The sequence below is a fragment of the Pseudophryne corroboree genome, chromosome 10 (genome assembly GCF_028390025.1).
Source record: "Pseudophryne corroboree isolate aPseCor3 chromosome 10, aPseCor3.hap2, whole genome shotgun sequence".
Taxonomy (NCBI): Eukaryota; Metazoa; Chordata; class Amphibia; order Anura; family Myobatrachidae; genus Pseudophryne; species Pseudophryne corroboree.
The window spans coordinates 41,685,093-41,757,181 of record NC_086453.1 but is presented as its reverse complement, the minus strand read 5'-3'; the positions used below and the strand labels follow the sequence as shown (position 1 = coordinate 41,757,181).

Here is a 72,089-nt window from a genome sequence, read left to right as displayed (position 1 = left end):
GATTTACGCTAGAGAGCCCAAATACATAATTACAGTTTAATCATAATCTTCAGTAAATGTAAGCTCACATTGCAGACTGCTGAGAGAATCCTTTTCTGTTGCCCAAATCCATTAATTGCCATGATTGAGATATGCCATTTTACGGCCCAGATTTATTAAGCCTTGGAGAGTGATACAGTAAATATCACGGTGATAAAGTACCAACCAATCAGCTCCTAACTGTCATTTTTCAAACACAGTCCGTAACATGGCAGTTAGGAGCTGATTAGCTGGTACTTTACCACCGTGCAATTTATCACTCTCCAAAAATAAATATGGGCCTACATTTGTTGCTGAGGAAAGGTGAAACCCCAACCATAGACGTCAATGAAACGGTGCCCCCCAGTGGCCATATTATGGAAAACGTTTGATTCTTTCTTATATTGGTTCACCATGCCAAAGGCAGTCGTTAATAATATTATAATATGTTTTCCTTATTCATTTGTCCTATTGGAGGTAATACAGTATTTATCTCCCACGGTAACGGCTATAATTGAACCATTTGCTTTGGTTTCAATAATACATGACTAGCCCACGCTATCTGTTTCTAGTCAACATGCTAGCCCGCTGGCAATTACTTAAAAAAAGAAGAAAAAAAAAGAAAAGCTTTCAGTACAAACTATTAGCGTGACAATAAAATCCCGCCGGATGGCGATTGGACTGAATCCCATTTCAGCTTTGAAGGATGCAGGGAGGCCCTGCGAAATAAACGTTATATACGCACGTTTCTCCTTGTATCAAATGATGAAATGAAATTGGAAACAGAAAGCATTATAGTGTTAATGGCTCTTTAAGGCAAACATTCATTCTCCGCTGGTGTCTGTGGAATGTTTTGTAGCCCAGCTGCAGCTGCAAACGGGGCACTAAACATTATTATTAAATATATAAGGCAAATGTATTCCGAGCTGTAAAAGGAATGGGACAATAACATTTCCTTGTGTGTACAATATGTGCGGTGATCACACAGGCTTCAGGAGAACTTTTCTAACCGTAGGGATTTCACTACAAGTAGAAATTAAGGAACTTCATACATTTTATTTTATATATACTGTAGGTCTCGGAATAGCAATGACATACAATGGTGACACAGGATTTTGGAAGCCGACACAGCAACTGATGTCCCCCTTTAAAAGAAGGCATTAAGTTGTGTAAGGGAACAATAAGGCACCGGGGAAAATTTCTTCCGTGCAGGAGAATGCTTTCTAGTCTACGTGAAAACGTTTACGGTGATTTTCGCCCTGAGTACAAGCGGTTACTGATTAGGCGCTCTGATACAATGCACCTGAAAGCTATAATTTTTCTTGCAATCTTTGGCAAGGTTTGCGATTTCTTTTGATGATTGCAAAATGCCAAAAAAGGCCAAGGAAAGCAATGCCCTCAAGGCCTTCAGAGAAGGGGGGGGGGGGGGGGGGGGACAGAACAAGAGTCACAGACTGTGAAAAATCCAGAGGACAGACTCATCCTTTAAATTTGGAGGGGGGGGGGGGGTTGTTGGAACAATTTTTGTTTTTTAAAATAGGGCAGGTGCTCTCATCATCAATTTTTTTAATTTTGATCTAGCACCATAAATCTCTTCCGTGATACAAGGGTTAAACCAATCAATAATGAATACAGCATTAGGACAATCTGAGTGTTTTCATCCCTTAAGTGATGAAGGCATTGAATAATTAACCAGCGATCCCTCGCCCCCTCCTCTGTGCCCCTCTGCAGAACTAACCCTCCCTGCACAAAATAACAACATGGGGCTGTGACAAAGTCTTAGAAACACAACACAACTTCTTACCCCCGACGCCCCCCTGAAGATGAGCTAGTTAGTTACTGCCATACAAAGGAACGCTACTCATGAAATGAGGAGAGCCTTGAAACTTCGGCTTCATTAAATCTCCTTCAGGGGTTTTTAACCCAATTCCTTTTATTACCAATGAATAACTAATTTGTATGTAAATTAGAACAATGTGTGTGCAAATGCAGTTGTTCATTTGTAAACACTCTAGGTTGGCTGGCCCTGAAGAGAGTGTTCTTCCGGATGTGTACTGTGGCTTCCAAGACTTATCCTATCTTCTTCTCGTTGTTGGTTCTCCAAAACCTGCGGAACTACAGCTGTTGTTTAATTCATCTCCAAATATGATGGGTTACTTATTATTAGAGATGAGCGGGTTCGGTTCCTCGGAATCCGAACCCGCCCGAACTTCAGGTTTTTTTACACGGGGCCGAGCGACTCGGATCTTCCCGCCTTGCTCGGTTAACCCGAGCGCGCCCGAACGTCATCATCCCGCTGTCGGATTCTCGCGAGGCTCGTATTCTATCGCGAGACTCGGATTCTATATAAGGAGCCGCGCGTCGCCGCCATTTTCACACGTGCATTGAGATTGATAGGGAGAGGACGTGGCTGGCGTCCTCTCCGTTTAGACTAGAGTACTAGAGAGAGACACAAATTTTGGGGAGCATATTATTAGGAGGAGTACTACTTGCTGCTGATAGTGTGACCAGTGACCACCAGTTTAATTAATCCGTTCTCTGCCTGAAAAAAACGATACACAGTGTGACACAGTCACATACCATATCTGTGCTCAGCCCAGTGTGCTGCATCATATGTAATACTGTATATCATTATCTGACTGTGCTGAGTGCTCACTGCTCACACAGCTTAATTGTGGGGGAGACTGGGGAGCAGTTATAGCAGGAGTACATATTTTAAGTACAGTGCACACTTTTGCTGCCAGAGTGCCACTGCCAGTGTGACTGACCAGTGACCACTGACCACCAGTATTGTGATTGTCTGCTGACCACCAGTATATTGTGATTGTCTGCCTGAAAAAGTTAAACACTCGTCGTGTGGTGTTTTTATAAACGCATTCTGCAGACAGTGTCCAGCAGGTCCGTCATTACATAATATATACCTGTCCGGCTGCAGTACTAGTGTGATATATATATATTTTAATTTTATCTCATTATCATCCAGTCTATATTAGCAGCAGACACAGTACGGTAGTCCACGGCTGTAGCTACCTCTGTGTCGGCAGTCGCTCGTCCATCCATAATTGTATACCACCTACCCGTGGTTTTTTTTTTTTTCTATCTTCTTGATACTAGTAGCTTACTTTAGGAGTCTGCAGTGCTGAGTCTGACAGACAGTGTCCAGCAGGTCCGTCATTACATAATATATACCTGTCCGGCTGCAGTACTAGTGTGATATATATATATATATTTTAATTTTATCTCATTATCATCTAGTCTATATTAGCAGCAGACACAGTACGGTAGTCCACGGCTGTAGCTACCTCTGTGTCGGCAGTCGCTCGTCCATCCATAATTGTATACCACCTACCCGTGGTTTTTTTTTTTCTATCTTCTTGATACTAGTAGCTTACTTTAGGAGTCTGCAGTGCTGAGTCTGACAGACAGTGTCCAGCAGGTCCGTCATTACATAATATATACCTGTCCGGCTGCAGTACTAGTGTGATATATATATATATTTTTATTTTATCTCATTATCATCCAGTCTATATTAGCAGCAGACACAGTACGGTAGTCCACGGCTGTAGCTACCTCTGTGTCGGCAGTCGCTCGTCCATCCATAATTGTATACCACCTACCCGTGTTTTTTTTTTTCTATCTTCTTGATACTAGTAGCTTACTTTAGGAGTCTGCAGTGCTGAGTCTGACAGACAGTGTCCAGCAGGTCCGTCATTACATAATATATACCTGTCCGGCTGCAGTACTAGTGTGATATATATATATATTTTAATTTTATCTCATTATCATCCAGTCTATATTAGCAGCAGACACAGTACGGTAGTCCACGGCTGTAGCTACCTCTGTGTCGGCAGTCGCTCGTCCATCCATAATTGTATACCACCTACCCGTGGTTTTTTTTTTCTATCTTCTTGATACTAGTAGCTTACTTTAGGAGTCTGCAGTGCTGACAGACAGTGTCCAGCAGGTCCGTCATTACATAATATATACCTGTCCGGCTGCAGTACTAGTGTGATATATATATATATTTTAATTTTATCTCATTATCATCCAGTCTATATTAGCAGCAGACACAGTACGGTAGTCCACGGCTGTAGCTACCTCTGTGTCGGCAGTCGCTCGTCCATCCATAATTGTATACCACCTACCCGTGTTTTTTTTTTTTTTTCTATCTTCTTGATACTAGTAGCTTACTTTAGGAGTCTGCAGTGCTGAGTCTGACAGACAGTGTCCAGCAGGTCCGTCATTACATAATATATACCTGTCCGGCTGCAGTACTAGTGTGATATATATATATATTTTAATTTTATCTCATTATCATCCAGTCTATATTAGCAGCAGACACAGTACGGTAGTCCACGGCTGTAGCTACCTCTGTGTCGGCAGTCGCTCGTCCATCCATAATTGTATACCACCTACCCGTGGTTTTTTTTTTTCTATCTTCTTGATACTAGTAGCTTACTTTAGGAGTCTGCAGTGCTGAGTCTGACAGACAGTGTCCAGCAGGTCCGTCATTACATAATATATATCTGTCCGGCTGCAGTACTAGTGTGATATATATATATATATTTTAATTTTATCTCATTATCATCCAGTCTATATTAGCAGCAGACACAGTACGGTAGTCCACGGCTGTAGCTACCTCTGTGTCGGCAGTCGCTCGTCATCCATAAGTATACTAGTATCCATCCATCTCCATTGTTTACCTGAGGTGCCTTTTAGTTGTGCCTATTAAAATATGGAGAACAAAAATGTTGAGGTTCCAAAAATAGGGAAAGAACAAGATCGACTTCCACCTCGTGCTGAAGCTGCTGCCACTAGTCATGGCCGAGACGATGAAATGCCAGCAACGTCGTCTGCCAAGGCCGATGCCCAATGTCATAGTACAGAGCATGTAAAATCCAAAACACCAAATATCAGTAAAAAAAGGACTCAAAAATCTAAAATAAAATTGTCGGAGGAGAAGCATAAACTTGCCAATATGCCATTTACCACACGGAGTGGCAAGGAACGGCTGAGGCCCTGGCCTATGTTCATGGCTAGTGGTTCAGCTTCACATGAGGATGGAAGCACTCAGCCTCTTGCTAGAAAAATGAAAAGACTCAAGCTGGCAAAAGCACAGCAAAGAACTGTGCGTTCTTCGAAATCCCAAATCCACAAGGAGAGTCCAATTGTGTCGGTTGCGATGCCTGACCTTCCCAACACTGGACGTGAAGAGCATGCGCCTTCCACCATTTGCACGCCCCCTGCAAGTGCTGGAAGGAGCACCCGCAGTCCAGTTCCTGATAGTCAGATTGAAGATGTCAGTGTTGAAGTACACCAGGATGAGGAGGATATGGGTGTTGCTGGCGCTGGGGAGGAAATTGACAAGGAGGATTCTGAGGGTGAGGTGGTTTGTTTAAGTCAGGCACCCGGGGAGACACCTGTTGTCCGTGGGAGGAATATGGCCATTGACATGCCTGGTGAAAATACCAAAAAAATCAGCTCTTCGGTGTGGAAGTATTTCAACAGAAATGCGGACAACATTTGTCAAGCCGTGTGTTGCCTTTGTCAAGCTGTAATAAGTAGGGGTAAGGATGTTAACCACCTCGGAACATCCTCCCTTATACGTCACCTGCAGCGCATTCATAATAAGTCAGTGACAAGTTCAAAAACTTTGGGCGACAGCCGAAGCAGTCCACTCACCAGTAAATCCCTTCCTCTTGTAACCAAGCTCATGCAAACCACCCCACCAACTCCCTCAGTGTCAATTTCCTCCTTCCCCAGGAATGCCAATAGTCCTGCAGGCCATGTCACTGGCAATTCTGACGAGTCCTCTCCTGCCTGGGATTCCTCCGATGCATCCTTGCGTGTAACGCCTACTGCTGCTGGCGCTGCTGTTGTTGCTGCTGGGAGTCGATGGTCATCCCAGAGGGGAAGTCGTAAGCCCACTTTTACTACTTCCACCAAGCAATTGACTGTCCAACAGTCCTTTGCGAGGAAGATGAAATATCACAGCAGTCATCCTGTTGCAAAGCGGATAACTGAGGCCTTGACAACTATGTTGGTGTTAGACGTGCGTCCGGTATCCGCCGTTAGTTCACAGGGAACTAGACAATTTCTTGAGGTAGTGTGCCCCCGTTACCAAATACCATCTAGGTTCCACTTCTCTAGGCAGGCGATACCGAGAATGTACACGGACGTCAGAAAAAGACTCACCAGTGTTCTAAAAAATGCAGTTGCACCCAATGTCCACTTAACCACGGACATGTGGACAAGTGGAGCAGGGCAGGGTCAGGACTATATGACTGTGACAGCCCACTGGGTAGATGTATGGACTCCCGCCGCAAGAACAGCAGCGGCGGCACCAGTAGCAGCATCTCGCAAACGCCAACTCTTTCCTAGGCAGGCTACGCTTTGTATCACCGGTTTCCAGAATACGCACACAGCTGAAAACCTCTTACGGCAACTGAGGAAGATCATCGCGGAATGGCTTACCCCAATTGGACTCTCCTGTGGATTTGTGGCATCGGACAACGCCAGCAATATTGTGTGTGCATTAAATATGGGCAAATTCCAGCACGTCCCATGTTTTGCACATACCTTGAATTTGGTGGTGCAGAATTATTTAAAAAACGAGAGGGGCGTGCAAGAGATGCTGTCGGTGGCCAGAAGAATTGCGGGACACTTTCGGTGTACAGGCACCACGTACAGAAGACTGGAGCACCACCAAAAACGCCTGAACCTGCCCTGCCATCATCTGAAGCAAGAAGTGGTAACGAGGTGGAATTCAACCCTATATATGCTTCGGAGGTTGGAGGAGCAGCAAAAGGCCATTCAAGCCTATACAATTGAGCACGATATAGGAGGTGGAATGCACCTGTCTCAAGCGCAGTGGAGAATGATTTCAACGTTGTGCAAGGTTCTGCTGCCCTTTGAACTTGCCACACGTGAAGTCAGTTCAGACACTGCCAGCCTGAGTCAGGTCATTCCCCTCATCAGGCTTTTGCAGAAGAAGCTGGAGACATTGAAGGAGGAGCTAACACAGAGCGATTCCGCTAGGCATGTGGGACTTGTGGATGGAGCCCTTAATTCGCTTAACAAGGATTCACGGGTGGTCAATCTGTTGAAATCAGAGCACTACATTTTGGCCACCGTGCTCGATCCTAGATTTAAAACCTACCTTGGATCTCTCTTTCCGGCACACACAAGTCTGCAGGGGTTCAAAGACCTGCTGGTGAGAAAATTGTCAAGTCAAGCGGAACGCGACCTGTCAACATCTCCTCCTTCACATTCTCCCGCAACTGGGGGTGCGAGGAAAAGGCTCAGAATTCCGAGCCCACCCGCTGGCGGTGATGCAGGGCAGTCTGGAGCGACTGCTGATGCTGACATCTGGTCCGGACTGAAGGACCTGCCAACGATTACGGACATGTCGTCTACTGGCACTGCATATGATTCTCTCCCCATTGAAAGAATGGTGGAGGATTATATGAGTGACCGCATCCAAGTAGGCACGTCAGACAGTCCGTACTTATACTGGCAGGAAAAAGAGGCAATTTGGAGGCCCTTGCACAAACTGGCTTTATTCTACCTAAGTTGCCCTCCCACAAGTGTGTACTCCGAAAGAGTGTTTAGTGCCGCCGCTCACCTTGTCAGCAATCGGCGTACGAGGTTACTTCCAGAAAATATGGAGAAGATGATGTTCATTAAAATGAATTATAATCAATTCCTCCGTGGAGACATTGACCAGCAGCAATTGCCTCCACAAAGTACACAGGGAGCTGAGATGGTGGATTCCAGTGGGGACGAATTGATAATCTGTGAGGAGGGGGATGTACACGGTGATATATCGGAGGATGATGATGAGGTGGACATCTTGCCTCTGTAGAGCCAGTTTGTGCAAGGAGAGATTAATTGCTTCTTTTTTGGTGGGGGTCCAAACCAACCCGTCATTTCAGTCACAGTCGTGTGGCAGACCCTGTCACTGAAATGATGGGTTGGTTAAAGTGTGCATGTCCTGTTTATACAACATAAGGGTGGGTGGGAGGGCCCAAGGACAATTCCATCTTGCACCTCTTTTTTCTTTAATTTTTCTTTGCGTCATGTGCTGTTTGGGGAGTATTTTTTTGAAGGGCCATCCTGCGTGACACTGCAGTGCCACTCCTAGATGGGCCAGGTGTTTGTGTCGGCCACTAGGGTCGCTTATCTTACTCACACAGCTACCTCATTGCGCCTCTTTTTTTCTTTGCGTCAAGTGCTGTTTGGGGAGTGTTTTTTGGAAGGGCCATCCTGCGTGACACTGCAGTGCCACTCCTAGATGGGCCAGGTGTTTGTGTCGGCCACTAGGGTCGCTTATCTTACTCACACAGCTACCTCATTGCGCCTCTTTTTTTCTTTGCGTCATGTGCTGTTTGGGGAGTGTTTTTTGGAAGGGCCATCCTGCGTGACACTGCAGTGCCACTCCTAGATGGGCCAGGTGTTTGTGTCGGCCACTAGGGTCGCTTAGCTTACTCACACAGCTACCTCATTGCGCCTCTTTTTTTCTTTGCGTCATGTGCTGTTTGGGGAGTGTTTTTTGGAAGGGCCATCCTGCGTGACACTGCAGTGCCACTCCTAGATGGGCCAGGTGTTTGTGTCGGCCACTAGGGTCGCTTAGCTTAGTCATCCAGCGACCTCGGTGCAAATTTTAGGACTAAAAATAATATTGTGAGGTGTGAGGTGTTCAGAATAGACTGAAAATGAGTGGAAATTATGGTTTTTGAGGTTAATAATACTTTGGGATCAAAATGACCCCCAAATTCTATGATTTAAGCTGTTTTTTAGTGTTTTTTGAAAAAAACACCCGAATCCAAAACACACCCGAATCCGACAAAAAAAATTCGGTGAGGTTTTGCCAAAACGCGGTCGAACTTAAAACACGGCCGCGGAACCGAACCCAAAACCAAAACACAAAACCCGAAAAATTTCAAGTGCACATCTCTACTTATTATATCATATTTCAAAGATGAAGATATTCAGAATTGATGGGTACACCAAAAGGCTTGCTGTGGCATCTTGCCCAAGAGTACGCTTTGACTCTATAGGGGCAATTCAATTGGTGACTTATCCACCATTCCAGCAACATCACTAGTTTATACTTGCAAACCAAAAGACTAGCAACGGTCAGTCTACTATAATAGGCAGATATATGCAAGGCACATCATCTCTAATTGAATTGTCCTCTATAGAGTAACTATTTTATCAGTACCTTTTCAACATGGTTCTGCAATACATATCTGAAGTTCCCTCAGATTGCAGTTATCGTCATGGGGAGTTAATACCTTTCAGAATAAAATCTTGGCCAGATCATGTCACTGCTCTGCCCAATCTCAGCCGCTGGTTTTCTATGGAAACACAAATAAACCTCAGACTTGTCTGCAGCAGATTGGCACTGTCCCACATAAACACTAGACAGTAGGGGAGCATGACTTGAGAAGTACTCCTAGACTAAACACTTCACTAAGGCATGTGTCCTCATACATCTATCCTCAAATTGCGCCAGGTAGTCAGGCTTGGCTCCTCGCTGACTTTGCCATTTAGGCGCGCCATGTGTCTCACCACACACTCTTTCACAAAATAGGTGTCTAAGGCGTCTATTTACTAAGCCTTAGCTGGAGATAAAGTACACAGAGATAAAGTACCAGCCAATTAGCTTCTAACTACCATGTCACAGGCTGGGTTTGAAAAATGACATTTAGGAGCTGGTTGGCTGGTACTTTGGGGGTCATTCCGAGTTGATCGCTAGCTGCTTTTGTTCGCTGCGCAGCGTTCAGGCAAAAAAAGGCACTTATGCGTATGCGGCGCAATGCGCACGCGCGTCGTACTATTACAACGAACGATGTAGTTTCACACAAGGTATAGCGAAGCATTTCAGTCGCACTGCTGGCCGCAGAGTGATTGACAGGAAGAGGGCGTTTCTGGGTGTCAACTGACCGTTTTCAGGGAGTGTTCAAAAAAAAGCAGGCGTACCAGGAAAAATGCAGGCGTGGCCGGGCAAACGCAGGACGTGTTCATGACGTCAAAACAGGAACTGAACAGTCTGAAGTGATCGCAAGTGCTGAGTAGGTCTGAAGCTAGGGTGGTCTTCAGGTTGCTGGCTGTCGGGATCCCGGCGCACAGTATACCGGCGCCGGAATCCTGACAGCCGGCATACTGACGCTCTTTCTCCCTCGTGGGGGTCCACGACCCCCCTGGAGGGAGAATAAATAGCATGGCGCGCATAGCGCACCACCATTCCCGCAGCGAGCCCGCAAGGGGCTCATTTGCGCTCGCCACGCTGTCGGCATGCCGGTGGTCGGGCTTCCGCCGCCGGCATACCATACTACACCCCTGAAGCTACTCTGAAACTGCACAAAATTATTTTGTAGCCGCTCTGCGATCCTTTCGTTCGCACTTCTGCTAAGCTAAAATACACTCCCAGTGGGCGGCGGCATTGCGTTTGCGCGGCTGCTAAAAACTGCTAGCGAGCGATCAACTCGGAATGACCACCTTTATCTCCATCTAAGGCTTAGTAAATAGACCCCTTAATTACATCACTATTGCCACAAAAGTTAAATGCACGAGTATCCTGGCGCTAGTATTGCATGCAACTGCTCTGTACGAATTAGACGCTAACCTGGGTAAAAAAGTTAAAAGACAGAGGCCCAATCGGAGTCAGCCCCACACAGTGTCGGCTCCAGAGGTGTGGCTGCAGCGCAGTCCAGAATTCAAATAGGGAAGCTGCACCAGTGCGTCAGTTTGGGGTGGCAGTTGGGGGCAGTTGGTGTTGCTGCTCTATTTGAATTTTGAACTGCGCTGCCGCCCCACCTCTGGAGCCGCCATTGGCCGCACGTCTTTGTGCTTAGTCTATGAATTTATCGATTCCTTTGCTGCAAAATATGAATCCTAAGCAGCCAGGACGTGACACTGTGTGCGGCTACAATGTGAACAAGTTGCCAAATTCAGGGAAAAGAACAATAACATGGGACCGCTTCCTGTGGTGGATTGGTTAAATCTGGCCTCTCACGCCATATGGCACAAAAAGATAGGTGTGGGAGAATACACAGACACATATATAGATGTATGAAAAAAGAATAAATATATATATATATATATATATATATATATATATCCACTGACAAAAAAGGTGGTACTTAGAGTCTGTTTTCGTAGCAAAAAGACATGTGTATTGAAAGATTGTCTAACGTTTTCGAGGCATCAGCCCCGTCCTCAGGACAATACAATACCTACAGCATATATATATATATATATATATATATAATACAATTAGAAGCGACACTGTGGATTTGAATAAATGTTACAAATGGACCACACGTCTGAATTGATTTAGCAAAGTTTCGGTTTATTCAACCGTTGTCAGGTATAGATATACTGGACGATTTGTGGATTGCCGAGTTCCTACTATCATATATATATATATATATATATATATATATATATATATATATATATATATATGCACACATACACACACTTTACAGCAATCAAACAAGCAGCGACACCTGGAGGTGATTGCCACCGCTTGTTGGATTGATTTAATGTGTATGTACTTACTCCAAAAGGCACCAGAGTATGCTGTAACCTGTTAAAGACTAGTGCTGTGCACCGGACATTTTTCGGGTTTTGTGTTTTGGTTTTGGATTCGGTTCCGCGGCCGTGTTTTGGATTCAGACGCGTTTTGGCAAAACCTCACTGAAAATTTTTTGTCGGATTCGGGTGTGTTTTGGATTCTGTTTTTTTTTACAAAAAACCCTAAAAAACAGCTTAAATCATAGAATTTGGGGGTCATTTTGATCCCATAGTATTATTAACCTCAATAACCATAATTTCCACTCATTTTCAGTCTATTCTGAACACCTCACACCTCACAATATAATTTTTAGTCCTAAAATTTGCACCGAGGTCGCTGGATGGCTAAGCTAAGCGACACAAGTGGCTGACACAAACACCTGGCCCATCTAGGAGTGGCACTGCAGTGTCAGGCAGGATGGCACTTCAAAAAAATTGTCCCCAAACAGCACATGATGCAAAGAAAAAAAGAGGCGCACCAAGGTCGCTGTGTGACTAAGCTAAGCGACCCAAGTGGCCGACACAAACACCTGGCCAATCTAGGAGTGGCATTGCAGTGTCAGACAGGATGGCACTTCAAAAAAATAGTCCCCAAACAGCACATGATGCAAAGAAAAAAAGAGGCGCACCAAGGTCGCTGTGTGACTAAGCTAAGTGACACAAGTGGCCGACACAAACACCTGGCCCATCTAGGAGTGGCACTGCAGTGTCAGGCAGGATGGCACTTAAAAAAAATTGTCCCCAAACAGCACATGATGCAAAGAAAAAAAGAGGCGCAATGAGGTAGCTGTGTGACTAAGCTAAGCGACCCAAGTGGCCGACACAAACACCTGGCCCATCTAGGAGTGGCATTGCAGTGTCAGACAGGATGGCACTTCAAAAAAATAGTCCCCAAACAGCACATGATGCAAAGAAAAAAAGAGGCGCACCAAGGTCGCTGTGTGACTAAGCTTAGCGACACAAGTGGCCGACACAAACACCTGGCCCATCTAGGAGTGGCACTGCAGTGTCAAGACAGGATGGCACTTCAAAAAAATTGTCCCCAAACAGCACATGATGCAAAGAAAAAAAGAGGCGCACCAAGGTCGCTGTGTGACTAAGCTAAGCGACACAAGTGGCCGACACAAACGCCTGGCCCATCTAGGAGTGGCACTGCAGTGTCAGGCAGGATGGCACTTCAAAAAAATAGTCCCCAAACAGCACATGATGCAAAGAAAAAAAGAGGCGCACCAAGGTCGCTGTGTGACTAAGCTAAGTGACACAAGTGGCCGACACAAACACCTGGCCCATCTAGGAGTGGCACTGCAGTGTCAGGCAGGATGGCACTTCAAAAAAATTGTCCCCAAACAGCACATGATGCAATGAAAAAAAGAGGCGCAATGAGGTAGCTGTGTGACTAAGCTAAGCGACCCAAGTGGCCGACACAAACACCTGGCCCATATAGGAGTGGCATTGCAGTGTCAGACAGGATGGCACTTAAAAAAAATAGTCCCCAAACAGCACATGATGCAAAGAAAAAAAGAGGTGCACCAAGGTCGCTGTGTGACTAAGCTAAGTGACACAAGTGGCCGACACAAACACCTGGCCCATCTAGGAGTGGCACTGCAGTGTCAGGCAGGATGGCACTTCAAAAAAATTGTCCCTAAACAGCACATGATGCAATGAAAAAAAGAGGCGCAGTGAGGTAGCTGTGTGACTAAGCTAAGCGACCCAAGTGGCCGACACAAACACCTGGCCCATCTAAGAGTGGCACTGCAGTGTCAGGCAGGATGGCACTTCAAAAAAATTGTCCCCAAACAGCACATGATGCAAAGAAAAAAAGAGGCGCAATGAGGTAGCTGTGTGACTAAGCTAAGCGACCCAAGTGGCCGACACAAACACCTGCCCCATATAGGAGTGGCATTGCAGTGTCAGACAGGATGGCACTTCAAAAAAATAGTCCCCAAACAGCACATGATGCAAAGAAAAAAAGAGGCGCACCAAGGTCGCTGTGTGACTAAGCTAAGTGACACAAGTGGCCGACACAAACACCTGGCCCATCTAGGAGTGGCACTGCAGTGTCAGGCAGGATGGCACTTCAAAAAAATTGTCCCCAAACAGCACATGATGCAAAGAAAAAAAGAGGCGCACCAAGGTCGCTGTGTGACTAAGCTAAGCCACCCAAGTGGCTGACACAAACACCTGGCCCATCTAGGAGTGGCACTGCAGTGTCAGGCAGGATGGCACTTCAAAAAAATTGCCCCCAAACAGCACATGATGCAATGAAAAAAAGAGGCGCAATGAGGTAGCTGTGTGACTAAGCTAAGCGACCCAAGTGGCCGACACAAACACCTGGCCCATATAGGAGTGGCATTGCAGTGTCAGACAGGATGGCACTTCAAGAAAATAGTCCCCAAACAGCACATGATGCAAAGAAAAAAAGAGGCGCACCAAGGTCGCTGTGTGACTAAGCTAAGTGACACAAGTGGCCGACACAAACACCTGGCCCATCTAGGAGTGGCACTGCAGTGTCAGGCAGGATGGCACTTCAAAAAAATTGTCCCCAAACAGCACATGATGCAAAGAAAAAAAGAGGCGCAGTGAGATAGCTGTGTGACTAAGCTAAGCGACCCAAGTGGCCGACACAAACACCTGGCCCATCTAGGAGTGGCACTGCAGTGTCAGGCAGGATGGCACTTCAAAAAAATTGTCCCCAAACAGCACATGATGCAAAGAAAAAAAGAGGCGCAATGAGGTAGCTGTATGACTAAGCTAAGCGACCCAAGTGGCCGACACAAACACCTGCCCCATATAGGAGTGGCATTGCAGTGTCAGACAGGATGGCACTTCAAAAAAATAGTCCCCAAACAGCACATGATGCAAAGAAAAAAAGAGGCGCACCAAGGTCGCTGTGTGACTAAGCTAAGTGACACAAGTGGCCGACACAAACACCTGGCCCATCTAGGAGTGGCACTGCAGTGTCAGGCAGGATGGCACTTCAAAAAAATAGTCCCCAAACAGCACATGATGCAAAGAAAAAAAGAGGCGCACCAAGGTCGCTGTGTGACTAAGCTAAGCGACCCAAGTGGCCGACACAAACACCTGGCCCATCTAGGAGTGGCACTGCAGTGTCAGGCAGGATGGCACTTCAAAAAAAATTGTCCCCAAACAGCACATGATGCAAAGAAAAAAAGAGGCGCACCAAGGTCGCTGTGTGACTAAGCTAAGCGACACAAGTGGCCGACACAAACACCTGCCCCATATAGGAGTGGCATTGCAGTGTCAGACAGGATGGCACTTCAAAAAAATAGTCCCCAAACAGCACATGATGCAAAGAAAAAAAGAGGCGCACCAAGGTCGCTGTGTGACTAAGCTAAGCGACCCAAGTGGCCGACACAAACACCTGGCCCATCTAGGAGTGGCACTGCAGTGTCAGGCAGGATGGCACTTCAAAAAAATTGTCCCCAAACAGCACATGATGCAAAGAAAAAAAGAGGCGCACCAAGGTCGCTGTGTGACTAAGCTAAGCGACACAAGTGGCCGACACAAACACCTGGCCCATCTAGGAGTGGCACTGCAGTGTCAGGCAGGATGGCACTTCAAAAAAATAGTCCCCAAACAGCACATGATGCAAAGAAAAAAAGAGGCGCACCAAGGTCGCTGTGTGACTAAGCTAAGCGACCCAAGTGGCCGACACAAACACCTGGCCCATCTAGGAGTGGCACTGCAGTGTCAGGCAGGATGGCACTTCAAAAAAATTGCCCCCAAACAGCACATGATGCAAAGAAAAAAAGAGGCGCACCAAGGTTGCTGTGTGACTAAGCTAAGCGACACAAGTGGCCGACACAAACACCTGGCCCATCTAGGAGTGGCACTGCAGTGTCAGGCAAGATGGCACTTCAAAAAAATTGTCCCCAAACAGCACATGATGCAAAGAAAAAAAGAGGTGCACCAAGGTCGCTGTATATATACTGGTGGTCACTGTCAGCAAGCTGCAAAACTAAAATGCACCACAGGTATAGAATGTAGATGGATAGTATACTTAATGACGACACAGAGGTAGGTACAGCAGTGGCCTTCCGTACCGTACTGCTATATATACTGGTGGTCACTGTGTCAGCAAACTGCAAAACTAAAATGGACCACAGGTATAAAATGTAGATGGATAGTATACTTAATGACGACACAGAGGTAGGTACAGCAGTGGCCTTTCCGTACCGTACTGCTATATATACTGGTGGTCACTGTGTCAGCAAACTGCAAAACTAAAATGCACCACAGGTATAGAATGTAGATGGATAGTATACTTAATGACGACACAGAGGTAGGTACAGCAGTGGCCTTCCGTACCGTACTGCTATATATACTGGTGGTCACTGTGTCAGTAAACTGCAAAACTAAAATGCACCACAGGTATAGAATGTAGATGGATAGTATACTTAATGACGACACAGAGGTAGGTACAGCAGTGGCCTTCCGTACCGTACTGCTATATATACTGGTGGTCACTGTGTCAGCAAACTGCAAAACTAAAATGCACCACAGGTATAGAATGTAGATGGATAGTATACCTAATGACGACACAGAGGTAGGTACAGCAGTGGCCTTCCGTACCGTACTGCTATATATACTGGTGGTCACTGTGTCAGCAAACTGCAAAACTAAAATGCACCACAGGTATAGAATGTAGATGGATAGTATACTTAATGACGACACAGAGGTAGGTACAGCAGTGGCCTTCCGTACCGTACTGCTATATATACTGGTGGTCACTGTGTCAGCAAACTGCAAAACTAAAATGCACCACAGGTATAGAATGTAGATGGATAGTATACTTAATGACGACACAGAGGTAGGTACAGCAGTGGCCTTCCGTACCGTACTACTATATATACTGGTGGTCACTGTGTCAGCAAACTGCAAAACTAAAATGCACCACAGGTATAGAATTAGAATGTAGATGGATAGTATACTTAATGACGACACAGAGGTAGGTACAGCAGTGGCCTTCCGTACCGTACTGCTATATATACTGGTGGTCACTGTGTCAGTAAACTGCAAAACTAAAATGCACCACAGGTATAGAATTAGAATGTAGATGGATAGTATACTTAATGACGACACAGTGGTAGGTACAGCAGTGGCCTTCCGTACCGTACTGCTATTATATATAGTATACTGGTGGTCACTGTGTCAGCAAACTGCAAAACTAAAATGCACCATAGGTATAGAATGTAGATGGATAGTATACTTAATGACGACACAGAGGTAGGTACAGCAGTGGCCTTCCGTACCGTACTGCTATATATACTGGTGGTCACTGTGTGTCACAATCCTGACTGTAGGTTTCATATTTGGTGACTTACCCCTGCCTTCTGTCCCGGATCCTGTGTCTTTTTACTCACTGAGTTAAACAGCTTGTCAGCTCTATGAGTTTTCCTGAGTTCTCTGCCTGAAAGGTAATAGTTAATTAGCTCCACCTGTGGTGAGCTCCTGTGTGAGGCTGAATTCAGTAATCTGAAGTTTAGGCCTAAAAGCCAGCATCCTATGTTTTGCAGAAGTTCAGGCTTCAGTGTTCTCTCGGCCTGCTAGGCCTCATTCTACATCACATCCTAGACTAGAGTAGTCACATGACAGTGACTGTTTACCTGACCCAGAGTTGTCCAATCCTCTGCCAGCCTGAGACTCTCTGCATCACCTAATCCTGCTCACCAATCACCAAGGACCAGGAAGTATAAGTTGGGAGGTTGAGTTAGAAACGGTGACCGGTTCCTTGTGTCACACTCACAGCTATGTGTGAGTCTTCAAGCTGAGTTCCCTAAAGGTAACCTTTATACTCTAGTTCCTGTGAAAACTCTGTTCCTTGTTACCCTGTTTGGTTTACTTTTGTGTTGCCACTGATGATCACTATTTCCACGAGTCTCAAAGTAAAGGCACAGCTGCAGTGGTTCATCTTAAAGGCACAGTATTATATTCCATAGTCTCAACTGAAAATCACAGCTGCCGTGGTTCATCTTTACTGCTGTTGTAGTTGTGATCTCCAGAGCTCCCGTATCCCTGCAGCATCTCGGTGCCTCAGCATCTCTGTGCCTCAGCATCTCCGTGCCTCAGTACATCAGTGCCTCAGCACCTCCGTGCCTCAGCACCTCCGTGCCTCAGTAACTCCGTGCCTCAGTACCTCAGTGCCTCAGCACCTCCGTGCCTCAGTATCTCCGTGCCTCAGTATCTCCGTGCCTCAGCACCTCCGTGCCTCAGCACCTCGTGCCTCCAGCATCTCCGTGCTTCCAGCATCTCCGTGTCTCGGATCCTCGTGCCTCCGGTGCCTCCGTGCCTCAGCATCTCAGTGCCTCCAAGCACCTCAGTGCCTCCAAGCACCCCAGTGTCTCTACGCACCCCAGTGTCTCTACGCACCCCAGTGTCTTTACGCACCCCATTGTCTCCAAGCACTTCCGTGCCTCCTAGCACCTCAGTGTCTCCAAGCATCCAGTGCACTTTAGCGCAGTTGTACCTGGTATTCTTCACTGATTCATCAGCGCCTTTCCAGTTCTTTCTTTCAGGAGACCTTCAGCGTTCACACGTGCCCCCTGTCTGCTGACCTAATCCTGCATGGGGAGAACCTAGATTCGGCCATCTCTGCTGCGGTTCCTCTTCCCAGTCACCAGAAGAAGCCCCGAGTCCACAACACTTCCAAACCAGGTCAGTGGTAGTATTCATATAATTCTCCAGTCGCCCGCACAGACTTCACTAACACCGGGTTCACAAAACCTCAGTCATGACACTGTGTCAGCAAACTGCAAAACTAAAATGCACCACAGGTATAGAATCTAGATGGATAGTATATTTAATGACGACACAGAGGTAGGTACAGCAGTGGCCTTCCGTACTGTACTGCTATATGTACTGGTGGTCACTGTGTCAGCAAACTGCAAAACTAAAATGCACCACAGGTACAGAATTAGAATGTAGATGGATAGTATACTTAATGACGACACAGTGGTAGGTACAGCAGTGGCCTTCCGTACCGTACTGCTATATATATATTTTCAGGCAGACAACGTATACTGGTGGTCACTGTCAGCAAAACTCTGCACTGTACTCCTGCTATATAATACAGCTGCTCCCCAGTCCCCACAATTAAGCAGTGTGAGCACAGATATATGCAGCACACTGAGCACAGATATGGAGTGTTTTTCAGGCAGACAACGTATTACTGGTGGTCACTGTCAGCAAAACTCTGCACTGTACTCCTCCTATATACAGCTGCTCCCCAGTCCCCACAATTAAGTAATAAGCAAGCACAAAATATTTGCAATGCATCAACATAAACGGAGAGGACGCCAGCCACGTCCTCTCCCTAACATTTCCAATGCACGAGTGAAAATGGCGGCGACGCGCGGCTGCTTATATAGAATCCGAATCTCGCGAGAATCCGACAGCGGGATGATGATGTTCGGGCGCGCTCGGGTTAACCGAGCCATACGGGAGAATCCGAGTATGGCTCGGACCCGTGTAAAAAGGGTGAAGTTCGGAGGGGTTCGGTTTCCAAGAAACCGAACCCGCTCATCACTATTAAAGACGAGTGCCGATCCGAACCTTGTGTATATATACATACAGTATGTGTATATATACATATATATATAGATATATATATATGAGACAGTCTAGCTGCTCCCTGCGAATGCCTCAGTATTATCACCATAATCCAGCAGTTTAGCACAGTGACAGAGGTCTCTGAGGAAGTTATTACATGTAAGATTAAAGTCTCACGGGGGCACAAGCCTTTATCTTCCGTTTCACCCCAAGGTTTGAAACAATTCTGTCTTTATTATGTACTGTCTGCTGTACAATGCCCGGACTAAATGCCTGTCTGCCCTTGTTCAGATAAAATAATCATGTATACTAAAGTCATTTTTAATGTATATCATCCTCTCCCTGTACTTGAATTTCCTCTAATAATTATTTCTTAGCATTAGTATATGTTGTTTAATGATACCTTTTTTATGTAAAAATATTTTATATTTATATCTATCTATTTATCTATCTATCTATCTATCTATCTATCTATCTATCTATCTATCTATCTATATATTTTTTTTTTTTTACAATATGACTATACTGTATATCACTGTATTGTTTTACCTAATTATTATTCTTATTATTAATACTAGTAGTAGTGTTGTCAATATTAATATAATTTATATGTCTAATGCCAGCATAGTACAAAACAAGACTGCGTATTAACAGCAGGCTTGGACTGGCCCACAGGGGTACAGAGGAAACCACCGCTGGGCACCACTGCCTGGGGCCCTACCTCCTGCTCTAAGGATCAGGTTCCAGACTGTGCACTTGAATTATACGTTATACATATGTTACCTTATACTGGACTATGGTGTATTTTAAATTTCTACAGTGCATTGCTGTTATTAATCTGTTATTAATCTGGTACATTATCATGCATGCAGCAGCTGAATTTACTGTATATATTTATGAAGGGGCCCAGACGCTGCACTCTCTAATGGTTAGTCAAACCAATGAGGTGGCAGTCCACACCCCCTCTGCAGACTGGCCACACCCCTAACATGGGCCCCTACCACTGCATTCCCCCGGTGGGCCCTACATGCCCCAGTCCGACACTGATTAACACACATACTGTAATACTGTAGATTGCAATTACAATTATTACTGTAGATTGCAATTTATTGTGCCCCTATTCTCCTGCATACTGACATTTGATATAACAGATATGCAGGAAGACATAAGCTCTTCCGATGTAATACCATCACTCAGCGCTGTTGGTTTTGATGGCAGTGGCGTAACAACCAATTGCCAGCCCCTATAGAAAATTTGAAATCTGCTTCGGAGGACCTCACTCAACTCCAAGGACGCTGAGCCTCCCCTGTCATACTCCCTGTCAAATTACTGAGATTATATATAAAAGCTATAGAATAATACATAGAAGATATTTATAACATAAATATCTTCTTTGTTTAGTTTAGTGTAATTCTTTTTATATCTAACATTCAGCAGCTTTGTGGAGATTCCTGGAGCTGCAGCGAGATGACAGATGAGGCAGCAACTGCACTGCTTCGCAGAGCTGGGGGCACGGCCACACCACGAGCAGTAATGCTGCACAGAAAGGGAGCTAAGAGAGGCATGCCTCTGAGTGTGGGCGCGGGCCTTGTGCACTGATGGACACTTGGGTGTGTCATGTGACCAGGAAGTGCACTGTAGTCAGAGCTCAGTCAGCAGCAGCAAGAGAAGACACAGGGATGCAAGTAGGAGACTCAGTGGTGTAGTGAGGGGAGAGTTACAGTGAGTAAGGGGTGAGTCAGGCTACCAGCATTCAGACCCATCCCTATGTGTGCCTCCCCATCCATTCACCTCACTGCCCATCACTGCTCTACTCCACTCTTCTAAGCATCTCATATATGGGGTGGCACATACCCAGTGAAGCTCAATTTTTGGATTTCAGTTTTGGAACTAAAAGCCCAAATGTAAGCACAAAGGGAGGAGTGGGGATGGATGGATGGATCAGCATTGGCAAGACCCCTTCATCACATGGTCAGCCCTGACCAGGACCGTCTTAATAGCATTATAGTCAGTGGTCAAAGCAATGCACTGGTGCCACTACCCACCCATTCACGGGAACCAATTAAATAACTCATAACATGCTCCGCCTGCAGTTCTTCGCTGTCTCTCCACATGTGTTCGTAAAGTGAATGGCTTTCAGCACTCTGATTGGTCAGCATTCTGACAGCCATTTCTGTGGTAGCCGGAGGGCTGGGGACATGTCATCGGAAGTGGAGGTGGTTTCTGTGCAGCAGCCTGTGGCTGAGTCTCAGTGGGAGGAGGAGGTTGTTGATGATTATGAGGTTCAGCTATGAGGAGAACGTGGCTCTGGTCAATGAAGTCATGTACCATTATGACTATTTGTTTGGCTGCTACTGTAAAACAGTAATCTGGAAAAAAATTCTGGAGGATGTCAATTCTGGAGGTGGCCAAAAAAAAGAATCAATGACATCAAGCATTATGTGAAGTGACAAGTTGCCCACAGAGGCATGACACAACAGGCAGATGGCACTGGCTCCCCCTTCCAGCAGGAATGGCTGGAGTACGAAGAGCCACTGGGGCCAATAATCCCACCGTAAGTGGTTCAGATGGTCCACGTCCAGGACACAGATGCCCCACCCAAACTGCGTGAGTAGTATCCTAATGCTAATCTTTGTCATCTTACTTTAATGTGCTCAGTGTGACATAAAGTTAGGGTGTTTGTTAAAACTGTACCTTTATCCAAGTATGCTTAGTACTTTACAGACAATGGGAGGGTCATTCTGACCCGATCGCGCGCTGCAGTTTATCGCAGCGGTGCGATCGGGTCAGTACTGCGCATGTGGCAGCACCGTAGTGCGCTGGCGCATGCCAGATGTCTAAAGGCCGCCGTTGCCTAGTGATCACCTCTGCCTGATTGACAGAGGCGGCCAATGGGTGGGAGGGGGCTGGACGGCGGCGTTAAGCCGCCATTTAGGAGGCACGGTACTGCCAACGCAGGCGTGGCTGGACCGTTGGGGGGGGCGGGCCGTGACAGCTGCATGACGTCACACGCTGCCGCTGCAACCTAGGCGGTGAAGAGGTTCTCCCAGCCAGCCGCAGGGGCTGCGCTGGCCGGGAGGTACTCCTGAAATGCACAAGCATCGCCGCTGTGTGATGCTTTTGCACTTCTGCGGGGGGGCGGCACTGACATGCGGGGCGGACTAGCCCTGTGCTGGGCGTCCCCCCGCATGTCTGAGTGCCTGATCGTAGCTGTGCTAAATTTAGCACAGCTACGATCAACTCAGAATGACCCCCAATGTCCTGTCTTTTCTGCAGAACTGGAAATGAGAATTAGTAATGGTAGCAAATATATAAGTCTACGCAACCATTATCTTCTTGTTGCAGAGGTTGTGTCTGGTTTGGAAAATACACAAAATATGGACTTTATTACTGACAAATAAAAGGGCAGGTTTATTTGTTTCTGCCATCAGTATCTTCATTACGACTGTACCATCTGCAAAAGGATAAACAGTAGGCCTGTAATACAGTAAGTATAGTTGCTAGTCTGCTCGGGTAATGGTTAGGCCAGTGTACTTTGGATTTCTTTCGATGATTTCTACAAAAGTCCTTGCACGTGTTGGCAAGTTTCTGTTGTTTTTTTTTGCTTGTTTTTTAAAGATACATTTTTTTCTCTCAACATGACATCACAGGAAAAAGTGTTGGTGGGAAGAGAAAAGTGTCCCAGCCACCATAATGAGCAGCCAGTAAGTGCACTTGGAGGACTGTGCTGCAGTAACTTGCAAAAAAACATTGGGGGTCATTCCGAGTTGATCGCTCGCTGCCGATACGTATGAACTGCAATGCGCAGAACCGTCATACGGGTACAAAGAGGATCGGTGCTGGGCGATGGATTTAGCAAAGATTCCATTCGCACAGCCGAACGCAAGGTGATTGACAGGAAGAAAGTGTTTATGAGTGGCAACTGACCGTTTTCTAGGAGAGTTTGGGAAAACGCAGGTGTGTCCAGTCGTTTGCAGGGTGGGTGTCTGACGTCAGTTCCGGGACCTGACAGACAGAAGTGATCGCAGTGACTAAGTTCAGAGCTACTCAGAAACTGCACAAAATGTTTTTGCTAACGCTCCGCTGCACAGGCATTCGCAGACTTGCAAAGCAAAAATACACTCCCCCGTGGGCGGCGACTATGAGTTTGCATGGCTGCTAAAAGTAGCTAGTGAGCGATCAACTCGGAATGACCCCCATTGATGGCTTGCAATTTACACAAAAAGCCATAGCATTTTCTCTTTCTGGCAAGTGTATTTTATGCCCTTTGGAAATGTCTTAGGGTAACATGTCTGAAGTGAATTTAGAAGTGGAAAAGCAGCACAGCAGAGGACTTTAGCTTTGCCAAGAATCTGCATCTAAATATAATTTTAACGGTCTTGAAACGTGTCGACTAAGCTTCATGTTTGCTATAAATGTCTGACTTTTGTTTTCTGTTTTTTAAAACATCATATACTGTAACATCCTGGTTACATTTGATGCACAAAACCAACCATCTACATATTGGAGTGGCAAACTGATTGTTATTGTTTTTGGGGGCCCTTGCTGATTTGATAAATTAGTATTTTTGGACCAGACTCCCCAATTGGTGCTGTGTATACTCTTGCATTTCTTCTATCCACTCATTCTGACCGAATGTTTTCCTTTAGTCCCACAAAGTCATGAGCCTCAGTCCCCAACAATCAAGCCACATGAACTTCCTGAGGAAGCAGAAGAAGACACATCCACTTTGAACACATTTTCTGTCACACCACCGGCAGCAAACACCAACTGTATACATTTCCTGTTACACCACCGGCAGCAAACACCAAATGTATACATTTTCTGTTACACCAACAGCAGCAAACACCAACTGTATACATTTCCTGTCACACCACCGGCAGCAAACACCAACTGTATACATTTCCTGTCACACCACCGGCAGCAAACACCAACTGTATACATTTCCTGTCACACCACCGGCAGCAAACACCACACCAACTGTATACATTTCCTGTCACACCACCAGCAGCAAACACCAACTGTATACATTTCCTGTCACACCACCGGCAGCAAACACCAACTGTATACATTTTCTGTTACACCACCGGCAGCAAACACCAAATGTATACATTTTCTGTTACACCACCGGCAGCAAACACCAACTGTATACATTTCCTGTCACACCACCGGCAGCAAACACCAACTGTATACATTTCCTGTCACACCACCGGCAGCAAATACCAACTGTATACATTTCCTGTCACACCACCAGCAGCAAATACCAACTGTATACATTTCCTGTCACACCACCGGCAGCAAACACCAACTGTATACATTTCCTGTCACACCACCAGCAGCAAACACCAACTGTATACATTTCCTGTCACACCACCGGCAGCAAACACCAACTGTATACATTTCCTGTCACACCACCGGCAGCAAACACCAATTGTATACATTTCCTGTCACACCACCAGCAGCAAACACCAACTGTATACATTTCCTGTCACACCACCGGCAGCAAACACCAACTGTATACATTTCCTGTCACACCACCGGCAGCAAACACCAATTGTATACATTTCCTGTCACACCACCGGCAGCAAACACCAACCGTATACATTTCCTGTCACACCACCGGCAGCAAACACCAACTGTATACATTTCCTGTCACACCACCGGCAGCAAACACCAACTGTATACATTTCCTGTCACACCACCGACAGCAAACACCAACCGTATACATTTCCTGTCACACCACCGGCAGCAAACACTAGCTGTATACATTTCCTGTCACACCACCGGCAGCAAACACCAACTGTATACATTTCCTGTCACACCACCGGCAGCAAACACCAACTGTATACATTTCCTGTTACACCACCGGCAGCAAACACGAAGGCCTACCAGTCCAGACTTGCACACCATGCACCCATTTTCTTATACTCACCTCTCCGTCAGCTCAGCGCTAGCTGCACAGCAGCAAAAATCACTCTGAAAATGGCCACTGCGACTATTTCCCAGTGACTTGCGCATGTGCAATAGAGCTGTCCCTGGGAACATGGTGCAGGCGCCCTGTTCCAGGAGACCTGCGCATGCGTGGTAGACTCTGGAACAATGCCAGAGTCTACTGCGCCTCTGGAGAGGAGGGAGCCCAAACGGACCCTGCATACATCATGCATCCTAAAGTTTCAGTTTCCTGTATAGGGGTATAAGTATTTTCAAACTCACTATACACCTTGAAAAAGGCACAAATAGGTGGAAACGGCATTGGTGCTACTAGACAGTGATTTTTCGTTTCTCATCCAGACAGCTTTTTTGTCACCAGTATTCCAAAGGTATGCAGGACTTGTGTAAGTCACCCGTGCATGTCAAATCCATCACACTTTTACTTTTACATCATACCATATATTGGAATATAGTTGTGGAGAATTGCCAGACTGTTTTTTATTGTGAATTTTTATGTGAAGAATAAATTATTTGGATTTATGAAGGTGTGGTTCAACTCGGTATAAAGAAACCTTGATATGTGGGATCAGTTGCATTAAGAAGTGAGTGGGGTACGCTTATGTGAACAAAATGGGCCTAATTCTGAGTTGATCGCAGCAGCAAGTTTGTTAGCAATTGGGCAAAACCATGTGCGCTGCAGGGGGGACAGATATAACATGTGCAGAGAGAGTTAGATTTGGGTGGGGTGTATTCAAACTGAAGTCTAAATTGCAGTGTAAAAATAAAGCAGCCAGTATTTACCCTGCACAGAAACGAAATAACCCACCCAAATCTAACTCTCTCTGCAAATGTTATATCTGCCCCTCCTGCAGTGCACATGGTTTTGCCCAATTGCTAACAAACTTGCTGCTGCAATCAACTCAGAATTACCCCCAATATCTTCAATATTGTTGCTGCTTGTGCGAAGTGTGAAAGATGCCTTTATATACACGGTTTTACAATTTTTTTATGTGAGTTTCGGTACGTCTATCTACATTGTGAATTGGTGGCGAGTCACTGTCCTTATCTCCTATCAAGAATTAACGACACAATAGGGCTCCTTTTTTCCGGATATTCACGGGACTCTTTAATTGTTTTAAGCAATATCACCCCTATTGTTGCTTTTTTTTTCTCTTATATGTAAAATCCGGGATCTGCGGTATGGCCTAAGAAAAATAGCGATTTGGAAAGAACTTCAAAGAACACAAGTGATGTATATTTATGTTTTAATCATTGTGCTATTTTCCTAATCGTGGTTCTTTCATTGTATGGTAACGCCTTTGATCTATCCTCATTGTATGTTGTAGAATTTTCAATCATAGTAAGGAAAGATGGCATGTTGGTAAAGTTTTATTACCGTCGATGTATATCAGTAAAAGTACTTTAGTTTGGATTCTGCAAAGTTCAGACAACCAGGGTAAGAACTGTCCGAGTGAAGCCTCAGTAGAACATTTGATGAGAAACATTAGTCAAACCGCTGCGTCCAGTATGGATTGCCGTTATCTAAAGACCAATAAGACGGGTATTGCAATCGCCAGTGTAGATTACTGCACCAGACTGTGAATTTAAGTATTTGCATTGAACTTGGCGAGACGTGTGGATATTCATCAGGAAAATATTAGATTATTCAGGCACACTTTGACAATGTAAAATGAAATAAATTGTGAAAGCTAAACAGTAGAGATGAGCGGGTTCGGTTTTACTCGGTTTTACTCGGTTCTCAAAACGGCATCTAATTGGCTCACGGATGTCACGTGTTTTGGATAGCCAATAAGATTCGGTTTTGAGAACCGAGTAAAACCGAGTAAAACCGAATCCGCTCATCTCTACTAAACAGCGTGGTGCAGATATTTATTCAGCTCTAATCCCTTCTGTTGTTTCTCTCTGTTTTTAAATAAAAAGTCCGCATCAACCAGATTCGCAAAAATGTCAGTGATCCTAGTTACAGGTCAGAAAATGTCTTTGGATTTTTTTTTCTCCTCCGTGGCGGTATTGAAGGTCTCCTGGTTAATGATAATAATACAGATATTATCAGTATGTGTCAATCCAGTTTTTTTTTTTGTCGTTATTTCAGCTCTTTTGTTCATTTCTTTCTTTCTTTTTCTTTTTTTTCCCTTTAAATCCTGAATATGTGCATTAAATATACTTTTTATCTGTAATATGATTACATTTTGTGTTACTATGTTGAAGAATTTCGGAAATATTCGCCAAAACCTATAGGATGGAAACAACTATTACAAGAAAGAAACTTTGCATCACATTATTAAATGCACTTTCTTTATTCATTGGCATGCGGCTCACAGATAGGGGATAGTTTTTCAATCACTTTTCAGCTCCCCATAATTGATTTGTGGGTTTTTATTTTTTTCAATATTTATTTTTTTTGCTTGGTAAACCTGTTCTCTCTTCTCCTGTGATAGCCAGGAACCATTCTCATGCTGATGAGACTCAATAAGATGGAGCAAATGCCTCGGAGCACCCTGGGTGATTTAATTATTATTTGGTTCCGAAAAGAATTTAAAATAAATTAACTTTAAATGTTTGTCTCTTGTGTCAGCAGTTTCCTTTTTCTCTTTTTAATTGCATTTCCGTGCAAGTACCTTCATCAGGGTGTTATGAGGCCAGGGGCAAAGGTGCAAGGTGTCTGGGTCCGAGTCTTGTTTAGAGTATGGCAGTGATGGTTATGGATTGAAAACCATAGGCTGGGAAAGTAACTGCATGCACCAATAATATGTTACTTTGTCCATTTAGCCACAAGTACTTTGATTGCCAACCTTTGCAGTTACATCTCCTATGAGGCTCCCAACCTTTGAAGAACAGCAATAAACCCAAGGAGACATACTTAGAGCCAACTGCCAGACAAGTGTCAGCCTATACAGGTATGTTCTCTGCTGGTCAGAACTGATCATACTCTGATGATGATGATGATGATGATGATGATGATGTTAGTGCTCATAGCTCATGTCCAGATGCCTTAATTCACTGAAGTAGCTCTCCTGTCTCGGCTGTTCATGGAAGGGTCCAACAACTGCTTAAAGCAACAATCCACATATTGTATTTCGCTACCTGGAGCCATAAATTAATGACATAATCAGATGGATTTGGTGCTGTCCATTATACTAAGGATATCTCAAGGACATAAGCTTGAGGTCCTATACAGAAACCTCTTTGGTGAAGCTATAACTAAAGGTGTTTTCCATCTTCCTCATGGAGTTGGGACAGATCCAGGTGGGTAGAACCAAGAATTCACTTCTTATGGTCTACTGCACAGAATACATGTTGTTCCTCCTGGAAGGCTCCATTCCTTGTACAAAGATGGCCACCAACTTTAGTACTGTGCATGCGTAGGGCTATTTTGTTAGAGTGCCACAGTGGGAGATAACAGTCTTCAGAGAGCCCACCTAACTTGTTTCCAGTGATCCTGCATCGCTACCTGTATACACTCACCAACTGCCGAGCTGTTAGACAACCCATTCCACTCAAGCTCTGCTCCATTTACCAGTGTGTATAACAGTGAGTACAGCTGTACTTACTTTACCTTCAATAAAACCACTCCACAGGTTATATAACATCCGCTGGTGTGTATAGAAACTCTGTTACATTATCAAGCCTGAACACACATATTTCCAATAGATTCTCCACCCTTTGGAACAACTATGAGGTCAAAGATGGCCTGCAGAAACTAGTATTTGCTAATCTAGACCCATCTACTTTTGACAAATGCAGCTACAGAGCTAACCCATCCGGTCATGGCTGCAAAATGAGAAACGTATCGCTGTGGGCATCTGGAGTGCCTCCTGCTTGCTAATTGGAATGTTTTATACCCCTTTCAGACCGCCAGCTATGAACACTGGTTATTGGCACATGAACGGGCATAACCCATGTTCATGTGCGGTCTGAAAGATGCCAGGGTTGAAATACCGGGTCGAGTGAACCGGTATTCCAATTCAGGTAAGCGAGCAGGGTTTGATCACATGTTCAACCCGGCTCGCTGTGCGGTGTGAATGGGAGCCGGGTCGATGCGACCCTTTTCCCGTTCACTGTGTGTGGACAGGCGGTGCTTGGAGATCATGTGATCTCCAAGCGGCGCCCCCTGCCGTGTCACCGCTGATGTCACCAACACGTATGCCTGGTTGCTTACAGCGGCGGCAGGGTGCCTAGGCGGGTAACACACCCTGGGAGCTCCCGTGTCAGGCTCCCGGGTTTGACCCGCCTCAGGCGGACTGAAAGGGGTATTATATACAATTCAAAGTTCAGGTTCCATCCAGATGGGCTTCAGATTCTACTTTCTCCCCCAAAGCAAGAAAGGCTGAAAACAAAACAATAAGGCAAGGTGTATCCTGGGGAGGCAGTCAGTTGACCGCCTGTCGGAATCCCGGTGGTCAGGATACCGACGCCAGAATCCCGACTCCAGCTGAAATACCGGCGGTTGGATTTCTGACTGCCGGCTGGTTACCCCTCTTGGGTGGTGGTCCACGCCACCACCCGGAGGGGAATAGAAACCTGTGGTGACCGAAGCGTGGTGAGTGCAGCGATCCCATGGGAGGAGACGCTGCGCTCGCTGCCGGGATCCCAGCTGTCGGGCTGCTGGCGTCGGTCTCCTGACCGCCGGGATCTCGTACTGATCACGTATCCTGTTGTGTGGCTCTCTTATGGAGTTTCTTATTTAGTTTTATAGTATCAAGTTGAATGTGTTGAATATATATTTTGTGACACACAATGCAAAGGGGTTTAATACCCACACGAAAAGCAAAATCTCCTTGAAACAATACAGGAAGCTGATTCATTTTAGGTATGGACATAACCCTAAAATGTTGTGGCATGGGTACTGTATTTTGGTAGCACTCCCAGACATTGGAAAAGGGCTTCACTTTGTTGCTTTCACCAGCTGACACAATCCGTTACATGACTGAAATTTACAAGACGTGTGATGATTTTATGATTTCCCATCACAAGTATTTTTCTGTCTGCTCCACATGGTTATTTTCACAGCTGAGATATTGTTCTATTCTGGTGACTGTTTGATACCACAGTTATTCCTATTAGTCAGTTAGATCGCTGTTTTATGATCTTTAACCTTGAGATTGCTTTGGTTCCGTCAGTGTTATACCCTTGGAAATGATTCTCTGCTGATAGAGGCTGCGCTGGTAGAGATACTACAGTATATGACCGCAGCTCTCTCTCTCTCTCTCTCTCATTACTTACTCTAACCTATATATTTTATATATTAACATGTATTTACATAGTGCCAGCATTATTCCATTGCACTTTATAATTGGGAACAAATGAGTAGTACAACATCAATGGCTAATTACAGACAGAGATGTAAGAGCGTCCTGTTTGCAGGCTTGCAATCATTGGTGGGGGGCCCACACCGCACACATTGCACCCATTTTAATACGTACCTTGCCGGAGTACAGTGTCGGGCGCTGCGATCGTGGCGTAAATCACCACCAAAATGGCCGTCGCGCATATGCGGTATCCAAATTGGTTTCCTGATCATGGCAGGCGCCATGTTTTCGGAGACCTGCGAATGCGCAGTAGACTCCGGCACAATTCCGGAGTCTACAGCGCCGTACAGAGGAGGGGACCCACCGGGAGGTGCACACGGGCCCCCTCCTCTGTAGAAACGCCCCTGCTTGCAATATATAGCATAACTGTGATCTACGCCCGGGACTCCTATATAACGCAAGGAATTGTTCCTGAAAATTTCACCCACCACCAGTACCAAAATTCAGACACTTACAGTACAGTACTAATCTACTGGCAGCCTGGAGACTCTGATTTTCATCTAAGGACATGGGGTAGGGCCGGACTGCCTATCTGGCACTTCTGGCATATGCCAGAAGGGTCCATTGAGCTGGTGGGGCGGTCCGGTCCCACAGAGAGCCAGGAAAGTGGCGACTTCCCTGGAGGGAGAATAAATAGCGTGGCGCAGTGCCGTTACTAGACATTTTAGCGCTGTGTGCAAAAAAAACAGCATTGGCGCCCCCCCATATTCAAAACAGGGTTGCAGCGTGCAACAAAAATATAAGGGCATGGCTTCTTGGGGAAGGGGCTTGGCCACAAAATAATACCAATTCATATAACACTGGACAGTAGTCTCCATTATTCAAATTACGCTGCACAGTATTGCCACTTACACATATTATGCCAGGTAGAGCCCCCTTTTACACATTACGGCAGGCAGAGTCCCCTTTTACACATGACGCCAGGTTAAACCCCTGTCACACATTACATCAGGTAGAGCCTCTATCACACATTATGCCAGGTAGAGCCCCCTTGTACACAGTACAGCAGGCAGAGTCCCCTTTTCCACATTACGGCAGGCAGAGTCCCCTTTTACACATGACGCCAGGTAAAACCCCTGTCACACATTACATCAGGTAGAGCCTCTATCACACATTATGCCAGGTAGAGCCCCCTTGTACACAGTACAGCAGGCAGAGTCCCCTTTTCCACATTACGGCAGGCAGAGTCCCCTTTTACACATGACGCCAGGTAAAACCCCTGTCACACATTACATCAGGTAGAGCCTCTATGACACATTATGCAAGGTAGAGCCCCCTTGTACACAGTACAGCAGGCAGAGTCCCCTTTTCCACATTACGGCAGGCAGAGTCCCCTTTTACACATGACACCAGGTAAAACCCCTGTCACACATTACATCAGGTAGAGCCCCTATCACACATTATGCCAGGTAGAGCCCCCTTTTACACGGTACGGCAGGCAGAGTCCTCTTTTAAACATTATGCCAGGTAGAGTTATGAGATAGAGAGAGGGAGAGAGGAATGGAACGAGAGATAGGGTTGAGAGGTAGAGGGAAAGAAAGGTGGCAGGTAGAGAGAGAGAGAGAGAGATAGAGAGTGGTGGGAAGTAGACAGAGAGAGAGAGAGAGAGGGGTGGGAGACACACTCATATATGAGACATACCATTAGCCTGCACATGGGTGGCTCCCTGGGACATCACCAGCTGCCTGGGCTTTATGTGCCATTTAGAAATGATCGGCAACCACAGCACGTCACCAGACATGCCGAGAACAGAGCCAGAAGCGGCGAGCGATAACGCCCGGGGTCTTCCGTGTGGTGCAGCGCGACATGCAGACGCAGCTGGCAGTGTTTGATGAAGGGTTTCCCGGGCTCTCATATAAGTAATCTCCCAGCTCCCCCCCCCCCCTAGCAAAAACAAGAACAGGTTTATGCTCAGACATACAAGAATAACAATAACCATTGCCCCCCTAAAAAAAAATAAAAAAAAATAAAATATATATATATATATATATATATATATATATATATAATTTTTTTAATATATTTTTTTTATTTACAGGAAAATATAAACCAAGGTTATTTATCATTAGCACCCCAATTATAGCAATGAGTCGCAGATTTTTTTGTTTGTTTGTTTTGTCCTTTTAAATGTAATGTATATGAATATTGAAGGTAATGGTATAGAGAAGACTACGCCAGAGAAACTTGCCAGCTTTTACTGCAGAGTGCAATCATTTGAGGTCTAATGTTAACGAATAAAACAGCCACATGTCTGGCAAAATGTCCCTTTTGCTTGCAACTGCACTTTTCTGATCATTCTGCCACTCAATCTCATTTATTTAGGCTAAATGGATGAGAGCCTGATTCATGCAATGTCTTGCTCTGCTGGGATTGCTTTTGCAGTGTGGGTGCGAAAATATGCTAATGATTCACGTGTATAGAGACGCCCACTGCCGACAGATGCCTACAAGTTGTTAGGTGTGTATCAGATGTGAGCAAGGAGGTTAGACTTTACGTCGACTTCAAACCAGACTAGGTTTTATTGGAGATAACAGTATACAGGTGATAGTACATAAACAGCAGTCAATATGATTAGGTATTAATCTCTCCTGGGCTAAGTACTGTACAGCCGTACAGCACTGTGGTGCTCCAATAACAAAGTAACAGGCTTGGGCACATACACACTAACACAGATGTAATGTTATTGTGGCTGATGAGTCATGTACAAGGTGCAGTCATGTCGGAACAGGGACTCCAATAGGAGCTCACCCTGGTGATCAGTGAGAAATAAAGGGATCATATTGAGATCACATAGCTTGCTACTTTGCTGCATCAGCTGCGCTACTGGGCACACGTTCAAGCCACACCCACCAGGGAGGGATTCTTCCGATCTCTCTCCCAAGAACATCTACGAAAGGTAGCTCATAGGCTATAATAGGATAATGCCATCTGGAAATGACATAAGTGGCAGGGACCAAGCACCAGAATGCTTCACATTCCAGAACTTGGTAAATCTGGGAACCCATCGGTTTGTGTGGTTTGGGCCATACACAGGAGAGTGCGACCGGTGCTGCCAGCCAGTGCGCAAGGCAGAGAGGGTGGAACGGTTGCTGCCCTGATGGGACCTTTCTACATCCTGTGCATCCCCGCTACAGAGAATTGTTCCAGATGTGCCTTTTGAATGTAACCACTACCAACCTTCCTGCTTTCTCTGGTTCGCCACATGCGTCATCCAGTTCCAGAGCATGCACAGTGCAAAAATACGCAGGATGGCGCACGCTAAACTGTACATCATGCCCTCTATCTCTTAACCAAACCAGCTGGTGGAAAATGTTATTGTGATTATTGCCAGTGTAATATATTGTATCATTTCATAAAATTCACATTAACAAGACGAAAGAGTCCTTGTTTGCATAACAGTTTTTTGGACGGATTGATGTGTCCTGTAATCGTAACATGACTGCTGTGATAGAACGTCTCTGAGAGTCCCTGCTGTGGACGGTGAGGTGAGTGGGGGCTTGTTCACAGCAAATGTTCTGAAACACTGAGGGCTCGTACATACGGGGATGAAAAACTGCGTTAATTAAAGTGTAGACAAAACCTTGTACTTTTTCCCCACGTTAACAGACTGTTTAAATCCCGTTCATTAGCGTGTTTCAAAGCCTCCCTGCAGCTAATTGAGCGTTCCTATAGAATTCTATTGTATAGCGTTATCGCTCCTGGATGATGAAAGCTACATTTAGATTGACCAGAAATGAGAGCTTATCGGAGTAAGATTAAAGTGTACATCGGTGGCTTTATTCCTTTCTGTTATTTTTGGAACCGTCAGAATCAAAGGGTTTAATGGGCCTTAATAGGTCATGAACTAGACGGTGCTGTAAAAATGATTGTCTACAAGTCTGACAATATCACATCAACTTTTATTATCCTTTATCTGACGTATTACGCAGTCCTATTCAATGAGGAACTACAAATCACTTACTCACAAGGACATTAAAGACAATGCAGAAGAGATCCTAGCCAAATGAGCTTACAATCTGAGAGGTGTCGGGGACACTGGATACATTAAGTAGCATATTAACAATTACAGCACATGTAGGGGAAAGAATGAGAGTATGGCCTACGTACTGTGTATATTGTGCTACGTACAGTACTGTGCAAAAGTTTTAGGCAGGTGTGGAAAGACTGCTTTCAAAAATAGAAGTGTTATAGTTTATTTTTGTCAATTAACAAAATGACGAGAAGAAAAATCTAAATCAAATCAATATTTGGTATTACCACCCTTTGTCTTCAAAACAGCATCAGTTATTCTAGGTACACTTGCACGCAGTTTTTGAAGGAACTCGTCAGTGAGGTTGTTCCAGTCATCTTGGACAACCAGAGCCGTAACTAGACTTTTTGGCGCCCTGTGCCAGAGAAAGAATTGGTGCCCCCCTATTTTTTTTTTCCAACAGGGACATAGGGTGCATGCCTCATGGGGAAGGGGTATGACACGATTTATCCCAGAGAAAGCCCGTACTATTATGCCCCTTCCCACATTATATACAGTATTATAATATACACACATTTATAGACCACAGCAAGAAAATGTATTTGGACACAAATCCTCTTTATACCACATTCATGCACTCAACCCGAAAGCTCGCTGTTCTTCAATTACAATACCATTTATTAAATAACACATTTCAATATACTGCCATTCCCGGGATTCAAACCTATAACCTGTAGAATTCTAATCAAACACCCTACTCATTGAGCTATTTGATCCTGCATAGATACACTATATGATGCTACTGGTAAAAAAAATAATCAGCATTGTAATTGAGCAGATCTATGTAGTGTGCAGCCACTCATCCAATCCCTTGCAGCCACACACTACATAGATCTGCTCAGCTGCAATGCTGATTATTTTTTTTACAAAGTACAAGGTGAGCTTCAAATAGTTAGAATATTCTAGCTTAGAATTATCTACCTTTCTATGCAAGAGCAGATAGCTCAATGAATAGATCATCTGACTGCAATGCCACAGGCAATGGGTTCGAATCCTGTGTATGACAGGATCTTGAAATGTAATAAAGGACAGTGTGATAAATAAATCTGAAGTTGAGTTAATGAATGCTGTATAGGTATTAGTGACAGAAGGGGTCAGGGTAGGAGACAGCGGCGGTCAAGAGATGCTGGGCTTCAAAAAGGGGGGAAGCTGCAAGTGAAAGTAATCAAAACGAATAATTTTTTGTCGGATTCGGGTGTGTTTTGGATTCGGGTGTTTTTTTCAAAAAACCCTAAAAAACAGCTTAAATCATAGAATTTGGGGGTCATTTTGATCCCATATTATTATTAAACTCAAAAACCATAATTTCCACTCATTTTCAGTCTATTCTGAATACCTCACACCTCACAATATTATTTTTAGTCCTAAAATTTGCACCGAGGTCGCTGGATGACTAAGCTAAGCGACCCTAGTGGCCGACACAAACACCTGGCCCATCTAGGAGTGGCACTGCAGTGTCACGCAGGATGTCCCTTCCAAAAAACCCTCCCCAAACAGCATATGACGCAAAGAAAAAAAGAGGCGCAATGAGGTAGCTGACTGTGTGAGTAAGATAAGCGACCCTAGTGGCCGACACAAACACCGGGCCCATTTAGGAGTGGCACTGCAGTGTCACGCAGGATGTCCCTTCCAAAAAACCCTCCCCAAACAGCACATGACGCAAAGAAAAAAAGAGGCGCAATGAGGTAGCTGACTGTGTGAGTAAGATAAGCGACCCTAGTGGCCGACACAAACACCGGGCCCATTTAGGAGTGGCACTGCAGTGTCACGCAGGATGTCCCTTCCAAAAAACCCTCCCCAAACAGCACATGACGCAAAGAAAAAAAGAGGCGCAATGAGGTAGCTGACTGTGTGAGTAAGATAAGCGACCCTAGTGGCCGACACAAACACCGGGCCCATTTAGGAGTGGCACTGCAGTGTCACGCAGGATGTCCCTTCCAAAAAACCCTCCCCAATCAGCACATGACGCAAAGAAAAAAAGAGGCGCAATGAGGTAGCTGTGTGAGTAAGATTAGCGACCCTAGTGGCCGACACAAACACCGGGCCCATTTAGGAGTGGCACTGCAGTGTCACGCAGGATGTCCCTTCCAAAAAACCCTCCCCAATCAGCACATGACGCAAAGAAAAAAAGAGGCGCAATGAGGTAGCTGTGTGAGTAAGATTAGTGACCCTAGTGGCCGACACAAACACCGGGCCCATTTAGGAGTGGCACTGCAGTGTCACGCAGGATGTCCCTTCCAAAAAACCCTCCCCAATCAGCACATGACGCAAAGAAAAAAAGAGGCGCAATGAGGTAGCTGTGTGAGTAAGATTAGCGACCCTAGTGGCCGACACAAACACCGGGCCCATTTAGGAGTGGCACTGCAGTGTCACGCAGGATGTCCCTTCCAAAAAACCCTCCCCAATCAGCACATGACGCAAAGAAAAAAAGAGGCGCAATGAGGTAGCTGTGTGAGTAAGATTAGCGACCCTAGTGGCCGACACAAACACCGGGCCCATTTAGGAGTGGCACTGCAGTGTCACGCAGGATGTCCCTTCCAAAAAACCCTCCCCAAACAGCACATGACGCAAAGAAAAATAAAAGAAAAAAGAGGTGCAAGATGGAATTGTCCTTGGGCTCTCCCACCCACCCTTATGTTGTATAAACAGGACATGCACACTTTAACCAACCCATCATTTCAGTGACAGGGTCTGCCACACGACTGTGACTGAAATGACGGGATGGTTTGGACCCCCACCAAAAAAGAAGCAATTAATCTCTCCTTGCACAAACTGGCTCTACAGAGGCAAGATGTCCACCTCATCATCATCCTCCGATATATCACCGTGTACATCCCCCTCCTCACAGATTATCAATTCGTCCCCACTGGAATCCACCATCTCAGCTCCCTGTGTACTTTGTGGAGGCAATTGCTGCTGGTCAATGTCTCCGCGGAGGAATTGATTATAATTCATTTTAATGAACATCATCTTCTCCACATTTTCTGGATGTAACCTCGTACGCCGATTGCTGACAAGGTGAGCGGCGGCACTAAACACTCTTTCGGAGTACACACTTGTGGGAGGGCAACTTAGGTAGAATAAAGCCAGTTTGTGCAAGGGCCTCCAAATTGCCTCTTTTTCCTGCCAGTATAAGTACGGACTGTGTGACGTGCCTACTTGGATGCGGTCACTCATATAATCCTCCACCATTCTTTCAATGGGGAGAGAATCATATGCAGTGCCAGTAGACGACATGTCCGTATCCGTAATCGTTGTCAGGTCCTTCAGTCCGGACCAGATGTCAGCATCAGCAGTCGCTCCAGACTGCCCTGCATCACCGCCAGCGGGTGGGCTCGGAATTCTGAGCCTTTTCCTCGCACCCCCAGTTGCGGGAGAATGTGAAGGAGGAGATGTTGACAGGTCGCGTTCCGCTTGACTTGACAATTTTCTCACCAGCAGGTCTTTCAACCCCAGCAGACTTGTGTCTGCCGGAAAGAGAGATCCAAGGTAGGCTTTAAATCTAGGATCGAGCACGGTGGCCAAAATGTAGTGCTCTGATTTCAACAGATTGACCACCCGTGAATCCTTGTTAAGCGAATTAAGGGCTCCATCCACAAGTCCCACATGCCTAGCGGAATCGCTCCGTGTTAGCTCCTCCTTCAATGTCTCCAGCTTCTTCTGCAAAAGCCTGATGAGGGGAATGACCTGACTCAGGCTGGCAGTGTCTGAACTGACTTCACGTGTGGCAAGTTCAAAGGGCATCAGAACCTTGCACAACGTTGAAATCATTCTCCACTGCGCTTGAGACAGGTGCATTCCACCTCCTATATCGTGCTCAATTGTATAGGCTTGAATGGCCTTTTGCTGCTCCTCCAACCTCTGAAGCATATAGAGGGTTGAATTCCACCTCGTTACCACTTCTTGCTTCAGATGATGGCAGGGCAGGTTCAGTAGTTTTTGGTGGTGCTCCAGTCTTCTGTACGTGGTGCCTGTACGCCGAAAGTGTCCCGCAATTCTTCTGGCCACCGACAGCATCTCTTGCACGCCCCTGTCGTTTTTTAAATAATTCTGCACCACCAAATTCAAGGTATGTGCAAAACATGGGACGTGCTGGAATTTGCCCATATTTAATGCACACACAATATTGCTGGCGTTGTCCGATGCCACAAATCCACAGGAGAGTCCAATTCGGGTAAGCCATTCCGCGATGATCTTCCTCAGTTGCCGTAAGAGGTTTTCAGCTGTGTGCGTATTCTGGAAACCGGTGATACAAAGCGTAGCCTGCCTAGGAAAGAGTTGGCGTTTGCGAGATGCTGCTACTGGTGCCGCCGCTGCTGTTCTTGCGGCGGGAGTCCATACATCTACCCAGTGGGCTGTCACAGTCATATAGTCCTGACCCTGCCCTGCTCCACTTGTCCACATGTCCGTGGTTAAGTGGACATTGGGTACAGCTGCATTTTTTAGGACACTGGTGACTCTTTTTCTGAGGTCTGTGTAAATTTTCGGTATCGCCTGCCTAGAGAAATGGAACCTAGATGGTATTTGGTACCGGGGACACAGTACCTCCAACAAGTCTCTAGTTGGCTCTGCAGTAATGATGGATACCGGAACCACGGTTCTCACCACCCAGGATGCCAAGGCCTCAGTTATCCGCTTTGCAGTAGGATGACTGCTGTGATATTTCATCTTCCTCGCAAAGGACTGTTGGACAGTCAATTGCTTGGTGGAAGTAGTAAAAGTGGTCTTACGACTTCCCCTCTGGGATGACCATCGACTCCCAGCAGCAACAACAGCAGCGCCAGCAGCAGTAGGCGTTACACGCAAGGATGCATCGGAGGAATCCCAGGCAGGAGAGGAATCGTCAGAATTGCCAGTGACATGGCCTGCAGGACTATTGGCATTCCTGGGGAAGGAGGAAATTGACACTGAGGGAGTTGGTGGGGTGGTTTGCGTGAGCTTGGTTACAAGAGGAAGGGATTTACTGGTCAGTGGACTGCTTCCGCTGTCACCCAAAGTTTTTGAACTTGTCACTGACTTATTATGAATGCGCTGCAGGTGACGTATAAGGGAGGATGTTCCGAGGTGGTTAACGTCCTTACCCCTACTTATTACAGCTTGACAAAGGGAACACACGGCTTGACACCTGTTGTCCGCATTTCTGTTGAAATACCTCCACACCGAAGAGCTGATTTTTTTGGTATTTTCACCTGGCATGTCAACGGCCATATTCCTCCCACGGACAACAGGTGTCTCCCCGGGTGCCTGACTTAAACAAACCACCTCACCATCAGAATCCTCCTGGTCAATTTCCTCCCCAGCGCCTGCAACACCCATATCCTCCTCATCCTGGTGTACTTCAACACTGACATCTTCAATCTGACTATCAGGAACTGGACTGCGGGTGCTCCTTCCAGCACTTGCAGGGGGCGTGCAAATGGTGGAAGGCGCATGTTCTTCACGTCCAGTGTTGGGAAGGTCAGGCATCGCAACCGACACAATTGGACTCTCCTTGTGGATTTGGGATTTCGAAGAATGCACAGTTCTTTGCTGTGCTTTTGCCAGCTTGAGTCTTTTCATTTTTCTAGCGAGAGGCTGATTGCTTCCATCCTCATGTGAAGCTGAACCACTAGCCATGAACATAGGCCAGGGCCTCAGCCGTTCCTTGCCACTCCGTGTGGTAAATGGCATATTGGCAAGTTTACGCTTCTCCTCCGACAATTTTATTTTAGGTTTTGGAGTCCTTTTTTTACTGATATTTGGTGTTTTGGATTTGACATGCTCTGTACTATGACATTGGGCATCGGCCTTGGCAGACGACGTTGCTGGCATTTCATCGTCTCGGCCATGACTAGTGGCAGCAGCTTCAGCACGAGGTGGAAGTGGATCTTGATCTTTCCCTAATTTTGGAACCTCAACATTTTTGTTCTCCATATTTTAATAGGCACAACTAAAAGGCACCTCAGGTAAACAATGGAGATGGATGGATACTAGTATACAATTATGGACGGACTGCCGAGTGCCGACACAGAGGTAGCCACAGCCGTGAACTACCGTACTGTACTGTGTCTGCTGCTAATATAGACTGGTTGATAAAGAGATGTCGTAGTATGTATGTATAAAGAAGAAAGAAAAAAAAACCACGGTTAGGTGGTATACAATTATGGACGGACTGCCGAGTGCCGACACAGAGGTAGCCACAGCCGTGAACTACCGTACTGTACTGTGTCTGCTGCTAATATAGACTGGTTGATAAAGAGATGTCGTAGTATGTACGTATAAAGAAGAAAGAAAAAAAAAACCACGGTTAGGTGGTATACAATTATGGACGGACTGCCGAGTGCCGACACAGAGGTAGCCACAGCCGTGAACTACCGTACTGTACTGTGTCTGCTGCTAATATAGACTGGTTGATAAAGAGATGTCGTAGTATGTATGTATAAAGAAGAAAGAAAAAAAAACCACGGTTAGGTGGTATACAATTATGGACGGACTGCCGAGTGCCGACACAGAGGTAGCCACAGCCGTGAACTACCGTACTGTACTGTGTCTGCTGCTAATATAGACTGGTTGATAAAGAGATGTCGTAGTATGTACGTATAAAGAAGAAAGAAAAAAAAAACCACGGTTAGGTGGTATACAATTATGGACGGACTGCCGAGTGCCGACACAGAGGTAGCCACAGCCGTGAACTACCGTACTGTACTGTGTCTGCTGCTAATATAGACTGGTTGATAAAGAGATGTCGTAGTATGTATGTATAAAGAAGAAAGAAAAAAAAACCACGGTTAGGTGGTATACAATTATGGACGGACTGCCGAGTGCCGACACAGAGGTAGCCACAGCCGTGAACTACCGTACTGTACTGTGTCTGCTGCTAATATAGACTGGTTGATAAAGAGATGTCGTAGTATGTACGTATAAAGAAGAAAGAAAAAAAAACCACGGTTAGGTGGTATACAATTATGGACGGACTGCCGAGTGCCGACACAGAGGTAGCCACAGCCGTGAACTACCGTACTGTACTGTGTCTGCTGCTAATATAGACTGGTTGATAAAGAGATGTCGTAGTATGTATGTATAAAGAAGAAAGAAAAAAAAACCACGGTTAGGTGGTATACAATTATGGACGGACTGCCGAGTGCCGACACAGAGGTAGCCACAGCCGTGAACTACCGTACTGTACTGTGTCTGCTGCTAATATAGACTGGTTGATAAAGAGATGTCGTAGTATGTATGTATAAAGAAGAAAGAAAAAAAAACCACGGTTAGGTGGTATACAATTATGGACGGACTGCCGAGTGCCGACACAGAGGTAGCTACAGCCGTGAACTACCGTACTGTGTCTGCTGCGACTGGATGATAAATAATGATATAAAAATATATATATATATCACTACTGCAGCCGGACAGGTATATATATTATATAATGACGGACCTGCTGGACACTGTCTGTCAGCAGAATTAGTTTTTTATAGAATAAAAAAAAAAACACCACACAAGTGAAGTCACACGACGAGTGTTTAACTTTTTCAGGCAATCACAATATAGTATACTACTAACTATACTGGTGGTCAGTGTGGTCAGGTCACTGGTCAGTCACACTGGCAGTGGCACTCCTGCAGCAAAAGTGTGCACTGTTTAATTTTAATATAATATCAGAATCAGAATCAGAATCAGCTTTATTGGCCAGGTGTACTCACGTACACTAGGAATTCTTTGTGGTACAATGCATTGCCAAGCAGCAACATGGAGGACAAAAAAAAAAAAGTAGCATACATTACACATATGAGTTCATACTGCACATATGCAACTGTACAGTAGACATATTATACATTTAAGACTAAAAACTAAGGCTGCTTGGCAGAGCAGCACCGAGGCAGCCATCCGCGGCGCCAACTAGAACTCACACAATGCACATAATACAGAAGATTTAAGCATTACATCAAAAGATAAACCACACAGACAAAGACACAGAAGGAATAATGCATGATTGGTGTAGGCATTTTGAGTAATAACCTAATATGTACTCCTGGCTCCTGCTATAACCTATAACTGGCACTGCAGTGCTCCCCAGTCTCCCCCACAATTATAAGCTGTGTGAGCTGAGCACAGTCAGATATATAATATATACATAGATGATGCAGCACACTGGGCTGAGCAGTGCACACAGATATGGTATGTGACTGTCTTGTACTCCTGGCTCCTGCTATAACCTATAACTGGCACTGCAGTGCTCCCCAGTCTCCCCCACAATTATAAGCTGTGTGAGCTGAGCACAGTCAGATATATAATATATACATAGATGATGCAGCACACTGGGCTGAGCAGTGCACACAGATATGGTATGTGACTGAGTCACTGTGTGTATCGTTTTTTTCAGGCAGAGAACGGATATATTAAATAAAACTGCACTGTCTGGTGGTCACTGTGGTCAGTCACTAGTAAACTCTGCACTCTCTTCTACAGTACTCCTAAGCTCCAGTAAATCAGGTCAATCTCTCTCTCTCTCTCCTAATCTAAATCACTGTACTCCCTAACAGCTGCTCCCCGTCCCCAATCCTCCCCACAATTATAACTAAGTCACTCAGTCTTTACTCTTTTCTACTATAACGGAGAGGACGCCAGCCACGTCCTCTCCCTATCAATCTCAATGCACGTGTGAAAATGGCGGCGACGCGCGGCTCCTTATATAGAATCCGAGTCTCGCGAGAATCCGACAGCGTCATGATGACGTTCGGGCGCGCTCGGGTTAACCGAGCAAGGCGGGAAGATCCGAGTCGCTCGGACCCGTGAAAAAAAACATGAAGTTCGTGCGGGTTCGGATTCAGAGAAACCGAACCCGCTCATCTCTAATGTAGGCTTGATCATATCCTGCTGTCTCTTCATGTAATCCCAGACAGAACAACCATTGCTACTGCCATATTCATAGGTAAAGACTAGAGATGTGCATCAGACCATTTTTTCTGGTTTTGGGTCTAATTCGTTGCCCAGTTTTGGTTGTGGATCTTTCCCAAAAATTGTCAAAAAAATCTAAAATAACATATGTTGGGCCTTTTTTGTTTCTAAAGTATTATTAACCTCGATAACATTCATTTTCACTAATTTCAGACAATTCTGACTACCTCACAGCTCACAATATTGTTTTCATCTGCTTTACACCAAAGGATGCAGCGAGCTGGCTGGTTACTAAGCGACAGAGCAGAGGTACAAACACACAGCGGTTTACAGCACATCTAAGAAACATTGGCCCTCATTCCGAGTTGGTCGCTAAGTTTTTCGTTCGCACAACATATTCGCAAAGTTGCGTTAGTGTAGTAAATTTGCGAACATCCGCCCCCAACGTATTTTTGCACATTCGTACGCAGTATTACACAAAGTGGGCGTACGCCAAATGACATCGCAGCAATGCGAAACCATCGCAGCATTGCGAAACTATCGCATTAACACATACTTCATCGTAAAATTACTAAGTTTTAGTATATTTACCCATCCATGTTAAAAGTGCACACTTTTGTGGACAAACGCACCACAATGCTTTTTTTTCCCCTATTCAGTGGAATTACACCTTTATGTTAAAAGTCCACAAGCCCTCCTCAATTACGAACCCAATTAGTGTAATTAATGTCAATGGTCCTGACCAATTAAGTCTCCAAAGTAAACCAGAAGAACACTTTGTAGCTCTAATTGGCCAGAAACATTGTTGTTTAAATTTGTAAAATATAGATATTGTAATTTTTATTGTTATAATGCAAATGTTTAAAGTATTGTGTATATGTGTAGTGTGTGAATAAATGTCTTTTCATGTATTTAAAAACCATAACCTCCTAACGAGTTTTGTGTGTGTAGAATTTTGTGTTTTATATTTTTATTTTTAAGCTTAAGTAAGATGTGTGAACTGTTTAAGGTCACCAATTTCTGCAAGGCAATGTGCTGTTCCTTTATAGCATAAATAAGCACAACACCCACTTAACTTCAACAATTTTTATTTATTTTTTAATTTTTTTTTTTGTTTTTTTAAGAAACTTTTAACAAAATTAAAATAAAAATATCACAGATTTTTTTCTATTGCCTCGATATCTGCTAACACTTCCCTTAAATGGGCTTTCAGCCGCCCTAAAAGTTCAGGCAAAGTGCTGGGATCTCCAACTGCAGAATCTGAAAAGAAGAGTCAAAGAAAACATTAATAACTTACTCACATTACCTATTATACAAGCAGGGCACAAAGCACACTTTAATGCAGGCCTGTCCAAACTGATGCCCTCCAGCTGTTGTGAAACTACATAGACCAGCATGCCTTGACACAGTTTTGGGGACAGAGAATGCAAAACGGTGTCAGGGCATGCTGGAATGTGTAGTTTCTCAGCAGCTGTATGTCCGCAGTTTGGAGAGGCCTGCTTTAATTCCTAAGTGACGACATCATGGCTGTTTTCAAGATAAATCAGTAGCAGAACAACACACAAGCCTGCTCAGCAATCTTTTTTTGTTTATTACAAGAAAGTGGACCACACCATGGGGTACATTTATTACTACTGGAGTTCTATTTAAGAAGGGACGTTGCCCATAGCAACCAATAAAATTATACATATTATCTTGTAAAAGTGGACTTACAAATTTAAACTATAATCTTATTGGTTGCTATGGGCAACGTCCCATGTTAAAGAGAACTCCACTTAAGTAGAAATGTTACCATCAAAACTGAGCACAGATAAACCATGTTGTCCTGGCAACCCTGTTGAACTAATGAGTGTCGACCTAGAGTGGACACACAAAACATTGCACACATAACACTACATATAATGACACTCTTTAAAAATTCAATGCAACATGTACACCATGAATAATAACTCTTTTTTTTTCCCTTGGTAGCGTATTCCCAACAGTACAACAGGGCATGTTTTGAGATTGTAAGTCTAAGTAGGTAATCATTATTGTAAAAATGTAAAAACACTTACTTTCCTCCACAACATTGTCACTTAGCCCATCTGGGGCTTCTTCTGCCCATTCGCTGGGTGGTGATGCCAGCTGGATGGGGGAAGGCGGCTGGATGGGGGAAGGAGGAGGGATTGGGGAAGGAGGAGGGATGGGGGAAGGAGGCTGGATGGGGGAAGGAGGAGGGATTGGGGATGTTATTTCAGAGGGTGGGTCTGATTGAGAGGGCGAGGGGGGCGGAGAGAATGTTAGGCCAATAGAGGGTGAGGGGGGCTGAGAAGGTGATTTGGAAGTTGAAGGAGAAGGGGTATGGGAAGGAGGAGAAGGGGTCACAGAAAGAGAAGGAGAGGTGGGGTGAGAAGGGGAGTGGAAAGTGGAGTGGGCCTGGGAAGCTGAGGGTGACTGGGAAGCTGAGGGGGATTGGGAAGCTGAGGGGGACTGGGAAGCTGAGGGGGACTGGGAAGCAGAGGGGGATTGGGAAGCTGAGGGGGACTGGGAAGCTGAGGGGGATTGGGAAGGGGAGGGGGAGTGAGAAGGGGAGGGGGACTGGGAAGTGGAGGGGGAGTGAGAGGGGGAAGGGGGCTGAGATGGTGCCTCATGTGTTGCTTGCCGTTGTGGTCGTCCTATAATGATATTTGTGTTAAAATTTAATTTGCATGTTAAATTACATACTAAACAATTGTAAATTTCACTGTTCTGTTCCATGTAAAAGACACAGTGGTTTTTTTTAAACAAAAAAAAAAAAAATCCTCTTCATGTTGCTCACAGCAAACTAAATGAGTCCAAACAATTATTTGGACGCTCATTCCTTAATCTATTCCATTGAGTCATATTGATTGGTCTAGGCAACATCACCAGATCACTATTCAAGACACCTTATTATATAGACAGCACTGATCAAGTTTTTTGGTACAGTTTCCTGCCTGGTTTTTTTTTCTGGAAAACATGCACTTGTTTGGTGACATTTTGCTACAGTCAGTACTGTTTGCCCTAACCACACACACTGTCCTATTGTAAAAAAATGTTCACTCAGTGTTGCAATTAGCCTACCACTTAGTGTAAATTTGCACAATTTATGCTATTAATCTTATGTAATGTAACTTACTGTGTGCATGCATTGCGCGGATTTGCTGCCGGATCTCCGCCAACAGCTCTGGAGTCCTCCTGCGGAGATCACTCCATCTCCTCTCCAACTGTATTATTGTCCGCCTGCTGCGGACGCGAGAACGCAGCAGGCGGCGGACCTCCGCGTAGGCCTCGCGCTTAACCCGATTTGGGATGAAGCGCCCAACGCGGCTTATGCGGCGGTCCATCACCGCAACCAGGACGCGGAGCTCCCGCCTGGTGAAAGGTGCCGCACGCATCATGGCAATGGCGTTTTCCTTATTTGGGCATATATTTATAGTGTCTGCTAGCATGTGATTGGTCCAAAATCTATGCTGTAATTTCTAATAACTTTATTGATCTTTGCAATGCTGGGAAGAGCAGAGTGTTAATTAGCACGAGCGGAAATACGCATTCGCAGAAGGAATTTAAAAAAAATTAAAACATAAAACAAAACAAACAGACACACACACACAGTTTTGGGTAAATTTAGATACATATCTGTGTACTCACCACAGTTTGTGTGATCATTCAGCTGGACAGTCACAAAGTGGACAACATTAAGTTTCATTTGTTTGTGTGTTTGTTGAAATAAACAGGATTTTAGGATAGAAAACAAATAAGGACACTATTTAGCAACATCACAGTATTGTTTTTGCAAATAACACATTGTAAGCTTAACGTGTTAACGGATTTAGTGGCAAATAAATATTACATATTCCAACGCCAAAAAATAATTACACAATGGCCTTACAATAGCAAACAAAATGACAAAATTATTAAAAATACAAAAGCATACTGTGGTTTTATTTTGATTAAAAAAGAGAATCTTAAAACACTATACCTGAAATATTCCGCAACAATGCTTGCCCTGACTTGGCTCCCCCTCCGTGTAACACTCCCCCCACCGAAGTGTCGGACAACCCCTGGCTCCTCATCAGGCAATTCCTCTGTCTGAGGAAGCTCTACGCTACTCCTTACCGCGATGTTGTGTAGTATAGCACACAGGACCACTAGTTTACTTGCCATCTCCGGCGAATACATGATGTCGCCACCAGTGCGGTGGAGCACACGAAACCGCCCTTTAAGGACCCCAATTGTGCGCTCCACCAGCTGCCTAGTGGCAGTAAGCGCGGAGTTAAATGCCGTCTGTGGTCCTGGCCTGGGATTACGGTAAGGAGTCATGAGCCAGGGGGTGCAAGGATATCCACGGTCTCCTGTTTGATGATAAACCAAAATTAGAAATAGTATATTTTTAAAAAAATTAAAAAATTTTAAAAAAAATTGTGCAACAACTCACCCAATAACCACATGTCTGCTCGTTGACTTGATCTTAATCTGTGCCATATCCCTGATTGTCTAATGACATACGCATCATGGGAACTTCCAGTAAACTTTGCATTCAGGGAAAGGATCTGGAGGGATGGCCCACAAACAACCATTACATTCAGAGAATGAAACAGTTTCCTGTTTCTATAAATTTCTTCATTATGTTTTGGTGGCTGAATAGCTACATGTGTGCCATCCACAACCCCAATAACATGTGGGAAGCGACTACCACCTTCCTCAAATTGCCGCTTCACCACATCTAGGGCACCAACATCCAAAGGCATAGCAATAAATTGCTTCACACGCTTTAGGAAAGCCTGGCAGACACGCCGCAGGACCTTACTGAACTGGCCCTGCGACATGCCAACCAGGTCTCCTACCACATGCTGATAAGAGCCTGTAGCCAAAAAATGTAACACAGCAAGGAATTGTGTCAATGGTGGTATTGCTGTAGGATACCGAATTTCAGACTCCAGATCACTCTCTATTATGGAGAGAGTGTCTAGGATTAGATGTGGTGGCAGCCTGTATCTACGTACAACCACATCATCTGGCATCCCAAAAAGTAGGACACGGGGTCGGAAAATTGGTGGCCTAGCACGCCTCCGTTGCCTTGGTTGATGAGGAGCCGGTTGTGGTTGTGGGGCTGGCGGTTGGGGTGGGAGTGCTGGCGTGGGTTGGGGAGGTAGGGCTTCGGCAGCGATAAATATTGACATCACACACTTTAAAAAATAAAACAAAAAAATGTTGAATAAGACAAAAACAAAGTCCAAAAAATATACAACCAAAATTTTTTTAAAAAAAGGGGGTGTCAACTTACTGCAGGAGCGTAAGACATTTTTTCTGAGTTCAATTCAGGAACAAAAGGAATATTATCACAAAAAAGATAAACAAAATTATTTTTTTGATGAAAGCTACATATGTTAAATTGTAATTGTTAAAAATAGTATTAAAAAAAAAATCACAGCATCAAACACATCACAAACACCTACTAAAAAATAATGACTAATTGGTTTAAAAAATTACAATAAAACAAACAAAAAGTTAGCCCTTTAGTAGCTAGTCCAGCCAAGAACAACACTACATTGCTGATCAATCCTGGTAAAAAACATAGCATTTATTAACAAGATGGAAAACAAACATTATCAAAACACTTTGAACAAACACAAACAGGCACCAACACAGGCCCAGGGAACTTACCAGATCCAAAATAAATAAAGGACCAATTTGTGTTAGATAGCACACAAATGTGAAATAATAGACTAGGATTACGTCACCCAAAACAATTCTCCTACAAGAGACCAAAAATTACAGTCAAAAACAACATACAGACCATTAACACAAACAGGCACCAACACAGGCCAAGGGAACTTACCTGATCCAAAATAAAGAAAGGACCAATTTGTGTTAGATAGCACACAAATTTGAAATAATAGACTAGGGTTACGTCACCCAAAACAATTCTCCTACAAGAGACCAAAAATGACAGTCAAAAACAACATACAGACCATTAACACAAACAGGCACCAACACAGGCCAAGGGAACTTACCTGATCCAAAATAAAGAAAGGACCAATTTGTGTTAGATAGCACACAAATTTGAAATAATAGACTAGGGTTACGTCACCCAAAACAATTCTCCTACAAGAGACCAAAAATGACAGTAAAAGCAATGAAGCACAGGTTTATTTGCACAAATGGACTAGCAAAATATATATGTGTAAAAAAGACTAACAAACAATCAACATAAAATAAAAACTTTTAAAATAAAAAAAAACAACAAGACGAATTCCAGAATACTCACAAACGTAAATTCGCAGACAAAATGCTACACTGTCTATATTCTAAACGCAAACGAAAGGACAAATGTATGCTTGACAATTACTCACTTGGAAAATTCCTATAGCACCTTCACGCACAAGCCAACAAACTCAACAGTGAAAGAAACTCCAAACTACCTACACTCACAGCGTGCAAAGTAGGCCCTTAAATAAGCAGTGCAATCAGTAACCAGATTAACATTGTACACCTGTGTGAATTAACGCGACGCACGTAGGTATAAATAAGCACACACCTCGGCGTACACACGTCATCGCAAACATGGCTTCTCGTGAGCAAATCGCAGCAGAGATGGACCGCATTGCAGAGCAGCAGATGGCATTGCAGAAAAAACGCCTAGATTGCCAAAGGCGCATGTTGGAATACGCCTCTGCGGATGTTGAAGAGGCAGGACCTAGTACTCTGCAAATGTCTGCTTCTGAACCCCAACAATTGACTGGGGATACCCTGCCACACACACATAGTGACCAAACTGAGGGAGAATTGGCTTTAGCCACACAAACACAACAGACAGAAGCTGCTAGTGAGGAGGAAGATGGTGATGACCAACAAGAAGAAACCTCACAGGCTACCTCCAGACGGAAGAAAAGACAGCCTGCATTCACTAAGAGGGAGTTGCGTGTTTTGGTCACGCAGGCCATGTCCAAAATACATAGAGGCCCAAAAAACATGGGGGCTGCTTCAAAAGATCGCATCTGGAGAGACATCACAAAATCTGTGAATGAAGTTGGCTCTGTCGTCAGAACATCACAGGAAGTGAGACGACGGTAAGTGCATCTTGACAGTCATTTTTCTGTGATAAGTTGACTAAAAAATGTAGTTACATGTGATGTTATGTCTAGCAAACACAAGCAGAACACGTGTCCTATATATTAGCTTAGACAAATAATAAGACTCTACTTTGTCCCTCTTTCACAATACATATGTAGGTGGGCCGACTTCAAATCCCGCCTGAAGGCAAAGAGGGCTGCGGAGTGGAATGCCTCAAGGGCTACAGGTGGAGGAGCACCTGTCGCTGTGGAGTATACTGACTTGGAGGAGATGGCGATGCCCTGTGTCAGTTATGAGGAGGGCCAAGGGGTGTCTCATATGGACACGGACCTGCCTGAGATCCTGACGGGACATGACTTGGAAGGTAAGATTACACATTTAGTTGTCTGTAATTTTGACTGTATTTATAATAATAAACTAATTTTGTATCCAACTTTTTCCCCACACATTCTTCTATTTGCTTGCCACAAAACACAGCACAGGGGGGTGATCCGTTTGAGTCACAGGACGGTTATGTGGTTGAGGCTGAGGTGGAGGGACCTAGTGAGTCTGGCAGTGTGGGCCAACAAATCCCACCTCTGCAGGTTCCTACTGGCCCCCCCACCCAACCCTCTGCTATCCCGGAGATCCTGCTTGAAATCGCTAGGTATGGTGAGAGCCTAAATCGGTTTCAAGACGGGGTCATCCGGGAGGTAAGCCAGATAGCTGTCCGGCTCACTGAGCACCGAACCTGTGTTGAGCAAGGTGTTGCTCAACTCTGCCAACGTCTGGCAGAGATCAGGCAGGGCCAAGAACAACTTGCCTCCTCATTCCAAAGCCTTGCAAATAACATCTTGCAAGGGCTCCAGGCCATCGCTGTCTCCCTTGCCCACAGTGGCAGAGAGCCACCCACATCGGCTCCCTCCCCTGCCCCTGCCCAGGAAGAACAGCCCACTGGGCAGGCCCAACGAAGGTCGCTCCGCAGACCTTCCAAAGAAGAACAGCCTCAGGCGGGGAGAAAAAGAAGAAAATGATGTCTCTCCTGATGGGCAGCACCCATGTTTTTGATGTTGCCTCTATGTATTTTTGGAGTTGGCTTGTGTGGCCAGAATGGATAACTCCCTCTTAGTGAAATGTATTCTTTCTGTTTGGATGTATTGTAGCCTGTGAGTTTATGTGTATAAACACCAGAGCCATCTTCCTCTTACTAGTGTGCTATGTATTGTTGTGTTTGTGTGGTGGATCCTAATTCTTTCTCATTTGGTTTAAAATTTGTGTGTGGCAGGGTGTGTCATGTTTTATTTATGCTTAAAAAATATACTTTTGTCAGAAGCAGAATTTTGCAGAGTACTGAGTTCTGCTATCTAATGATTGTCAGTGCCATCTGCTTGCTGCTTGGTCCATCTCTGCCTGTGCGACTCACGTGGAGCCATGTTGTTTAAATGTTGTGAAATATTATTATAGTAATAAAAAACATATTTTAAAAATTTGTGCAGTTTCTTCAAGGTAATGCAGTTCCAGAAAGATTAGGTCAGCATATAGACACTTGTAGACCAATCTGCAAATTCTCCTTAAAAATTGCAAAAAACAACAAAAAAAAGGTATGCTTTGCACCACACTTTAATGTCCATATTAAGTAAACAGACACGACGCTTTTTATAAATATCTATGGTCAACAGGACATCATTTCAAACATTGTCAGATATTATAATCAAATATTATTGTGACTTTTAAGACTAAATTAAAGTGTATGCTGCATTATGTGGGTGTTGGATTATTTGTAAAAAATGTTGCAGATTTCAAACACTTTCACAAATATTTTCACTTGTTTGTATTTGGGAGTCTTACACACATTAAAACAAGTTTAAAAAATGCTTACACATCAACTTCAACAAAAATCACACCCTTATTTGGCAGTGTGTGAGATTTATATGTGAGTAGAATAAACATGTAATGTGTGTTCAGACAATTGCTGGTTGGTAACTTTCATCTGCTCATTAATTAACAAGTAATTGGACATCAGATGAATGTGCTATCCAATTAACTGCTAATTACTGCATACACACTTGTACCAGTACTTCGCAAATGTAGAGTAACTGCAGACCTACTCGGCTGCTGCGTGAATGTTGCTACGGTTTCCTATGTTAGTTTTAACAGCGACAATGTTTATTTGCGAAAAACACGCCCATTGCGAGTTGCATACTCCCACACTGTACGCCCACTTTCACGCCCATGTCGGAGCATTGCGAAGTCTCGCCTCCGCCACGCCCACGCCACTCCTCGTTTTCGTTTGCCAGTTACGGCTTTTTTTTTTCTGAGTAATTTTGCACAGTTGTCGTACGTATGTACTCGCGCATGCGTAATCACGCATTTGCGCATGCGCAGATACTTACATTTTCGTACATTTGCGTTGCGATGACTCTTAGCGACCAACTCGGAATGAGGGCCATTGTCACACAGCAGTGTCAGAGATGAAAAGTGGTGCAAGATGGATTTGTCCTTGAACAAAGTCACACTGGTGTACAGTGTACTGGGTGCAGTACACAGAACAGTACAAACAATTAGACTATATATATATATATATATATATATATATATTATTTTTTTTAATTTTTATTTTTATTATTATTATTTTTCTTCCACTGGCAGCTCAGCTCACACTGTGTGGAGTCAAAGGGCTTTGAACAAAGCACACCAGGTTAAATCACACCAAACAGTAGAAACAATGGATCTATATATTTATTTTTAATGTGCAGCTCAGTTCAAACTGCATGGAGTCACAGGGCATTGATTAAAGCTCACTAGGGTACAGCGCACCAAACAGTAGAAACAATAGAACTTAACTATATATATATATTTTTTTTTTTACTTTTTTTTTTTTGAACTTGCAGCTTGGTTCAAACTGTGTGGAGTCACAGGACTTTGAACAAAGTACATTAAGGTAAAGATCACCAAACAGTACAAACAATAGAAGCATATATATATTTTTCACTTTGCAGTGCAGCTCATACTGAGGCAATTCAAAGGGCTTTTATTTTATTATGTACATAAATAATAAATGCATAGGGGTAAAGAGCACACAATTTGTACAAATTTAAAAGAGTCCATTATTTGACTTTTGAAAACTGCAGCCACAGTAGATGGACACAGCACAGACAATTTAACCAGCAGACTACAGTGCAACTCACAGCAGCGTGCCCCTTATATACACTATACACACAGCACAGCCACTTGTCAATTATGAGTCTGGACATAGCACAGCCAATTTAACCAGCAGAGTACAGCACAGCACACAGCTGCGTGCCATACACTATATACAGTACAGCCACTTTAGATGGACACAACTCAGCCAATTTAAACAGCAGAGTACAGTGCAGCACACTGCAGCATGCCCCTTGTATACAGTACACAGAGCACAGCCACTTGTTATGACTAAGAACACAGCTCTGCCAATTAAACAAGCTTAGTACAGCGCAGTACACAGCACAGCCATTTTAGATGGACACAGATCAGCCCATTTAAACTCACTCGCAGCAGCTGCTGCTGGAGAGAGGGTGGGAACTGCAGAGGAGAATTGGAGTGCAGGCAGCGAAATGCTGCTCTACCCTCAATGAATGTACTATTTGTGGAGACTGTGTGGTGACTGCCTTGGCAGCCCAATCCCCTTTCCTATAATCCAGCCCTGCTGATAGCAGGAATGACATGGGGGAGATAAAAGGTACCGTTATATGGTTTCAGGTAAGAAAAGGTTTTGGTTTCATAAAAAGTCATGACACCATGTCACCGAAGGTGATGTCTTTCGTCCACTGGACAACCATAATAAAGAATAATCCCATGAAGTTCCTGTGAAGAATTCAGTGTATTGGAAGGAGAGAAGGGTGAGCAAGCAGCCATTCTGACTGGCCCTGGTGGGGTACCAGTGAAGGGAATTCGGTTTGCTTCAAGTTGGAAATGATAGTGCAACTGTGTCTGTCATCCAAGATTGAGAGATGTTGGGGAAGCAGGTCTGTATTTTGAGCAAATGACTGAAGGCGAAGGAAAGTGAAACATCCGTTCCCCATAGACAAACTTGGCATAGACTTCCTTCTCCTATCCATTGCCAGTGTCACTCCAAGTGGAGAAACAAACCACACCAGCCACCAGATTAACCTGTTGTAGATTTGGAGACTGACAACCTGACACCTTCAGGATTTGCGCCAGAGAGATCAATGATCAAAGTTGTTATCCACTAGAAGCACGCCTGCCGTACTCTAAATATCCCACCCCGAATAAACTACAAAAGGAACCTAATAGCCGAAGGGTAGCAGACCATGATGAAACCATACAACTGATGCCATCTAGAGAATAGGGAAAAGGAGCATTCAGTAAGAATAGATAGAAGCTTGAGTAGAGGCACAGGATCAGTTAATGAGCATAATTTCAAAAGTAGCCCAAAGACATTCACAAGCTGGGAACCACAGTAACCCAGGGTTACATACGTCAAGAGCAGAGACAACTGTACTGTACTGTACCTCCATAACTGGCCGCACACATGATCCTTCCCGAATACGAGCGAGGTAATGAGTGATAACTGACCAGTGCTGAAAGTAGGGTGGTACGGAGTTCCATTAAGAAATATGGTGGTGGTACTCAGTTGTGTGGGACATAAAATGGTGTCAGTGGCATAACTGTGTGTGGCATAATATGTAATAGGCATTATGGTGTGTGGCATAATGTGTAATGGGCATTACGGTGTGTGGCATAATGTGTAATGGGTGTTACAGTGTGTGGCATAATGTGTAATGGGTGTTAGTGTCTGGCATAATGTGTAATGGGCATTACGGTATGTGGCATAATGTGTAATAAGCATTACGATGTGTGGTATAATATGTATTAAGCATTACGGTGTGTGGCATAATGTGTAATGGGCATTACGTGTTTGGCATAATGTATAAGGGGCATTACGGTGTGTGGCATAATGTGTAATGGGCATTACGTGTTTGGCATAATGTATAAGGGGCATTACGGTGTGTGGCATAATGTGGCCATGCCCCTATTGCCATGTAGCCACTTCCCAAGTCTGTGACCACACCCCATCATGACACGTGACCACGCCCATTACTACCAGTACCACTAAGAACAAATTTCTACTTGCACCACTGTAACTGACAAAGTAACGTTTCCTCTCTCCGTGGTGTGAAAGTGACAATTAATCTATGAATTGTTCCTTCCTGTCAGAGAGAATTATTGTGACAGTTATAAAGAACCGGCCTATTACCAGTCCAGATTGTGAAATCCACTATGGAGTGATTTAGCTGTAGAGGCAAAATGGAGGAAAAGACAAAGCTACGTTATATCTTTTACAACAGCATCCATAGTTATAAAGAGGGCACAGTAATCTCTGCCTCAATGCATATGTCCGACAACAACAGGGTGACATCCTTAATAGTCCACGATGCCAATTCATTTGTTTTATTGCCGTTTAATTATGTCCCTCACACTAGGATGACAGAGGAAACTAATCAAATTTGAAAGCTTTGTACTTTATGGGAAAAGATCTAGACTTGACACAATAAAAACTGCTCTGGGACATGGTGACACTACGACAGGAGCTGCTCACTGGTAAACGGGAGGGGAAGGAGATATAGGCCTTAAGTGAGGGGCATTTATATGCGTACAGTCACCATCTGCAAACAGAATGCCCCTATTTATTAACCCCCTGAAATAAACTACCCATGACTGACAGTCACTGTGTGCAAGGCTAACTTTACCCCTAGATCTATTATAAATGTTGTCATCAGGCATTCCCAACCTCAGCCCTCAAGGCAAACAAACAGCGCAGGTCTTAGGGATATCCAGGCTTCAGCACAGATGGTTGAATCAAAATAACTGAGGTACTAACTAAGCCAAGCATGGATATCACTAAAACCTGGACTATTAGAGTACTTTGAGGACCGAGGTTGGAAATGCCTGAAGTACAGTATCTACTCGCGCTCATATATTACAAGTAGCCAATGGAAATAAAGTAATGTGATCTTTGCTTCGAGCTCATTGAGGGGTCTTTTGATGAAGCAGTGAAGAGCCAGAGTACAGGTTCTTCATTGCTCTGTGCCATTTAACAAAGGGTCAGAGATTTATCCGCCCTTTGATCATTAACCAGCCCTTACCGCCATGCCCATAGATCTCTATGGGGACAGCATACTTAGGCATTTTATCTATAAGTGAAAAGTTTAGCATTTTGATGTTAGGACATGTCATTTTGATGTATGAATGACCTGCTGTGGGGGACCAGAAAAGTCAGGGAGATTTTGCTGGATAACCCTCAGGTCAAACGTCTACGAATAGGTGTGGCAACCAATGTGACTGGCCCTGGTGGGGTTCTAGTGAAGGGAATTCAGTTTGCTTCAAGTTGGAAATGATATTGCAGCTGTGTCTATCATCCAAGAATGAGAGATGTTGGGGAAGGAGGTCTGTATGTTGAACAAATGACTGAAGGTGAAGGAAAGTTAAACATTCGTTCCCCATAGACAAACTTGGCATAGACTTCCTTCTCCTATACATTGCCAGTGTCACTCCAGGTGGAGAAACAAACCACTCCAGCCACCAGATTAACCTGTTGTAGATTTGGAGACTGACAACCTGACACCTTCAGGATTTGCGCCAGAGAGATCAATGATCAAAGTTGTTATCCACTAGAAGCACGCCTGCCGTACTCTAAATATCCCATCCTGAATAAACTACAAAAGGAACCTAATAGCTGAAGGGTAGCAGACCATGATGAAACCGTACAACAGAAGCCATCCAGAGAATAGGGAAAAGGAGCATTCAGTAAGAATAGACAGAATCTTGAGTGGAGGCATTGGATCAGTTAATGAGCATCATTTCAAAAGAAGCCCAAATACATTCCCAATCTGGGAACCACGGTAACCCAGGGTTACATACGTCAAGAGCAGAGACAACTGTACTGTACTTCCATAACTGGCCGCACACATGATCCTTCCCAAATACGAGCAAGGTAATGAGTGAGAACTGATAGCTGAAAGTAGGGTGGTACTGGGTGGTACGGAGTGCCATTAAGAAATATGGTGGTGGTACTCAGTTGTGTGGGACATAAAATGGTGTCAGTGGCATAACTGTGTGTGGCATAATATGTAATAGGCATTACGGTGTGTGGTATAATATGTAAGGCATTACGGTGTATGGCATAATGTGTAATGGGCATTACGGTGTGTGGCATAATGTGTAATGGGCAGTACGGTATGTGGCATAATGTGTAATAAGCATTACGGTGTGCAGCATAATGTGTAATAAGCATTACGGTGTGTGGCATAATGTGTAATGGGCATTACAGTGTTTGGCATAATGTACACTGGTTGTGTGGGACATAAAATGGTGTCAGTGGCATAACTGTATGTGCATAATATGTAATAGGTAGAGATGAGCGGGTTCAGATTTACTTGGTTCTTAACGCCAGAATTATCGCAAAATCAGATTTTCCGGATAGATTTATTGGCTAACCAAAACACGTGATATCCGAGAGCCAATAAGGAGATTCGAGTAAATCCGAGTAAAACTGAACCCGCTCATCTCTAGTAATAGGCATTACGGTACTGCATTATTGTATAATATATAAGGCATTATGGTGTGTGGCATAATGTGTAATAGGCATTATGGTGTGTGGCATAATGTGCAATAAGCATTACAGTGTGTGGCATAATGTGCAATAAGCATTATGGTGTGCGGCATAATGTGTAATGAGCATTACAGTGTTTGGCATAATGTGTAATGGGCATTACGCTGTTTGGCATAATGTATAAGGGGCATTACGGTGTGTGGCATAATGTGGCCATGCCCCTATTGTCATGTAGCCACTCCCCCAGTTTTATGTGACCACGCCCCTCATGACACCTGTCCACACCCATTTTTACTATTAGTACCACTAAGAAAAAATTTCTACTTGCACCACTGTAACTGACAAAGTAAGGTTTCCTCTCTCTGTAGTGTGGAAGTGACAATTAATCTATGAATTGTTTCTTCCTGTCAGAGAGAATTATTGTGACAGATATAAAGAAACGGCCTATTACCAGTCCAGATTGTGAAATCCACTATGGAGTGTATTAGCTGTAGAGGGAAAATGGAGGAAAAGACAAAGCTACGTTATATCTTTTACAACAGCATACATATTCATAAAGACAGCACAGCAATCTCTGCCTCAATGCATATGTCCGACAACAACAGGGTGACAGCCTTAATAGTCCACAATGCCAATTAATTTGTTTTATTGCCGTTTAATTATGTCCCTCACACTAGGATGACAGAGGAAACTAATCAAATTTGAAAGCTTTGTACTTTATGGGAAAAGATCTAGACTAGACACAATAAAACCTGCTCTGGGACATGGTGACACTACGACAGGAGCTGCTCACTGGTAAACGGGAGGGGAAGGGGATATAGGCGTTAAGTGAGTGGTATTTATATGTGTCCAGTCACCATCTGCAAACAGAATGCCCGTATCTATTAACCCCCTGAAATAAACTACCCATGACCCGACAGTCACTGTGTGCAAGTGTAACAGGTAAGTATAGGTGGGAAGGTCAGTGCAAGTGCAGGTGTTGGTTGGCATATCTTGATTTTTCGCCAAAGATCCTCTTGAACTGGATCTAACTGTTGGAACCCTAGGCAGAGGGTCGAGGAACCCCAACTCCAGAGACCCAACAACACAATAGTCACCACACGTTAGGACGGTGACATATAGTTTATTATTCGGGAAAACTGGTCACCACTCTGGAATCAAGGGGTTAACAGGCAAATGCGCTTCACAATATAATGAAAACAATGCAAGCCAGCAATAGTATTGCCAATATAAACACAGTAGTAATATGGATGAAAGGTCACAGTGTACTAATATAATACCCTCATTTACTTTAAATGTATTAATGACCTGTACTTCTTGAACATGTATACACGGTGGCAGGATAATCTTAGTTGTCACTATAAATCTGCTTTACTTGAGCATCTACTCAGTTCGTAGCTGGCCTGAAGTAGCAAATAGTTCCTTTAAGTCTCTTTCTAACCAGAACACCCTGCAAATTAAAGTCTCAAAGGTAGGAGGTGAGGCGGATTGATCACAGTCAATAGCAAGATTTAGCACAGTTCAGTAATGCTAAAGATCAGGCAGCAAATGTAGCATATAAGGTAAGCAATTCAGTGAAAAAAATGGCATACAGGTCAGATTCCTGACAGTGCTCAGTCAATAAGAGAAACATGCATAATCTGATATTTAGGTGTAATCTGTCGTCATAGAAAGCAAGTAAGTAAGCAAGTGGGTAAACAGTGTCATACAAGTTCAAGCAGGGATCATTAAGCATGAGCGAGCCAGTAACTGCAGGATGGAGGCATGCAGACAATTGAGCAGTTCAGAAGCAGTAATGAGTTTAAGCACCAAACTGTCCTTATGCAGGGGTGACAGATAGATTGCAGGCAAGGTATAATAAAGCTGGCTGTTACAAGCTGTGGAGTGTCTAAAATAGTATACACAAGGGCTCCACTCTTTCTTGTCACCCTGTTCACTAAGGCAGTTTAGAGTTTCTTTTGCTACCTGGCTGCTGCCTTTCCTGAGGTAAATTATATCCAAAAAGGGTTGTGCTGATCATTAAATTGATTCCCCTGTTGAAAGGTACAATATTTAATACTGTCCAGTACTCTTAATAGCTGTGTCTGCCAAGTAAAAGGAAGAGCGTCTCTCTCTCTTTTTCATCTGACCCCTATTCAGCTGTGTATGCGGAGCTGGGTGACTCTGGGTTTCTAACTGAGGGCATTAGCTAGAGTGTCTGTGCATCAGATACCTGCTATCAGCAGCCTCACACACTCCCCTCTATCACCTGAGACCTTTAACAGCAGCTTCTCTCAGTACTGGGCAGGCTGGTGTCACTGCAGCGGCTGGCGGCTCTCACAGTGGTCTCCTCAGCGGCAGCTCCGCTCTCCACGGCATGTCTCCTCACAGTGGTCTCCCCAGCGGCAGCTCCGCTCTCCACGGCGTGTCTCCTCACAGTGGTCTCCTCAGCGGCAGCTCCGCTCTCCACGGCGTGTCTCCTCACAGCGGTCTACTCAGCGGCAACTCCACTCTCCACGGCCTGTCTCCTCACAGTGGTCTCCTCAGCGGCAGCTCCAATCTCCACAGCGTGTCTCCTCACACACATTGGTGCGAACCCCACCTCCTCTTTTTCCCGCTTTGCCACAGCTAATCAAAACTAGTGATGTGCACCGGAATTTTTTCGGGTTTTGTGTTTTGGTTTTGGGTTCGGTTCCGCGGCCGTGTTTTGGATTCGGACGCGTTTTGGCAAAACCTCCTTGAAATTTTTTTGTCGGATTCTGGTGTGTTTTGAATTCGGGTTTTTTTTACAAAAAACCCTCAAAAACAGCTTAAATCATAGAATTTGGGGTCATTTTGATCCCAAAGTATTATTAATCTCAATAACCATAATTTACACTCATTTCCAGTCTATTCTGAACACCTCACACCTCACAATATTATTTTTAGTCCTAAAATTTGCACCGAGGTCACTGGATGACTAAGCTAAGCGACCCAAGTGGCCGACACAAACACCTGGCCCATCTAGGAGTGACACTGCAGTGTCAAGACAGGATGGCACTTCAAAAAAATAGTCCCCAAACAGCACATGATGCAAAGAAAAAAAGAGGCGCAATGAGGTAGCTGTGTGACTAAGCTAAGCGACCCAAGTGGCCGACACAAAGACCCAAGTGGCCGACACAAACACCTGGCCCATCTAGGAGTGGCACTGCAGTGTCAGACAGGATGGCACTTCAAAAAAATAGTCCCCAAACAGCACATGATGCAAAGAAAAAAAGAGGCGCAATGAGGTAGCTGTGTGACTAAGCTAAGCGACCCAAGTGGCTGACACAAACACCTGGCCCATCTAGGAGTGGCACTGCAGTGTCAGGCAGGATGGCACTTCAAAAAAATAGTCCCCAAACAGCACATGATGCAAAGAAAAAAAGAGGCGCACCAAGGTCGCTGTGTGACTAAGCTAAGCGACACAAGTGGCCGACACAAACACCTGGCCCATCTAGGAGTGGCACTGCAGTGTCAGACAGGATGGCACTTCAAAAAAATAGTCCCCAAACAGCACATGATGCAAAGAAAAAAAGAGGCGCAATGAGGTAGCTGTGTGACTAAGCTAAGCGACCCAAGTGGCTGACACAAACACCTGGCCCATCTAGGAGTGGCACTGCAGTGTCAGGCTGGATGGCACTTCAAAAAAATAGTCCCCAAACAGCACATGATGCAAAGAAAAAAAGAGGCGCACCAAGGTTGCTGTGTGACTAAGCTAAGCGACACAAGTGGCCGACACAAACACCTGGCCCATCTAGGAGTGGCACTGCAGTTTTCTAGCGAGAGGATGAGTGCTTCCATCCGCATGTGAAGCTGAACCACTAGCCATGAACATAGGCCAGGGCCTCAGCCGTTCCTTGCCACTCCGTGTCGTAATGGCATATTGGCAAGTTTACGCTTCTCCTCAGACGCTTTTAATTTTGATTTTTGGGTCATTTTACTGAACTTTTGTTTTTTGGATTTTACATGCTCTGTACTATGACATTGGGCATCGGCCTTGGCAGACAACGTTGATGGCATTTCATCGTCTCGGCCATGACTAGTGGCAGCAGCTTCAGCACGAGGTGGAAGTGGATCTTGATCTTTCCCTATTTTACCCTCCACATTTTTGTTCTCCATTTTTTAATGTGTGGAATTATATGCCAGTATCAATAGCAATGGCCTAATACTATATATACTGCGCACAACTGAAATGCACCACAGGTATGGATGGATAGTATACTTGACGACACAGGGGTAGGTAGAGCAGTGGCCATCCGTACCGTACTGCTATATATACTGGTGGTCACTGTCAGCAAACTGCAAAACTAAAATGCACCACAGGTATAGAATCTAGATGGATAGTATACTTGACGACACAGAGGTAGGTAGAGCAGTGGCCTTCCGTACCGTACTGCTATATATAATGGTGGTCACTGTCAGCAAACTGCAAAACTAAAATGCACCACAGGTATAGAATCTAGATGGATAGTATACTTGACGACACAGAGGTAGGTAGAGCAGTGGCCTTCCGTACCGTACTGCTATATATACTGGTGGTCACTGTCAGCAAACTGCAAAACTAAAATGCACCACAGGTATAGAATCTAGATGGATAGCATACTTGACGACACAAAGGTAGGTAGAGCAGTGGCCTTCCGTACCGTACTGCTATATATACTGGTGGTCACTGTCAGCAAACTGCAAAACTAAATTGCACCACAGGTATAGAATCTAGATGGATAGTATACTTGACGACACAGAGGTAGGTAGAGCAGTGGCCTTCCGTACCGTACTGCTATATATACTGGTGGTCACTGGTCAGCAAAACTCTGCACTGTACTCCTCCTATATATATACTGGTGGTCCCCAGTCCCCACAATAAAGCAGTGTGAGCACAGATATATGCAGCACACGGAGCACAGATATGGAGTGTTTTTCAGGCAGACAACGTATACTGGTGGTCACTGGTCAGCAAAACTCTGCACTGTACTCCTCCTATATATATACTGGTGGTCCCAGTGGCAAACGCAGGATTTGCATGGGGGGGTTTCCAGAACTGGGAGGAGCCAAGCACGGGGGTGGGGACTGAGGTGACCGAGTATATGATGGGTCCGTAAAACTAGTGTGTCTGTGTGTATGTATGTATACATATATATATATATATATATATATCTAAGTAAAAGAAGAATGGAGGGCGCAGGTGTGAGTAAAATATTACAATTCCATTTATTGCACAATAAAGCTCACATACATCTTAGCTTCTGTAACTCCGCATGATCAACCGTCTAGCCACAGGCGTCTAGGGATCTCTCCGTCTCGTATTGGTTCAGGACGGCACACCGCAAGAGCTGTCAGACGCGGCCCGTCTAACACACCAGGACCAGTCTTTCAGACGTTCACACGTCTAGCGCTCCACAAGCCACGCCCTATATATCTACACACATATATATACTGTATATACACCTCTCTCTCTCTCTCTCTAATATATATATATATATATATATATATATATACACACATATACATAGCATATTAAACATGCATATATATACAGTACACATATATATACACACACATGTATATATATCATATGTGTGTGTGTTTATATGTATGTATATACATGTGTATATATGTATGCACATGGATATATATGTACTATAATTAAAGTAAAGTAAACTTTTTGTAAGTACTTATAAGTACCACCAGGAAGACAGCAGGCATAATAATAGTCATGCAGGACAAAAAACGAAAAAAAAAAAATTTTTTTTTTTTTTTTTTTTTTTTTTTTTAGTGAGGGGGGTTTCTGGGTGCTCGGAAACCCCCCCTGCGTGCGCCACTGGGTGGTCCCCAGTCCCCACAATAAAGCAGTGTGAGCACAGATATATGCAGCACACGGAGCACAGATATGGAGTGTTTTTCAGGCAGACAACGTATACTGGTGGTCACTGGTCAGCAAAACTCTGCACTGTACTCCTCCTACATAATACTGCTGCTCCCCAGTCCCCACAATTAAGCAGTGTGAGCACAGATATATGCAGCACACTGAGCACAGATATGGAGTGTTCTTCAGGCAGACAACGTATACTGGTGGTCACTGGTCAGCAAAACTCTGCACTGTACTCCTCCTACATAATACTTCTGCTCCCCAGTCCCCACAATTAAGCAATAAGCAGCACAAATATTATTAATAAACGGAGAGGATGCCAGCCACGTCCTCTCCCTAACATTTCCAATGCACGAGTGAAAATGGCGGCGACGCGCGGCTGCTTATATAGAATCCGAATCTCGCGAGAATCCGACATTGGGATGATGACGTTAGGGCGCGCTCGGATTAACCGAGCCATACGGGAGAATCCGAGTATGCCACGGACCCGTGTAAAATGGGTGAAGTTCGGGGGGGTTCGGTTACCGAGGAACCGAACCCGCTCATCACTAATCAATACTCCATCAGCCTTCTCACTCTCTCCTCCATTATAAGTAAGTCCAAGGGTCCTAGTGCCTGTCTGCTCACTGGTCCTGCTGGCATTTCCCAGGCAACAGCAGAAGGGAGTATTAACCCCTACAGCATTAACAGGATGGGTAGTAATCGAAGCTTAGCAAGGGAAAAATTAGGGGACCTTACTTATGTCTTATCCAGTCCGACAGTTGCCTGCAATGCATACCCTTTGTAGTACAAATTAAGGGGGTCCAGTTCAGAGTGTCACACAAGGTTAACTTTACCCCTAGATCTATTTTAAACATTGTCTTGTTTTGATCTTTGGAGTATAACAGGCATTCCCAACCTCGGCCTTCAATGCAAACCAACAGAGTAGGTCTTAGTGATATCCAGGTTTCATCACAGATGGTTGAATCAAAATAACTGAGGTATTAACTAAGCTACCTGTGCTCAAGCAGGGATATCACTAAAACCTGGACTGTTAGAGTGCTTTGAGGACCGAGGTTGGGAATGCCTGAAGTACGGTATCTACTCGTGCTCAAATATTACAAGTAGCCAATGGAGATAAACTAATGTGAACTTTGCTTCAAGCTCATTGAGGGGTCTATTGATGAAGCAGTGGAGAGCCGGAGAACAGATTCTTCATTGCTTTGTGCCATTTATCAAAGGGTCAGAGATTTTTCAGGCCATAGACCATTAACCAGCACTTACCACCATGCCCATATATCTCTATGGGTACAGCAAATTTAGGCATTTTATCTAGAAGTGAAAAGCTTAGCATTTTGATGATAGGAAATGTAATTTTGATGTAGGAATGACCTGCTGTGGGGGACCAGAAAAGTCAGAGAGGTTTTGCTGGATAACCCTCAGGTCAAACGTCTACGCATAGGTGTGGCCGGTAACTGTTCATATTAGGAACCCTCTGCCTGAGAGGCTTTTGGTGCCAGGAAGAAAACCTTCACATACTGTAGGAGCAGAGGTTTTTAGCGGGGCTCTGGATTGGTACATTTGTGTTCTGAATTGCAATGCTATGCAGCCACTGATCTGCCATTGATAAATACAGGCCTGAAAATGTAAACCAGCCATGAGTTATACTGAAATCTCGCATTGCACGCTGTACAGTGCTCACAACCTTTATGTACCTCTCCTTGCAGAGGGACAGCAGTCCTTAAAGAATCAAATCCTCCTGTCCAACCTTTAACATTAAGGCATACATCCATCCTGGCTAGCAATGTGTTGGGAGGTGACACTTTTCTGCCAGGCATCTGACTGGCTCAACCTCTGATTGCAAACAGGCCAGGCTATCAGACCAATGGCCCATGTGGCATTTGCCAGAAGTGCCAAAAGGCCACTCCAACCCTGCTTACCTGGTCTTCAGAGCCAGAGAGGAAAAGGTTCACGTAGGAGGGGTGAGGGCACAATTCTACAATTTGTGTAATTGCTATCCAGCCACCAGCAATGTTATGCCACAATTTGCATCATTATGTATTAGGGACAATGCTATGATGATGTAAGTAATAGTGAATGGGCGTAATCACACACACACTCCCCTCCCCGCAGTATACTTCATGGAAGAAGCTGGCAGGAAAAGAGTGGCGATCGCTATCCTGGGAGCCAGGCAGGGCCGGACTGGCCATCTGGTACTTATGGCAAATGCCGGAAGGACTGATGGGCTGGTCCTGCCAAACAGAGAGATCAGGGCTGCACAAGCAGCACAGTCTACTGGCACTCTGCTCGGCTGCTCACACACAGAGGCAAGAGCTGGCGAAGCAGCCCCCTTGTTGTGCTCACACAGAGTAGTATGCCAGGGCTGATATACAGTCCCAATCCACCCCTGGAGCCAGGTCAACCAGGGCCAGATTAAGCCTTGGGTAGGCCCGGAGGGAGAGCTAGTGATGTCAGTGTGCTTCGGCCAGGGGTTCCCCTGGCAGAGTGCGTCCTGGAGTAAAGTATCCTCAAGTCAACTCCCCCAAAGTAACTTTTCTGGAAAATCCATGGGCCAAACGTAATAGAGTGAGAGTTTCAGAAAGTGAGAGATTTGGTAAGGTTTTTCTGTGTTTTTTTTTTTTTTTAAAGTGGCAATCATTTACACACCAAAACCAGGTTGATCTTGCTGTGTAAATGATTGCCACTTTAAAAAAAAAACTGCAAAACCTTACCAAATCTCTCACTTTCTGAAAGGGATAATCTCTTCTGTTCATTGGCATTTCTATAATGGGTGCAATGTGTGTGGTGCACACGGGCCCCTGGGTCCAGTGGGGGCCCCATACCGCACACATTGCACCCATATTTTAGTACTCACCTCTCCGGAGTCCAGCGTCTGACACTGCAGCTGCCTCCATCGAGCACAAAATACACTCCAAAATGGCCGCCGAGCATGCGCACTTTAAATTTTGTCTCCGGAACATGGCGAGCGCCATGTTTCTGGAGACCTGCGCATGTGCAGTAGGCTCCGGCGCAGTGTCAGACCCTACAGAGCCATGGAGAGGTGGGGGCCCACCCGCAGTCTGCACACAGGCCCCCTCCTTGCTTAAGACGCCCCTGCTTCTGTTTCTACCTAACAGGTGCACTGTTTAGTGACAACACAGAAGATCCTGAATAAATACAGTCTTATCCTAAGTATAACGTGGCGTATTTCAGAGCAGTTACATTCCTTCCCAGGTATGGATGAGCCGATAGATACCAATTCTCTGCAAGCGACTTCGCTACCCTGCAGGCCTATTGCAGGAAGCAGTCAATGGCGTAACGCACTATAGAAGCTTAGCAGTTAAGCCTCAAATGAAGCAATGTGCTGCAGTCTCAGGCAATGAAAAATTAATTAAGCAATGCTCTGTTGGGTTGTATCCTGCCTCTGAATAGGCTGTAAGCAGACAGTGCCCTACAGGTTGCTAGCACTGAGGGGTCCTGACGTTATACAAGGCTCGGCAGGCATTAAGTGCTGGGGTATTTATATCTCTGCTGGGGGGGTTTAGAACACCTGCAGTTTCCTTGCAGCGGTGGTGTAACAAGCCCTGATAGACTGCAAACCTGCAGCCGAGGATTTCAAGTGAATCCTCGAGTTCTAACAGGGGCGAGGGAAGCAGATCTCCGGTTTATGGGGGTCATTCCGAGTTGTTTGCTCGTTATTTTTTTCTCGCAACGGAGCGATTAGTCGCTAATGCGCATGCGCAATGTCCGCAGTGCGACTGCGCCAAGTAAATTTGCTATGCAGTTAGGTATTTTACTCACGGCATTACGAGGTTTTTTCTTCGTTCTGGTGATCGTAATGTGATTGACAGGAAGTGGGTGTTTCTGGGCGGAAATTGGCCGTTTTATGGGTGTGTGCGAAAAAACGCTAGCGTTTCTGGGAAAAACGCGGGAGTGGCTGGAGAAACGGAGGAGTGTCTGGGTGAACGCTGGGTGTGTTTGTGACGTCAAACCAGGAACGACAAGCACTGAACTGATCGCAGATGCCGAGTAAGTCTGGAGCTACTCAGAAACTGCTAAGAAGTGTCTATTCGCAATTCTGCTAATCTTTCGTTCGCAATTTTGATAAGCTAAGATTCACTCACAGTAGGCGGCGGCTTAGCGTGTGCAAAGCTGCTAAAAGCAGCTCGCGAGCGAACAACTCGGAATGACCCCCTATGGGTGTAGTTAAGCAGGTCTCAATTGAATGAAAGCACAGACTGTCCGCAGTCCTAGATACACAAGAAGGGAACGGGTCTCAAGCACCATTAAAAAAAAATAAAAAAAGAGCTTTTGAGAATCGTCCTGGCAAAGAGGTCATTGAAGAAACGCTGTACTTTGTAGGTCTCTGCAGAGGCTGCCTTTCTTCAATGTCATTCATGCACTCTGTGTGGCACGGAGAGAGGAGGGGGTAAAACGTGGAGACTTGGGAAAGGGGGATCCTAATATAAACCAATTAAAATAACAAAGCCATAATCAGAAGGTGACATTGTCTGAGATCAACCGGAGAGAAATTTCTTTTGCATGAAAGCTGGGCAGGTTTCAAAGACTTTAAAAGGCAGAGAGGAGAAGGGGCAGGCAGGCTGGAGGATAACCGCATGGAGAAGTGCTGGGAGAATATTACACAGTACAGGGGGATTAAGAAGCCTCTCGGAAACACCATTGTGTATGTGCGCATAGCAACGATGGGGGAAACGGTGCAAAGCGCAGGGGTGACAAGGGCGCTGCTTTACATATGATGGGGTGGGTAGTAAAGGACTCTTTGTCGCTGGGTGGCCAAATAAACCAGGCAATGACTATTCTAAGTATTTATGGAGTAAATTTATGCCCGGGGGTCAGAGTTTGTTTCTTTTTTGTTTATATGTAAATAGGCAGCAACAGATTAGCATGGAGACTCGTGCAGTTGCAGCACTGCCAGGGCCACCTCTAAGAATAGGCCCAGCACATCCAGTGGGCAATTCATTTTATTTATATTTTATACTTATTTTCAATAATTACAATAAAAAAAAAAATGATTTATAGATGTTGAACTTGTCACTTTACTTCTGACCCAGCTTACTTACTGCGTGGCCATCGCTGGCATCATGGTAAATTGCGGGAATACTTAAATCACATAGAAACCGCATTTGGCAGGAGATGAGTTGGATGAATAGGTTCCTTATGGCACTGGTCTGGAGACTCAGAGGCCGGATTCCATCTTGGACGGATTTACGTACACAGGCGCAACCAGAGTTTTTCCCTATCTCCGTCTTATTCTTAATCAGGCAAAACTTGGCCGGATCTGTCTTTCTACGAAATTGGACAATTCTGGGTGGGAATTGGGTAGCAACAATGCCATCCACATAACCACCCTGTCTTATGGGAGTGTAGCTTAAGTTCCGCGCAAGTTATGCATACGGGGGAGGGAGGTCAGTTTCTGATGGATATCTTGCACCCAGCGTGATAACAGATTCCGCAGCTGACGTAAAATAAATGGTCAACGCGTTTTTCCGCTTGTAAACGCACAAACCCTCTCATTGGCTGATAAGAATCTTGCATTAGCATAAAGTAGTAAATCCGGTTTCCGCTTAGTGGGCACAGTGAATGCGTGATACGTTATAGAAGAGCCTGATTACAACAATTAGCATGCAAGACCCAGATGCCACAGGTGCCCTGAGATCCAGGGGAGACACAGGCCCAGTGGCGTATATCTATAATGGGTGCAGAATGTTTGGTACACATGGGCCCCTAGGAGAAAGGGGCCACACCTCCACCACTGTATGCAGGGCAGCGCCCCCTACTGTCTTCTGAGCATGAAAATATAATGATGGGGGAACGCTCACAGCACGGATGCCCCCCCTCCCCCCCGCATACCTCTGCACAGGTCACCTTTGTCTAGAAGACGTATACTTATTATTTCACACGTATATGTTATTCGGGTCTCAGGGGCCTTTAGACCCTTTCATTTTATTTTTAATGACAATTTAACAAAACGTTGTTGGCGGCTAATGACAGATATTGTCCTGCATCATAATTTGTCCAGACCTAGAGAGAGCGTATGCATTGTAACTATGCGGCCCATTGATTGGCTGGAGCACCATTTATCATGCGCAATGAGTTTTAAAAAGTTAAAACTCGTTGATAAATGGGCCCCTTAATTCTTCTTCTTTCCTACTGATGGTTAAAAAGTTGACTGTCCCTGTACTTGCTGATGTTCAGTATCCGCTGGGATAATTTCAGCAGGTCATGTGATGTTTACCATATCATTATGCACATAGTGGGTAATTCAGACCAGATCGTAGCAGCAAATTTGTTAGCAGTTGGGCAAAACCATGTGCACTGCAGGTGGGGCAGATGTAACATGTGCAGAGAGAGTTAGATTTGGGCGGGATGTGTTTAACTGAAATCTAAATTGCAGTGTAAAAATAAAGCAGCCAGTATTTATTTACCCTGCACAGAAACAATATAACCCACCCAAATCTAACTCTCTCTGCACATGTTATATCTGCCCCACCTGCAGTGCACATGGTTTTGCCCAACTGCTAACAAATTGAAGTCAAAGGTCACGCTGCGCAGAGGTGGGCGCAGTGCCCATGTGCACGTAAATAGGTGAAGCTTTGAGTCTGCGCATGCATCTGAGTCACACAGCGAAGTGCTACTCGATTGCATGCACTCAGCAGTAGCAAATGCAGGATTTCTAGAGGGGGGTTTCCAAATGCAGTCCACAATCTCCCACTTTGTGGAACATTGGAGCAAGTGCAAGAGTCTGGGGTAGCGGTAGAAGAACCTAGTAACCACATTGGTCTTTTTATATACTGCATAGTGTATAGAATACAGTATTAATATATAACAATATAGATGGTCTCTACTATAGGCTGTATCAATAATTTAAATAATATAAATAAGTGGTCAGGAAAAGGTTAAACAAACCATAATAAATTAATACACAAACATAATAGAACCAATACTGCACCTTCTAAGCACACATTCTCCCACCTCATTGTAAGGCTCCTGTCTCTTTTTCCTGGTAGCTACATTGCTTGTTGTCATAATTTGAGCCACATGCCCAGAGGAGTGGGGGTTTCTGGGCAACTGGAACCACCCCCCTTCCCCCCCGCGTTTGCCTATGCTCAGAGATGCAGCACAGAATCATACACAGGATCTGGGAACTTCAGTGGGCATTCCTGGGAGGAAATGGGGGGTGGCGAAGTGGCTGCGCTCAAAGACGCACAGTCACCCGCACAGGACGCCATACTTAGACAGTGAAGCTGCACCTGCCACAGGCTTCAATGGTGCAACTGAGGGTGCGAATCACAACTGCACTGTCTTAAGACGCTGAAAGTGGGCATCTTAGTTATTTACAGATGGGAGGTGGCATTAACCTGAAGACCAAGTACATTCCATAAAAGGACAGATAGAATCTGATTGGTTGCCATAGGTAACTCCTCCATCCTTTATATTTTGTTAGCCCCAGAAAGTCAGGTAGTTGGACAGTGGTTTGTGATAGGCATTATTAGGTAGAGTATTCTAACGCTTGGTTTGTTTGGGTCACTTTTGATTCTCAGGTTCACCAGACACCTATCACATCCAAAAGTAGAGATGTGCGGTTCGCTCCTCCAGAAATCCGAATCCACACAAATTTTGTGGACCCGATCTGCCCAAAAACCCGGTACGAACTTCCCGAGGAGATCCGATCTGAAAAAGGTTCCGGTTTGGATCTTCCCACGGCTTGGAATTCGGATTTTAAATACACATATTGGGAATGGATTGCAAAAATTACATGATTTTAGCTGTTTTTATTGATTTTTATTGATTTTTACCAATGATTATCAATTATTTTTTTTTACAGATCTTTAACTGAACCAAATCCTGAATCCGAACAAAAACACTTGAGGGTGGTTTTGCCAAAATCCAAACCAAAATAAGATAATGAATTAGAGCCAAAACCAAAATACAGGGGTCTGTGCCCATCTGTAATCCAAAATTGTGGTTTTGTGTTAAACTGGGGAAGGTGTGATTGTTTTCTACTTTTCCTTCAGCTTTTCTTCGGACAAATACCCCAGGCATAGAACCTACTTTATTCCCAAGGAAAGATGTGGTTGGGTATTAATCCATCTATCCTGAGAAATGTGCTGTGTGCAATGGTTGTAGATATGGGTTGACTACATCCCGTAGATAACTTTCTCATTTATAGGAAGTGGTTGTGATGGAGTCACCTTTTATAGCTGTCAGGTTGGCAAT

The 72,089-nt window shown here is 44.8% G+C and overlaps 1 protein-coding gene across 1 annotated transcript; it reads right to left on the bottom strand.

Moving 5' to 3' along the window:
- Positions 1-44,495: 44,495 nt before the first annotated feature.
- LOC134966981 (putative nuclease HARBI1) lies at positions 44,496-48,473 on the bottom strand. Its single transcript, XM_063943987.1, has 5 exons — positions 47,777-48,473; positions 47,321-47,693; positions 46,990-47,011; positions 45,396-45,995; positions 44,496-44,598 (listed from the first exon to the last, which is right to left on the bottom strand). Exons 1-3 carry the CDS (start codon positions 48,360-48,362, stop codon positions 47,008-47,010), a joined length of 963 nt encoding a protein of 320 aa, XP_063800057.1. The 5' UTR covers positions 48,363-48,473; the 3' UTR covers positions 44,496-44,598; positions 45,396-45,995; positions 46,990-47,007.
- Positions 48,474-72,089: the final 23,616 nt, after the last annotated feature.

Excerpts from the sequence above, each read along its gene's own strand:
- LOC134966981 (XM_063943987.1), bottom strand. The coding sequence starts at position 48,362 with ATGCCAGATGATGTGGTTGTACGTAGATACAGGCTGCCACCACATCTA. Across the intron at positions 47,694-47,776 it reads AGCAGACATGTGGTTATTGG|GAGACCGTGGATATCCTTGC; the intron begins GTGAGTTGTTGC and ends ATCATCAAACAG.